Source organism: Populus nigra, chromosome 4 (assembly GCF_951802175.1).
Source record: "Populus nigra chromosome 4, ddPopNigr1.1, whole genome shotgun sequence".
Lineage (NCBI taxonomy): Eukaryota > Viridiplantae > Streptophyta > Magnoliopsida > Malpighiales > Salicaceae > Populus > Populus nigra.
In genome coordinates, this window is record NC_084855.1 from 7,361,792 (window position 1) to 7,430,726 (window position 68,935).

The window sequence follows — 68,935 nt, forward strand, 5'->3', positions numbered from 1 at the left end:
AATTTTTTTTAAAATACTGTCAATTGTTTCAGTGTTTTTCCATATGATTTTTTTGTGATTTTTTTAAAAATTATCTTTGTCTATTTTTTTAATATTGAGTTGGTTGAGAATTATAATTACAATAAAGCTAAATCATATGGGGAAAGCGTTGTAGTTTTTCTCACAAAACACTATGGATTGCTATAGTATTTCTTTAAATGGTTTTCTTATTTTATTTTATCGGGGAAAACACTATAGTTTTCCTCACAAAACATTGTCAATTGCTACAACGTTTTTTCTCATGGGTTTTTTTCCTTCCAAAATTATCTTTGTTGGTTTTTTTTAATATTAAGTTGGTAGAGAATTTAACTTTGTAATTTTTTTTTCTTTTTATTAACAGAAAAGCTAAATGATATAGCGAAAGCATTGTATCTTTCCTCACAAAATACTGTGGATTGCTACAAATCATTTTGTTTAGTCTCTAAATTTTTTATCACCAACGCAACCTTTTTTTCCGTCATGAAATATTTGTTTCATTATACCTTTAGTTTCTATTACTTATCTAGCGTTGGTTTACAATTATAACACTTTCAAGTGCGTTTGTTTTATAAGCCCGCAACAGCGTGTGGGTATGTCATCTCGTGTACTTTCAAATAAGAAAATTAAGAACATTCAAGGAATTTAATTTAACTAATCAGATTCTAAATTTGTTCTTTAGAAATTATTAGTTTGAGTTTTATAAATTTCAAGGTCATTGGAGCTTACATGATCGTTACCTTCAGGGCTCATGGAATTAGGTTAAGATGTACGCAAGTTGGCCCGAAAAAAAAAAAAAAAAACCAGGCAAACAGATAAGAGAGGGGACAGTGAATTATTGTTTGTTTATAATTATGTGAATCACGTTTTCCTGGCTTGTACATATGGCTGCCCTCCAAATTTTATCATCACAACCTTCTACAGCTTCTCTATTCAATCACCGACCTTCAACCAACTTATTTTGTTTTTTCAAGGTATACACTCAATGATGAAGACTCAGTTTTCCTGACATGTCGTCATGTTTAATTATTTTTTTTTTAATCACAACAATTATTTTATACGAGATTTAATAATAAAATAAAAATGTGTTATTTCTCAAAAAAAATTTTTAATAATGTTATTTTATTAAAAATTTTAAATTATTGTATCAATTTTAAAAAAATCCAATTCACTATGTGCTTTTAATTTATTTTTCTGGATCTTTTATGCAACATGTAACTTAAGTTTTCAACCACAAAAGTTGCTTATAAATAATTAAAATCTTCAGGGAATGTTTGGAAACGCAGTTACAGCTGTGTTTTTAAAAAATTTAAATTTGTTTTTGCTAAAATTTAATATAATTTGTATGTTTTGAATCGTTTTGATGTACTGATATCAAAAATAATTTTTAAAATATAAAAAAACATCATTGGCATGCATTTTAGCACGAAAAGTTATTTGAAAAGCACCCGTAATCACACTGCCAAACACGCTATCCTACAGATAGGATAATTTGGTTGATTGAAATTGAGTCTTTGAAATTGTAATGACTTTTATTTTTATGTATATTTTAAAAATATTTTTATTTTTAAAAAATATTACATTGATATTTTTTTAGTATTTTTTTATGATTTTAATATATATATATATATATATATATATATATATATATATATATAATCATTTTAATATATTTTTATATAAAAAATACTTTAAAAAATTACTACACCTCGTGACTAAATAAGAGGAGAGGGTTTCAATTTTCAGAGCATACAGCAACGACAGAAATCATGTCTAGATAAAAAGTTTCCCAACTGACCCGCTAGTCAATCTCGTAATAAAAAAAGATAGTAAATGCAAGAGAGAGCGAATGGCACAAGAATGGTTGATGCCAGATCTTCTGCTCCCAATTATTGCGTGGGGGCATGCATTAGGCAACAGCTAAATCAAGAGTTTACTTATTAGCGATTTAAATTGCTTTGGCTGATTGCTGACAGCTGAAGACCTGGCAACTTCAATAGCATTGGTTGCTGTGATATGGTTATTCACACCAAATCCAGCGGAAGAGAACATAAAGTGAAGTCCTAAAAAACAACGAGAATTTGCGGAGGCAGCCTTGAACCTTTTTAAACTACACCAGCTTTAGTGCTCAGGAAAATAGCAATGAAGAGTGGGGGCTTGATCAACTGAAAAGAAATTACAAGATTCCTCAGTGCTAAACAAGCTCTGCTCTTCCGGTTTCATAAGATGGGGTTGATATACTTGATATATATTCCCCAAAATAACTCTTGAATCAGATAGCTGGAACAAGTTCATCAGTTCATGCGAAGAGGAAATATTGCTGTGGTCTTTGGTGACTGCACTTGAATTGTTTTTTTCACTGAAATCACGGTTCTTACTGTGCACTGAGGCGTTGTTGTCTGACTCTGAAACGCGGTGCTCTTCTTTAACAGAGTGACTGCTATCAACGTTTTCTTCACTCAACTTTGCTTTCAATTCTTTTACCTGAATTTCAAGCAACGAAGAACGTAACTAATAACTAAATTATCCAGCGAATAAAAACCAACCAACTCAACCTATTAGCAAATCTAGAGGCAATACCTTTTGTGCCAAGACTTCATTCTTCTGTTCAAGATTACAGTAATCAAGTTTTAAAGCTTCATAATTGGCCTTAAGAGTGCCATAATCTCTCTCCAGTTGCTTGGTCTTCCAACGGGCACGACGGTTTTGGAACCAAATAGCTACTTGTCGTGGCTGCAGGCCTAATTCTCCAGCTAATTTCAGCTTTCTCTCTGGCTCAAGCTTGTTTTCTACCTCAAAATTCTTCTCCAGGGCCTTAACTTGATGCAAGTTCAACCTTCGTTTCTTCTCACCTACATGGCTGGCTGCTTCAGAGTAGTCTTCTTCTTCAAGACTATCCAGCATTGATTGAAAATCTCTACTGTAGCCTTGATTGGTCTTTTGAGTCCTCTCTTCTGAATTAGCGAGGTCACTAATAGCAGATGTTAGTGATATTAACAGGACAGAGAAAAGAAAAACTCAAAAGTTGTACAGAACCAAGGCATCATATGGTAGCCCATAGAGCGAAAATCATTTAAAACAAACTTGAACATGCGGGCAAGCGTGAATAAATCAGGTAAATTGACTTAACGTGGAGTTTTGTTTACCTTTTGAAGAAGAAATGGAGATGAAAGCAGCCCGGGGATCTGAGGAATTGAACCGCTTCATAGCTGAAAGCAAGAAAGAGACAGAGCAGGTAATTAGCTTACGGTGAAGGGGCGCCCCTCCTCGAATCTCTCTAGTTTTGCTCAATCTCCAAGCTCTCAATTAAAGGAATAAGATGGAAAGGAGAACTCTGTAGACTAACCGAAGAAAATAGAAGCTTTTGATCAAGTAGACAGAACTGTGGAAAGAAGAATAGCAATCAAAAGCATATCTCTAGCTAATCATTGTCTAATCATGTTAAAGAAAAGGAGATGCAACTCCAAGAGGCAGTGAACCTGCTTCACCTCTCACACTTGTTATATACAGTTTATCTGTGACATGTGAATGTGATTTGAAATTGACTCGAAATTATGTTTTTTTTTTTTTTCTAATCTTTATTTGTGTTTTTCTAGTGTTGTCACATCCCTGTAATTGCTGCAAATTATACGATAAAGTAGTGGTATTATTTATGTAATCATATAAATAAATTTGCAGCCAATATGGCCTCTAAAATAGGTTTAGTCGTCTTTACCACGTCTGTCCCCTTGACTTCACTTCTTAATTAACACATCATTACGCAAAAATCTCCCAGCCATGTGCCAATAATTTTGTTTTCGGTGTTTTTCAGTAATTATTATGAGAAAAAGAAAGATAAACACTTAAAAAGTAAACACGGCAGATCTCTCACTGTCATAAAAAATAGAACTACTAGCAAGAATCTAATCTGTTGCAAATAAAACTAAGATCCATTGCTCAAAAAAATTAACAATGAAATCACCAATAAAAAACATCATATACAAATTTATGGTTGCTGGTTATATGAATTTTGTACTTTTTTTTATTAATTTATCAGTCTTTTATTGATTTTTTATTAATTATTCTTGGATATTTTGAAAGCATTAGAACATGTATAAACAACATACATTAATATTTAAAACTACTTTAAAATTTAAAATCCAAAATACAATTTAAAATGAAGTTAAACTTATATTAGTGCAAATAAGTTACGATACAATAAAAAGATATAATCACAATACTTGTAATGAAAATAAACTAAGATATTATGGATCGACGTAAAATGAGATTTGATATAGTGGTCAAGACCTATGTTGATATACTGGTGGAGACGTGTGAGTGTCATTATTTGTGGAGCCATATGTGGTGATATCGGTAAGGCAACATGTGGTGGATTCAATGAAGCCATAGGTGTGACATACCCTAACCCATATTTGATTTCCCACCATGGTATCCAAAGTTGTTTCTAAGATATTATTTTATGAAAGTCTTCTCCTGTTTTAGCTTGAAAATATGATCATCTTTTTTTTTTATCTCCTCTTACAATACCTGATAAGATGAACTAGAATATAATGACTCCACCAAGTAGGAATATGAAGAAGAACTTGTACTAACTATAGACTTTGACATACTAGATGCACCATATACCTTACCCTTTCATAACTCCTCTTAAATTGCACACCAAGATGATTTTTGTAATGAATTCTATACTTTGAAATCATTTTATTTCTATAAATCTCTTATAAAAAATTACATGGCATAATAAATTCATTTGAATGTTAAATATTATTTAAATTATATAAAAATAAATAAAAGTACCATTAGTTCTATTTTTTAATACTTGTTGTGTACGAAGGTGCTAGATTGCTTAATACTCCGATGCAATGCTGAAAAGATCACTCCATAGAAGTTCTTTACTACTTGCTATCAACATTAATGAAAAATAGAAAAGATAATTATAAAAAGTTTAAATTCATTATCTTAAAAAAACAAAATAAAAAATCATTATCATGCTAACTCATATGATGCAAATGACATTGTACCTCTAAAATGAGTGTTTATTTTGTCATTCGTTTCAGTTAATCAATTTCTTTTTATAGATTTTGATCCCTTTTAAAATTCAAGTGTGGATCAAATATCTTTGATCATTTGATTCAAGTAATTATTATTTAATCAAATAGGATTCTTATCAAGGAAGTCCATAATATTTCTAGTGCTTTTATATGACATGAATTTCTTGTGAGCTTGTGTCAATTGCCGCATCATAGCCTTATCTTTTCAAATATTATGAACAATTGATTCATCTTTATGGGGAAATGTATGTTTTTTCTACCAGATAAAACGTAATTAATAAGTAAAATCAAATAAGCTATAATTTTCATGTAATATTACACTTTTAGATTATTACAACTTGCATGCAAATACAAAATGATATAAATTCTTGGAAAAAAAAACTAGAAGGGGATATATATGGGTACATGGTGCACAATTCAATTTCTTCAAAATATTCCTGTAGATGTTAAAGTTGATGCCAAGATATGTTGAAAATGGAAACAATATGACTTGAATATTTTATTCTTGCATGTTCAATCAAGCGTAGCTCTATAAAGCATAAACGTGAGATCATCAATGACTCAAACTAACTTTTGAGCAATTTTAATTATAAACACTAGATTTGATGATCTTGATGGAACTTCAGCTATTACAATCAAATCTAGCAATAGTCATGAGCGAGGTTCAATTCTTTCACGAGACGGTGAAGAGAGTGGAATTTCTTGATCATACTGTAATATTAATATTCTTGTTCTTACACCGGGTAGCTGCTAGAATCTTTTGTTGAAACCAAACCAGACATAGTTCATTTCCCTATGGTACATGAATCACTTGTCTGCACATAACTAGTTTTTCTTCTCTCTTTTTATTCTTCCTATGTCTGTTCATAAGTTATAACTTATAAGTGGTTCTGGCCTATGATAATGGTGAAATGATCATTATTTGATCAAAGAAACATGTCCTGTTATCCTGGGGCCGAGCAATCCTACTCTACTAGAGGTGATATCACAGCAGCATATATAACAGGAATCACTGGGTATGCTGCAGTGGAAGAGCAATATTGCCACACTGCAGGAATGGAAACCTTTAAGCGTGAATGAATTAAAAAGTGCTAATGTCCCTATCATTTAGCATCATCAAAGGTACATTGACATTGTGGATACAGGTTTAACTTCGATGGCAAAAAAGCACGCATTCTTCTGCAGTAGTTTCAAATTTAGAAACTTGTAGCCCAACTTCTAGTCCAGTTTTGTCACCTTCTCCAGCCCCAAACCAGCCCGATACCCAATCACAACACTCAGTGGAATCTTTAACAAACCCAGCATCACAATATAACTCCCAGCCCAAGTGATATCTACCAGTTCCAGCCTATTATCCAACCAATCCACTCCAATTCTCCAAGGTTCAAAAACTCTCACCGGGAGATTTTGCTCTCTTGTAGCTAAGACTGAAGATTTACAATTGTTTGTTGATCTTTTTTAAGTACGATATTGCTTCTGGTAAACCTTTACAACCACCACAAAATCTAGACAAGACACACCCCATGGTTTTGATCAGACCTCGACCTAACGAGCCACATTTAAATCCACAGCCATGGTTGCTATGCCAAGCACAACGAAACCTATAGAGCTCGCTCTTATACAGAAGCCAATAAGTCTCCTCAGTAGCGAGCAGCCATGTATGAAGAGATTGGAGAGGGTTACAACGCAACGGTACCAAGTCCTTGGTTCCGAGAACACCCGAGTTGCATGTTATCGGGTGTAAGTGGGTTTATAAAGTTAAAACCAAAGTTGATGAGAGTCTGGAGAGATATACAGCAAAATTGGTAGCAAAGAGGTCTCGTCAACGAGAAGGGGTCGATTATGAGAAAAAGTTTAGTCCAGTCGTTAAGCTAGCAACAATTTGGATTGTCCTATCCATTATACTATGACTAATGATTGGTCAATCAAGCAGTTAGATGTCCATAACGATTTCCTCAATAGGTCTTTAACTGAAACTGTTTTCATGGAGCAATCCCAAGAGTTCAGAGATGTGGAGAATCCAGGTTTTGTCGGCAAACTTCAGAAGTCCTCGTATGGTTTAAAACTATCTCCACGTGCTTGGTTTCAACGTTTGAGTTTATTTCTTCAGAGCATGGCTTTGTTGGATAAATACATACATTTCCTTGTTCATTTATATTCATGGTGATATCAAGGTTTATATTTTGGTTTATGTAGACGACATCCTTGTTACTGGTAATGATTCTCCATCTATCACTGCTTTATTGCATTCTTTGGGTTCTAAGTTCAGTGCACGTGATCTTAGTACATCACACTATTTATTGGGTATTGATTCGAGGCTGTGCTTACAAAGTTTGGGTTACCGTCAATCACTCGTAGCTGCTTTTTATTTAAAACAAAAGTGCTGCTACTAAAAATTATGCTATACTTTTAAAAAGATTAAAACTTGTTTACGATCATTTTATCAATTATTTTATGGATAATTATACATTATTCTAATACAACGATAGTTTGAAAATGGAATATTTCCTGGAATTTTTTCGTGCTGAAGATTGGAAGATTGGTTGGAAGTCACAGTTCAAAAGGTTGGTACGACTGATGGCTCATCGATGCCAGCTTCCAATACAAGATTGAGCAGTTAGTCATATAGGAAAAAAGGCATCTATCTATGCCAAAATATACTTGACCCGACAACGTTTATCTCGGATTGCCTGTCTTTCATTGTATAAGCTTCACGATGCCATAAAATAAGACCAACGACGATTCCTGAATAATTCACTGCGAATAACCAAAACAGCTCTGCTGTTACTCTCTCCATTTAACTTTTCTTGCCCCTTTCGTAGAAGCCTCTCCTGGCATGATTTGCATTGATACTGCCTCCCAGACTCCTCAGATTCACAGCCATGCTTCATTATATCCTTCATCACAATTATATCTGTTTAACAAGGAAAACAATAAAAGCAACCAATGTCTCTGACGTTTTAGCAATCAGATTCCTTTTCCAAAGCAAATTCCGCAAACAGCTGATAACTCAGGATCTATCTACTGATTACAACTTCCTCAAATTCACACAACAAAACAATCTCAATTTCAAGTTCACGAAATTAAATCTGCGACAAATGGTAAAAGACAGATCTGCAAATCCATCCCTATCAAACTGTATAAGCATATTTAAAAGAAATAAAATGAAAACAAAATGTGTTGCCAATTTGCGATGTGCATAAAAATCAACCGGTCGACGAACCATAAATGGCAAAATGAACAAATCTCCTAAACGAGTACAATTTATAAGCGGTGTCTGAGATACAAAATTCACATTGCCCTGTGTTTTTACCTATAAATTAAAGTTTATAATGTTGATCTCTCATTAGGAAACAAAATTTTCCAAGTCCTGCATCAAAGTTCTTGCTTCGTGTTATTCTTATTGCTGAATGCTACCTCATCAAAATACTTGGTTGGTGTATACTTATCATCAAAGTTCTTGCTGCTGTACTTATTGTCAAATGCTACCTCATCAAATTTATTGATCGGTGTATACTTGTCATCAAATGCTGTTTCATTGTCATCAAATTTCTTGGTTGGTGCATCCTTTTCTAGTTCTGAATCATGGGAGGACAAGAATGGAGCACAGCAGGAAGATATTTTGATTCCAGCGACCTCCATGGCATTGCAGACCCATTCAGGGACATCACCTTTAGGAAACTACAAGACAACAACCATATAGGGAGTAAAGATCATACGGTAATAAATTTCATGCTGCATCTTCAATCACTTTCCTCATGTTACATAAGATACAAACTTATGACCTGCCTCCACTACTTTACCGGCAGAACCAGAGCCCAAAATGGTAGCTTTGACACTTGAATATGTAAGAAACTTGCGTGGAGCGTCAAGCAGCAGATGTTATCAAGTGAAAAGGGAAACAAATAATTGGGCACCCCAATAATGGCTTTTGCGCATTTGCCTTTGCCAAAAATAAGAAACCAAAGTAAAATAGTGACAAAAACAGAAACCAGCTTAACTCGACCAGAAATTGTCGAAAGCAAAAATCACGTATCCAATAGCTATGGATTTTATATGAATCAAATTCACCATTGACACCACAGAGAAAACCTTTGATCATTAATGTGCAGCTAAAAGTTATCAACTAATCCCTCTAACTCTTTTCTAGAACATTCACACAGCATTTACCATTTTCTGCAGGAATCCACGGACAAAACTGCAAAGAGAGAAGGCAGAGAATAAAAAATCAGTTTGTATCAAACATATAGAGCAGAAGGTCAAATCCATAGCATGAAGTGCTTCCGCAAATGAAATAATGAAATGATAATTTTTAAAGCACTCTGTTGGCACAGGGCACACATACTCTGGAAATCTTTCTTCAATGATTGAAGAGTGTAGATCTCTGCTAAGCTGCAATTTTAAAGAAGTCTCTATCAATTACAAGATAGAGCAAAACTCACAGAAAGAAGCTATTATTTTTGTTTGCACCTGCAACATGTAATGCAAATTATGATATGATAGAAGCTGCGATCCCATAGCATCTTTTGTAACAAGACAATGGATGTATGCCCTTGTATAATTCTTACAAACCTGAAGGGGAAGACAAAGATCAATGAAGATTATACTGTAACAGCAATTTATTAAACTAGCAACTCAAGACAATGAGTGTTCCATGACTCGAATACCATGCAAGAACACATTGGATCAATGGGACGAGTATCCTCGGCCATTGCTTTGTGTTTAAGTTTCAGCACTCCCTGCATGAAGTACTTCAGAGTCAGAAGCTTCAATAAAATGGGATTGATTTTAAATTTATTAGATCCGACATTTACTGCAAAAGATTCATTAAAGTCCATAGTAAATGTTTGTTTAAAGTTCATAATGTGGTAACACAAAGTCATTTCCCTAGTCAAACAAATTTTGCATAAAAAGCTGCAAGATACATATTACTCCAAAGCATGAAGAGTGCACAGATGCAATTTACATTTGTTTCAAAAAATTTACTATGGAAGAAAATCCACCACAATGGTCTAACCAAAACAAGAGAATTTGGAAGAATCTAGATGAACAAAACGCTCAAACAAATTTTATGTGGTTCAGCTACAAGCCTGCACGGATAGATGAAGAAAGGGCAAAGATTAACACAACTCAAATGCTGCTTAAACCCAATAATCCAGAATCATCTGTATATAACTGAAAGACAGGAAAATCTAGTTCCAAAAGAAAATAGAAAAAACTATTTGGTTGAAGCAAGAAACCATAACAAAACAAGCCTATAAAAATATATGGTTTAAAGTACATGAAAGCAGCACCAACTTGAACAATATGAAGATTTAGTCTCCACAGTTTTTTTGAAGTTCACTTCACATATTTTAAGAAGATAAAACAAGAAAACATCACCTCTGGTATGAGAGCTGTGCCAAAACGAGCAGTGCGAGTGGGATAAACACAGTCATACAAGTCAGCACCTAAAGCACTGCAAACTACAATGTCCAGTGGATAACCAACACCCTGAAATATAATGCAGGTACGTATTAATGATAGACAAATTAGAAACGCAAAGCAGCTAACAATTCATTGACCAACTAAGTTTAAATAATGTAACATAAAATGACAAAAGTTGGTTTTACCATCACATATCGTGGTTTATCTTCAGGCAACAAAGCAGTGCACTGAGCAACAACTCGCCAAAATGAATCTTTATCCTCACCGCCTGCAAGACCACCAATAGCATAGCTGTCACAGAAGTAAACTCAGTCAAAAAGGTTGTTTGATCACTATAAAATAATATCAGAACATAAATTTAAGTTAAATAAGAACGAGAAAAGGAAAGTTCATCTACAAGTGACAACATAATGATAAGCATGAAGTAACAGGAGGCCTGAAACCGAACAAACATTATGTTGCTCTATCTCACAGAAATTTAGGCTTAGAAGAGCATATCTTTTTATTCTATGATTAGAGAATTAGATGAATTTGACAATGGCAAGTAACTATATTTAAGAAGCTAAGAGCTGAGTCTGTAAAATGGTGCTACTTAATGTAGTTAGTAACGGATAAAACTTGACATTTAAAGCTATGTAGCAGTATGTTAGAAAACAGCATTTCGTCTAATTGCCTAGCTTTATCTTTTCCGCAAAGCAATCTACTAAGGAATCACTTGAACTTTGTTGCCATGTGCTATAAAACATTGATCAAGCTCGAGGGCTGTAGCAATAGAAAGGAAGGCCTAGAATGGATTGAGATATTAAATCAGTAAATTCTGTCTGCATAATCTTTAATTGCAGAATAAACTCCTACAAAAGAATAAAAGAACATACCCGGGTAAATTCCGCTCCACCAAGCCTCTAACACATATATCCCTGATTATATGGTTAGACAGACAATTGGTAAGTGATACCAGCAACAACAAAAAAATTAAATACGCATCAAGCAATAAGGTAATAAAAGAAGAGTGCAGTTTAAGTAAATTCACCTTAGTACAGGATCCAAACCACCTTGAACAATACCAAATAAATTTTGCTCATTAGGCTTCTTGTGAGCTGTTTGGAGAAACCAATGCAGAACAGAAAATCAATCAAAACCATTAATAGTGAGACAGAAAAAAAAAGGGGTGGCTGATAGAGATCATTTGGAAGTTACGATTGGAAGACCAAGCATTCAGGAAAACATGAAGCTGATCTGTTGGCCTAAGGCTTTAATAAAATTGTAAAGGGGGAGGATAAGGTTGTTTATGTAAGGCCCGGCCCACTCCCCCTTGCAGAATATTGTCCGCTATGGCTCAGCCCAAACCGACTTGAATGCCTCATGGTTTTGTTCCTGGCTGCCCACAGGCCCCGAAACGTGTCCTACAAGGTTAGGTATCAACTGCCTTAATATACCCTAGCTTTGGACACTTTTCTCTCGATGTGGGATGTTACAGTTTAAATCTCATTTTCACTTTTACCAATCAAAGGACTTGGCACTATAATCTAATAAATTCAAGATTGTTAAACTAACCCTTTAAAAAGAGCATCTTTGACTAGTTAAACTAACTTGGAAGTTAAAATAAGGTTGACTCTCTTCCAACAAAACAACCATAGGTTGGTCATACTTGTATTGCAGAGAACGTTTGGTTTAAGCTTGAGTTAATGAGATGCCAAATTAGACATATGGTTCATTTTAGTTTGCATCCAAATTTCTTTAGTGGCATTTAGCATTAGATGAAATTACCTGCTATACATCTGTCTATCCATCGAAGAGTGCGATACATGGCCTCCTCAATCCGTGGACCAGTAATGGTGGTTTTTACTACATCGTCAAGAGCCATAATAATATCTGCTCCAATTCTGTTCTGCAAAAAAAAAAAAAAAAACCGATAAGAAAAGTAAAAGAAGCATAAGATAGAGTATTGAAAAACTTAGAAATGGATTGAATGATATTAAACAGCTGGGAACATGAGGAAAAAATAAAAAGAAGAGTTCTTACTTGGATTTGAATCGATTCCTCAGGTGTTAGAAGCATAGGCTTTCCATCAACTGGTGACTGAACTAAGAAAATGAAGCCTTGGTTAAACAACACCAAAACAGCAGTGTACTCCAGTTATTGTGTAGAATAAAAGCAACAATAAGAAAAAATAGAAGTTATAAAAGAAAACATAACTGTTTATCAAATTGATTATGCATGCACATTTATAATTTGAACATGAGTGGGTAAAACAAGATGGGACAGACATGAGAACAGGGAGGAGTATTTGATGCAGAAGATCAACTCTCGATGTGTCCCAAGAGTGTGTTTCGCATTTTAGAAATTATCATACCAAACATTTGACCACATAATCTAAAAATTCTTATATATAATGGCACAGTCACATTTGTAGGTTTAAACTATAAATTTAATCAATCAAGCATATTATCTGCAGAGAGGGAAAGTCATTGAGTTCGATCCTTAAACACAAGCAGTGGTGAGTGAATATCATTTCCAGTATTTCATCAAAGCAAATCATCATAGTTAACAAACCAGATTAACCAAATTTCACTTTTTTATCGAAGAACAAGTACAAACCTGAAACGTAACGCCCTTTTCAGTGATATCTGCTAAATGCAATAAGGATACCTGAAAATTCATACATGTTAGTTAACCCATAAAACTGCTGCACCGAACCAACTGAGAAAGAAGCGAGCACCAAAAAGCTACAACTTAATAAAGCAAGCACCAAAAAGCTACAACTCAATAACATGAAACAGATACACTTTGATTCAAACTCTGTGGTAAATATTTTCAGATGAAAGAATCCTAAGCTCATGTATGGTCTACGGTATGGCAGATACCACAACAAACAAAAAAAATCATAGTGTCCACTCAACATGATCTTATAATTGATAAACAAACCATCTGGAAGCCACCGGAGTCTGTAAGCATAGCTCTAGGCCAGTTCATAAATTTATGAAGACCCCCTAATTCATCAATAAGCTCGGACGTAGGACGAAGCGCCAAATGATATGTATTTCCCAGAATTATTTGACAGCCAATTTCTTCAAGCTGGTTAGTGGTCAAACCTTTAATTGTCCCTGCAACCAGGTAGATCACCAGTGTGTTCTAAATGCCATGGAATTTAAAACACAATCAGAACATTAAAGATAGATAAAGGAAGTCTCACCTTGTGTGCCCACAGGCATAAACAGAGGAGTCTGGCATACAAAGTGAGGAAGCGTCAGACGAGCAGCGCGAGCACGATTAAACCTCCCAAGAACCTGAGAGAGAGAGAGAGAGAGAGAATAGTACAAAATAAATATCAAATCTAGCATTTAAATCCCACCCTGAGAGTAAAATAATAAACATTTTATTCTAACTTGATATCCAAAAAAGGAAAGAAAAAAAGGCACGTGAAATATGCAGAGAAAAAAACAAAAATCTTTCCAGGTTAAACATTCTCTCGTTAAAACTGGTTTTCATTCTTGATCAATTTTTAAGTGAAGTAAAAAAGCATGATGTATCCTTCGATATAATAAAAACACCAGATAAGTACTTGGGAGACTTATTCCTTCAAGCTTGGGAGAGCACTAGTTCATTCACATTGTGATGGCGTGTGATGAATAAGAAGAAATTATAGGGAAAGGCGGCACATGAAAATTAGAGTCAAACCTCGAAACGAAGCGCCATTGAAAGATTGTTCGTCTGCAGGTTTCACAGGGAGAGAGTGCGAAAACAGTGATTGAAAGAAGCAGCGGCAGCTTGATGGAGGAGGGGAGGAAGTGAAAGTGTGGTAGAGGAATGTTGTGCGCCACAGAGCAAAACCCACCTCTGCCTCGGCGGCTGTGCCCGTAAGCTGTCTTTCTTTTGTTATATTTCTGTTATGTGTTTCGTTTCCGATACAGGTCTTTTTTAATTTTTGAAAAACAAATTATTAATTTTGAATTAATTATTTTAATGTGTTAAAACAAAAATAAATTTTAAAAATAAAATAATATTATTATAATATATTTTTAAATAAAAATAATTTTAAAAAACAATTTTAAACACGTTTCTTAACAGCCACAGAATATGGGACTAGTGGGTCAAAAATATTTTAGGTAAAGAAAATGTTGTGACCTAGAAAAGGATGGACCCAGGTTTAGCCCGTCGAATTCGGATGTCTTGCAGGCTGGGGTCTTGGAAATGTTTTTTAATTAGGCCCAACCTATTGCTAAAAAGCCATGCTAAGAGAACCCAGTATATTCCCCTCGGATGGCTTTCTCGTTCTGTATTTTGATCGTAGGATCATTCAAATTTGAGAGAGACATTCCCCTCTAATGCTTCGGTGTGGACTAGTTTTTTGACCCGTGATAAATAACAAGTTAGATTTTTTATATATTATAAAATTTATAAAAAAAATAAAAAGTAAAAAAATTCAATGCATGTTTGCCGAAAATATTTTTAAAATACTTAATCAGTGACATATTGAATAAAATATTTTTTAAAAAAATTATTAAGATGTCGACATATCAAACTGACCTGAAAAACAATGAAACTCATACTAAAATTAATTAAAAAACCCAATTATCATATATTGAAGATCGAAAGCTTGTAAAACAAAAAAAAATGACTCTGGTAAACTTACATTGACGATTAGCACAACAACGCAAGCTGAGGAAAATATTTCTAAATGCAAGAAGAAAAGTATCAAGGTAACACTATAATAATATTCCAAAATAACATGAAATAAAGCAAAAGATAAGTTTAATTAATTTAATAATGGCCGCGTACGTGTGTATAAAGCAACCTTAATTTAATAGTATGAAAAATAAAAAAAACTTGAGTCAATCTCCTAAATTTGAGTTAATAATTTAAAATTGCAACTCGTGGAATCTCATGCTTGAACTTAATTGAGAAGGTCAATTCTCTACCAAGTTAATGTTGAAAAATGATTGTAAAAAAGAAAATCACAACCCATGAAATCTCATATTTAGGCTTAATAAAAAGGGTTAATCACATACTAATTTAACATTGAAGGATATAATTAAAAAAATAATAATCTAAAAAACTTGTCAAAATATAAAATTAGCAATTAAAAGAATAAAAATTGAACCTTAAAGATAAAAAATAAAGGAAGATGAAATCGCAAAAAGAAATCATTTTATGAACCACCTAGAAAAATAAAAAAAAAGAGAAATAAAATATGAAATATTTTTCAAACTATAATATTTTTTAAAATTTAAAAATTATAATTAAGAGAAGAGAAATAAATTCAAAGGAGAAAGATATCAAAGGATGACGTGATTTTTTTCGAGGAACAATACACAAATTAAGGTGAATGAAAGAAAAAAAAACAAATAAATATACATCAAACCATATAGAACCACCATACAGGCTTCACCCATTACATGTCACCTATCTAGTTATTAAATAATTTGTGTCAATAGAATGAATGTGAGGTGAAGTGCTACCCGATTGGTTTTAAATTTAAGAAACTAATGTAGAATTAAGTTAATGTTTGAAAGAATGCTAGAAATTATTTTTTATTTAAAAATATATTAAATTAATATATATATATATATATATTATTAACATATTAAATAATCTAAAAATATAAAAATATAATTTTAAAAAATATATATGTGATGCGAAATATCACCCCAGTCCAGTAAAATAGGATTGGGTCTCACGTTCAGAAAATAATGAAACGGGTCAGGGCCGTCAGGCACGTCTGTCTGTTATTAGCAGAAGACAGTCATGATGGACGGATGGACACAGGCAGCCACAGCTAGCCATGCTAACTTGTCAATTTTCAACGTGAACCTCTCCAATTCTTATTTTTCCTAGATCTCCTACGCGGTTATCATCCAAATTACGATCTCAGGTACCGCAGACTCTCTTTCGTTCTTCTTCTTCTCTCCAGGTTTCGTTATTAGATCCACATATTTATTCATTCACTCACTGCCTCTCTAGACTTCCAAACTCTCTCTCAAGTCTCAACGTATAAGACTTTGATTTATCTTGCCATTTAATAAAGTTTATATACACTGACTCGTGTTGATCTAAATTTAATCCAATTTGTTTACTCGTCGTTTTACTGCAATTAATCAACGTAGCTTTCTTGAACTAAGAAATGCGCATGTCAAATTTGTTTGTTTGCCTGTATGCATACAGCTCATGTTGGCTTTGATGGTTGACGAGTGTGATTTTTGAGGCACTTCTTGTATTCTAGACGCAAATCTGTTTGTTATGCTCGATTGTCTTATTTGCAGGGGTCAGATCGAGTGATTTGGCAATATGCAGCGCGCTCCGGTGACAATCGAGGAGCAGCTGATTTTGAAAGCGATAAAGGAGGAATGCCCATGGGAGAATCTCCCAAAAAGGCTTCAAGCCACTCTTAATTCCAAAGAGGAATGGCATAGAAGGTTAGACTTGGTTGCTTCTTACTTGCTATGGAGGTTTAGGGTTTGAATTATGTAAATAAGTGAGGTTTGAGGACTGAATAGTTGCCTTTGTGATTGGAAGTTGGAACTGATATTGGCGCTCTTAAATTGTGGACTTCTGGTTTTTTACTTTCACTCCTCTTCTCTTGTCCCCTTCGATTTGTTTTTCTTCTTCTTTCCTTTCTTCACAATCTAATTTGTTTGAGGACTACATGCAGGGTTATCGAACATTGTATTAAGAAAAGACTCCAATGGAATACATGTTTTGCTCGCAAAGTATGCAAAGAAGGTGAATATTATGAAGACATGATGCGCTACTTGCGAAAGAATCTGGCGGTGCGTGCTGTATAGAAATTTTTAAACTATCTTCACCACATGAATATGGGTCGCACCGTTTAGAATAGTTTTTGTGCTTCTGGAATCCTACTTGTGTAATGTTGCTGTAAACTGAATTTCATGTTTTGGTTTCCAATATAACCACCTTTCTTTTCACCTTGTAGAGTAAGTATCATTTCTTTTATGTTTCTCTGTATATTACTAATTGACTTCATTGCTTGCAGCTATTTCCCTATCACCTTGCAGAATATGTTTGCCGTGTAATGCGGTTATCACCTTTCAGATATTACTGTGATATGATATTTGAGGTCATGAGAAATGGTAAGAAGATATTTCTTCAATCAAAACTGAATATGTTGCTCAATTATGTAGCCATTATATCTTATTGTTGATCAGACTTTGCATATCAATCCCTTTGTTTACAGAGCAACCTTATGACAGCATCCCAAATTTTAGTGCTGCAGATGCCTTGCGTCTTACAGGAATAGGAAGAAATGAATTTATTGATATCATGAACAAATGCAGATCTAAGGTACTGGATTGGATTGCTCATATGTTTAGATATTCACATGGATGTATGTTTGGACCTTAGGTTGAGCTCATTGTTATCATCATTTTCAATGGAACAAACTGCTTTCTTACCCATCATTTACTCATCTGGAGCTATTTAGAAAATTATGTGGAAGCTGAACAAGTCAATTGCAAAAGAACTCCTACCCACACAACCTGTGGACTTTGCAATTGAACCATGGTGGGGAGTGTGCCTTGTCAATTTTACCTTGGAAGAATTTAAGGTGAGATCCTTCTAAATCTGAAAAGTGCTTGCACAAAATCACTCCTTCGCTTTTTTGTTTTGTCTATGATTTCAGCACTATTTGTTTTTGCTTTTGAAACTGCATTCGGGCACGTTTCAAAAGTGCGATTGGCTTGAAAAAGCATCAAATTGATGTTTTTTTAGTGTTTTCCGATAGTTTTGATGTGTTGATATCAAAAATGAAAAAAAAATCTAAAACAAATATCATTTTAATGCATTTTCAAGTGAAAAGTACTTTTGGAAAGCATTTTGCACCACTATCAAACACACGCTTCATATGAGACAACCAGATGTATTTAGGTTTCCTTTAGAAGCCCTGTTTGCATTTGGCTGCTCAATAGTCGAGCCTTGTGTTGCTGATGGCAACAAATCCTTTTCCTGACCTTTTCAGAAACTTTCTGAAGAAGAGACGGCTACAATTGATAAAATTTGCAAGGAGGAGGCTAATGCATTTATCCTCTTTGATCCTGATGTTGTAAAAGGCCTGTACCAACGAGGATTAATTTACTTTGATGTCCCTGTCTACCCCGATGATCGTTTTAAAGGTAAGTTATTTGTTTTTTAATTGTTGCCAAGTCAGGTCAGTAAGCTTAACCATGTTTTCCAGTTTGTTAAAAGCATTAATTTATCCATCTTACTAGAAAGTCTGTATTTGAGTATGTTGCTGGCTCATGTACATTTTGTATGAATGTGTCTCTATATCATTTATTATGACTTCTTGCACTGCACATTTCTTTATGAAACACTACGCCAGTCTGGAATTTCTTTCCATTCTGACATTGTCTGATGAATGCTTGAGAGTTATCTGTTATGTGCCCCCTTCCTCCTTAGGAAAAAAAATGAGCTCAATGATTTGAATGTCTATGACTTGACAGGAGAATTAACTGTATAAAATCAGATCACATCTTACTAAATGACGTCCTGAGTTTCTGGTTGTGTTGTTGCTATTTCAGTGGTTATGAATCATTTTGTGTGTGGCTGCAATGTGTTTAACGAGTTGGGGATTTTAGATTCATATACTAGAAAAATAGGTTTGTAGAATGTGGTAGGAAATGTCAAAGGAAATAGCTAACCTACAGCTAGTATATCCCAATAAAGGAAAGAATAAATAGGCAAAGAATCTGCTGGCATTAAATGTGTAGGTATAGGTATTTCCTTCTATTTCCTTTGACAGGAAAATGATAGTTCGGTGATGGATGGCTGATGCTGTGTTATAAAGTAACTTGCTGAAACTCTGTCAACAAGGACAAAGATGAAGAAAACTTGTAATACCATAGTATGTTCCGCTGCATCAATATAGCACAGGTGTTCCACAAAACAAAACCATAAGTTGCCAAAATCAAAAAAATCTTTGTCTCAACTCTATCACAAAGACCCCACAATTCAAATCCTAAGTTGACTTAGTTTAAATTGCCTAGAATATCAGCCAAATTCTTTCTTTCGTTCTTTTTTTTTTTTCACATTGCAACATATTAATTCCAGCAGTATCCTATATTGATCCCTCTAGCTTTTTTGTAAAATATGCATAATAATGGTATATATCCATACTTGACCATGCCTTTCTGTTTGGTTTGGAGCCTGAAACTAATTTTGGAAATTGTTTCAGACTTCCTTTTTTTTTGTAATTTCTAAACATTTTTTATATCTGATGGTTTAATAATAAGATATGTTGATTTGAGAAAGTCTTTTATAAGATTACTCATCCTGTTTGATTTCTGGAGTCAGTTTGATACTTTTTTTGATGGTTCAGTTTCCAGGCTTGAAGGGTTTGTTTCCAACAGGGAGCAGTCCTATGAAGATCCTACTGAAGAGTAAGGCAGTTAGATGTTTTTCAGTTTTTGCAATTTACTAGTGGCAAACTAAGATCTTAATGCCTATAATTAAATTATCCAGGTTACTATATGCAGTCTTTGTTGTTTCAAGTGAGAATGCTACTGTTGCTGAACTGGCATCAACATTGCAGGCTGACCTGTCTCAGCTGCAGGCGGCTGCATCATTTGCTTGTAGATTAGGATGGGCAGAGAAATTGATTGATCCAGGATCCATTCTTCAAGAAACAAGCATACCCGGGACTCCTAAAATCACTCTTGGTGACGAGGAAGATGCTTTTCATGCTAGTATACGCTCAGCAAACATGTTCAACGACAGTGATTCTAGTCAGCATGGAGATCTTACAGTGACAGAACACTCCGGACCACGTTCCAACCACACTCAAGTTGCTTTTATTGTTGATGCTAATATAACATCTTATCTCATGATGGGGTCTGTTTCACCAGGTTTTTTTCTTCATCTTTGTCCATATTCTTGTCCCTTTTCTTTTTGTGTTGAAGATAAGTGAGAATAAGATTATGTACCAACCATGTAGTCAGGATTCATAAATACTGTTATTAATGTTTCACGGGAGCTGAAATGCAGAGCCTCTAAAGCTATGAACTTTGCACTTGAATGATCGGAAGCATAGCCATTCCTTTTTGTGTGAGACATTGGCTTGACCATTTATTGAGAAAGTGATTGAATCAGATGTCATGGGAGGGGGCACTAATTTTAAATTTAGCAAAATACAAAAATTCTGACAAACCTCCTCCATGGCCATCATCAATTTCTTCTTGGAACTTTGGAGGAGTGACCCTGAATATTTCAACATATTTTTCTTTCATCATTCTTCCTTAAGTAATCACCCTGATTTGTCTTTCATTGCTGGATTTTATAAATACAGGAAAATATATTGGAAACTGTTTGATTTATAAATATAAGCATTCACATTGAAAATTATCACCCTAACAATTTTTCTGTTGGATTTAGATATTATTTAACATTTTGCAATGGATGATTCCTGGTGTTGGTCGTTTAAGGTCTTTATTGGATTGTTGAATTGGCATTTAGATGCTTCTCCTTGTATGACTAGATTTGTTATTTTCCATCTGAGATTTTAATGCCATGGTGTAAAGAATATTGCTTAAAGACAGTGATCACTGACATGTAATTTTTTATTGTAGTTTCCTTTGGGATGTTTTTAATAGTTGGGTTTTAACTTGAAATGTCTTAGCCACTGTAGAACATGTTTGAGAAAGCACACATGACTTGATGCTGGCAGAGTCTAAAGAACCTTTGGACTGAGAGATTAGCTTGACGAGCATATTATTCTTTGTAATCCATATACTGGGATTTTGCTAGTCAGGACACTGCATTCTCTGTCTTTTCCATAATACCATGGAGATAATTGATCCATCATGCAGCCCAATTATTCTATTGGCTAGTCGCATGTCAGAAAATTTTGTAGCCTAATGGTACTAATGGAGACATGAACATGAGGCATATCATGGTTATTTTATTCCCCAAGCAGAAATATAACTAGTTTATCACACGTGAAAGAGCTTGATGTGAATTTCATCCATTTCATCTTTCCAACATTGCTATATTCCTTTTTTCGTTGTTTCAATTCATGAAGATTTCTTCTTATGTTTTGCAGGTTTAAAATCCCATGCTGTAACCTTATATGAAGCAGGGAAGTTGGGTCATGCTAGCATTGCAGATCTCTGCAAGGATCTGAGTACCTTAGAAGGAGCAAAGTTCGAGGGTGAATTGCAGGAATTTGCAAATCATGCCTTTAGCCTCCGTTGTGTCCTGGAATGCCTCCTATCAGGTGGGGTTGCTGCTGATGTAAAAGTGGAGGAAGCTTGCAATAAAATGGGCACAGCAGCTTCAAGCATTGATGAGGCTACGTCTTTGATAGCCGATGTCGCTGTGTCTGAAAATTCAGAAAATATTGGGGCTGATGAAGTGAAAATAGACAATGATGATTCCATGAATTCAATTACCCCTGAAGCTGGTTCTGTTTTGGCTAACCTTGTTTCTGGAAGTACTGATGATGACACCACTTCTGTTATTTTATCTGAAGACATAAATTCATCAACTGAGGTCTCCAAATCAGATCAAGATGTCCAGAATGATGATAAACTTATTCCATTTGGAGGGTCTGATGTTGGAGAAGGAACTTTAAAGAGGAGAAGGGATTATCGTGTGGATATTCTCCGCTGTGAAAGTTTGGCTGCTCTAGCACCATCAACTTTAGACTCATTATTTCTCCGGGACTATGATATTGTTGTGTCTATAGTTCCTCTCCCTCATTCAGCAGTTCTTCCTGGGCCAAAAGGTCCGATCCACTTTGGTCCTCCTTCGCATTCATCCTTGACTCCATGGATGAAGTTGGTGCTTTATTCAACTGTGGGTAGGGGGCCTTTGTCAGTTGTTTTGATGAAAGGGCAATCTTTACGTTTGCTTCCTGCACCATTGGCTGGCTGTGAGAAAGCCCTTATATGGTCTTGGGATGGTTCAACAATTGGAGGGTTGGGAGGCAAGTTTGAGGGAAATTTGGTCAAGGGAAGTATACTTTTACATTGTCTAAATTCACTTCTTAAATACTCAGCTGTCCTGGTGCAGCCTCTCAGTAAGTATGACCTTGATGAATCAGGAAGGGTCATTACTGTGGATGTACCATTGCCCCTCAACAACTCAGATGGTTCCATTGTTTGTGTGGGGAATGAACTGGGTCTCTGTGAAGAGGAAAGTTTGAAATTGAACACTTTGTTAACCAATCTAACACACACGATGGAATTACCAACTATTGGTTACATTCGCCTGTTAAAGCTTTTCAGTGAAAGAGAATCAGACCACTTTGCACCTAGTGATAAAAAATATGAATGGGTTCCACTAAGTGTGGAATTTGGAATCCCCCTTTTTAGTCCAAAATTAAGCAACAATATATGTAAAAGGGTTGTTGCATCAGAATTGCTTCAATCAGATACACTTACTGAACACTATGAGGCCATGCAAGGCTTACGAAAAAGGTTGCGTGATGTCTGTGCAGAGTACCAGGCAACAGGTCCTGCTGCAAAACTTCTGTACCAGAAAGAGCAATCAAAGGAGTCACCTCGGCAACTCATGAACTATGCCAGTGGAAGATGGAATCCCCTAGTGGATCCATCTTCTCCCATTTCGGGAGCCTTGAGTGAGCATCAGAGACTAAAACTTGCCAATCGACAACGATGCCGAACTGAAGTCCTAAGTTTTGATGGTAGCATTTTAAGGTCTGTTGGATCTCTCTTATTGTTTGTCTGTGTTAGTTTGCTTCCTCTAATATGCCATATGAATTGCTCTCTGTATTAGCATTTGCTGATATAGTTCTCTGATATAAACTCTTAATTTTTTATTGATGTCATTTTTTAAAAAACTTTAGCACGCGATTATGTCTATATATGCATAAAATTGGTGGCAAGTGGGATTACCTATGAAAAAAGAGGTCATAATATAGAACTTGCTGTCTTTATTTCTCTAGTTTGCTCATCTTGATGAATGATTTGCAAATGTACTTTGCTGTAACATCGTGCAATTTAAGAACCTAAATATTATAATTGTCCAATAATATTGCAGATCATATGCTCTAACTCCAGTATATGAGGCTGCCACAAGGCCCATTGAAGAAACCCCAATGGTGAAATCTACAAAAGCTGATCCTGATGAAGCTGATAGTAGAGAAGTAATTCTTCCTGGTGTGAATCTAATTTTTGATGGTTCTGAACTGCATCCCTTCGACATAGGTGCTTGCCTGCAGGCTCGTCAACCGGTTTCCTTAATAGCTGAAGCTGCGGCAGCCTCAGCTTCTACTTCAATTAAATAGGCCTTCATTTTGCTTGATGGGGGTAGACACAAGTATCTGCCAATCTATCAACAAATGGCAGTTGACGAACATTACACCAGCTTTATTCTGATGCCTGGTTCACCTGTTTCACCTTTGAGGTTGCTTGTTGTGCGTGAGGTAAATGCAAACTTTTCCTTTTGCTATAGTAATTGGTTAGATTTCAACAATGTTAGTTATTCCCTGGGAAGTGCTTTATGTTCTTTTTATGAGTAAGAACGTGTGAAAAGAAAAACTCAGGGGCAGGCTAAAATTTCACTTTTCCTGATGCAATTTAGGTCAGAGATCACAAACTTGAGATGTTTTATTATTTCGTTTTTTTTATTTTTTTTGCTTATTTTACTATGGACTAAGGATACTGAATATAGGCATTCACTATATATATTTGAAAACAATGTTACAAGAGGTTTGAAGTTCATTCTCTGTCTGTGTGCTTATGTCTCTCTCTCTCTTTTTATGTGCTGGTTTTATTTAAACTTGTAAATGAAATCTCATGGGTGAGAAACCATTTTGTTTCATCTTGCATTTTTTTCTTGGACTTGACTGCATTTAGTGCAATTTGAGATGGGCAGTTGTTTGACTAATTTTTTAAAGCTAATATAATAAAAATCCCATATAACAGAAAAGCGACCAGTGTTTGGGACATTGGCTATGATGCCTTAAAGAGCAAAATTGTTTTAATGAAATAGGCAACTAGAAAAACAATTGCTGGCGGCGAAAGATTTATACTGCTTAAACCTTAATCATTATGTTTAAATTAGGTCAAGACATCTGATTTAGCATCACCTAGTTGGGTTTTTTTTACAATCTTAAGAGAGGCTTTATATTTTTAGGCCCTTTTACTGAAATATTAAATGTGGATTGCTTTCATCTCTAAGCCATGCCACTGATACTTATTTTGTTTTTCATATCTTCCCAGCTTCCATCTCTGACTAAGGAACGCGTAGACTTTATTTTATTTTTCAACTCCTTCAATCTCTATGCCTTTTTGTCTCATTAAGATGTTCATCCTATTCAGGAAACCCCCCCTCCCCAACTAAAGATCCATTCGTTCCTTACAAAATTTCCTGGTGTAAATGCAGGTCGTATTAGTTTAAGGCTGAACTGGTTACACCCTGTTAATCCGTACCGTAAAAAGAGAAGAATGATGGTTTTTAGAGCAGATGTGTCTCGATTTGATGCCTGATGTTTATTCCCCACCAAGAAACAAACTTATTTTTTCACATGATATTGGGGGAAAATGCAGCACATTGATGTTTCCTGAATGTCAAAAATACAAAACCTTCTCCCATAAACTGCATATAATTTTGATTCCATTTTTTTTTTGTTACTGCATATAAGATTTCTTAAACATGTAAAGGAGACAGCATACAGCAGAGTCTGATGAATTTTTATCTCGAAACTGTAGTGAGGAATTATCATGTTATACTGGACATGTGCTTCCCTGAACGCAATATTGTAATTACGTAACTTTTTTCATATGATAAGCCAAACTAAAGTTGATACCACTTGCATCAACTCTTGTGTGAGAAAAAAATGCTGCCATTATTTTTCAAAATTCTAAAGTTGGCGCCTGTTTGGTTATTTTGAGGATTGTGCTGTGGTAAAAGGGAAGGATATTTGTTTAGCGTTCCAGGAGGATTTCAACTGAAGGTATGCATGTGCCAGTCTGCTTTTGACACAAACACACTGACTTAGCGTTGCCCGACTGCTGCTTTTACGAAACTGATCTCTCTCTCCCCCTCTCTCTGTTTCCTTTGGTACAGAAAGGGCCCAAGAAAACTTTAATTCTTATGAGATTAATTTTAAACCAGGATTAGATAAAAAATCAAGTCGGAAAAATTTAAGATTAATACATTAAATCAGGTTTAATAATAATAGTTTCTTAGAGCATAAACATTTTTTTTCATAATTAAATTTTTTTATCCAACTCACAGCACAAGTTAGAAAACGAGTTTAGTTTATAATTAATTAAATTTTTCATTGATTATAACTTTTTAAAAAGGCACGGGGGATATTAGATTTCTATTGGTTTCAATTTTTTTAAAAAAATAAAAATTAGAAAAAACAATAAAATATTATAAAAAACCAAGAAAAAAAGTTGCCAATTTCTTTTTTTTTCTGTTTATTACTGGAATTTTTATTTTTATTTTTTGTTAGCACTAGCAAAGAAAAATATTGACATTAGCAAAATCATCTATTATATATTTTAAAAATCCAAGAAACAAATAAAAAATGGATTTTTTTTATCACAAACTTATTAGCAAATACTATAATAAGAATTGATTTGATTATAGATGAAGGGACCACCACTACCTGATGAACGAAATCATAAAAATCCAATTATCCAAATTATAATCACAGAGTATTTTTACAAAAAAAAATGTTACCATAAAAATCTCTGGTGTTATTAAATCTCATTCTCTTACTATAGAATGGGTCCCGCGTGTTCTTGCCCAGACATGGAGCTGCCCTTAACAGACGGATTGTAATTTTTAATGTTATAGTTTAGCAGCAGACTGGATAGGGCGGATGTTTAAATCTAGGCTGGGCTGACTGGATAGGGCCTATGTTTTACTCATACATGGGCTGACTTTATTGGGCCTATCATCTGGGCTCTTTGCTCTTAAGGCGTAGCGCCTCTTTTGTGTACTCTCGGTCGCAATGTCCCTTTAAAAATTAAAGGGATAACGTTTTATATATTGAAAACTAGGTTATTTGCCAGTGATTCGTGGCTGAACTATATTTTTAAAAATAAAAAAAAAAATCATGAAGAGCATGGAGATTTTATTTGTAATGATATAAACTCAAGTAAGAAGATAAGTCTTTAAATTCCTTATCTTGTATCTTTGTCTTGCATAAATTTCCAATAAAAAATATAAAAGCTAATTCAATATGTTGGTTTATTTAAAAGGTTTTTAAAAAACCTGAATGAATATTTTTTATTTTAAAAAATTAATATTAAATGATAAAGTTTAAAAAAAATAATGAGGTAAACAATATAAAAGGACACCAAGTCATGTAATTTTTTTAAGCCAGTAATTTTGGATATTAGATTGAAAAATATCATACATGGAAGAACTTAATTTCCATTTAAATATTGATATTTGCATCTATTTTATTATTATTTTTATTATTATTATTATGAAGATCAACTTTCCGCTTTAGTTTTTAATTAGTTTAACAACTTTCTGTATGATTTATAATATATGTTTTTAATTTTTTTATATAAAATACAATCATCATTTTTTGAGTTTTTAATTAAAAAATTTTATGATAAAAAAACTTAAAAAATAAAAAGCTAAAGTTAAAAGCAAAAACATCGTTGCCATATATATATACATGCATGCAATACTAAAATGACATCTATGCCTTTCATGAAAAGCCATTTGCCTTTGAGTAAGAAGAATTTTTATATTTTTATAATGTGCATTAGTTATTAAAAGATTATTTGGAGAGGTATAATTGTATTTTTTATATTTGTTTTTGTAATAAAATAACCTAATCATCTCTTAAATAAAAAATATTAAAACTTACAGGAAAAGTTATCAAGGTTTTTTCTTTTATCTATAGACAAAAAATCGATAGATATGTTGTTGGGATAAAAAACATTACAACATGGGGTTAAGAATTTTTAGGTCTTTTTACCAATATATTTCTTTGTAATTATCAGAGTAATCAAGGGTATTATCAGCCTTTTATATTTATCAAATATTATTTAAATTTCAAAATTTGTTGGCATGTGGAAAATATTTGCACACTTTGACTGGTGTGTGCGATGTTTTTTAATGGTGAAAAATGCCATGCCATTCTGTCATTTTACTTGATTCATCACCATGTCCTTTTTCTTCTAAAAAAGTGCATGTTAATTAGCGTTGGTTAATTTCTTACTAGTGAACTTTTCTTTTTTCTTTTTCATGCCCTAAAAAATAGACATCAGTCCTCATTGTTTTTGGTTTTTAAGATTTAGTTTTTTATTTATTTATTTTTATCCTTGAGCTTTTTATTAAAATTTTATATGTTTTTAATTTAATCTTTCAATTCTAATTTGTCATATATAATGCTTTTCAATTTGGTCATTCTTCTTCTGGTTTCTAATTTTTTTCTTTGGTCTTCTTATCAAAATTTTGATGATTTTCAATTTTATAATTCAATTTAGGTTTATAATGTTTTATTTCTTATATTTTGGTACCTATTTTTTGATTTTTTTATCATTTTGTTTAATTTTTTTCTTTTCAATATAACCATCTAATAAAAAAATTATTCTTACCCTTTAATTTATTTTTCATTCTAATTTTCATCCTCATTCTTTTAATTGTTATTTTTTATTTTAGATCTTTTATTGTAATTTATTCTTGTAATGTATTTTTTTTAATTAGTCGAGGACTAATTTTTTTAGTTTTTTAATTTAAGGTATTTCAGATCTAATGATCCGGGTCATGAGTTAAAAAAATTATTTATCGGGTTATTCTGAACTCATAACCTTTGTCATGGTTTTTCAGGTTAATTCGAGTTAGCTCTCCCTTACCACCCGGATTACGTGTTTATCATACTATCTGGGTTAACTTAAATAAAGTATTTTTTGTGTAATTTTTATTCAATTATATGCTTTTAATGTTTTTTTTCAAGGTTATTTTAAATTTTTATTGTACTTTAATTGTCGTTGTATTTTTTTTTTAATTAAAATAAAATGAACTTATTAAATCGGAGCTATAACATCAATCATTTGTTTTTTTTTTTGAAACGGGTTTTTTATCCTTAGATATTGTTTTTTATGAAAAAAAAAAAGGCAAGCGTGACGGGGTTCATGATACTGGAATCTTCTTTTCTCAGGTTATAAATTAGCCTGCAGTGTAGCTGTTAATCCTACCTGGTATTTGACTAGAAGAAATAAACAGAGTTAATTTCACCGAACGTTGACGTGGTGCCACAAAAGAGCCTACCAAGAAAGCAAAAACTAGACCTGCAAATGGATCCAAAAGTTCCTGCGATTTCTCCACAAGATATTTTAGGCAACAAATCTAATAAGCTACAAGGATCCCATCCATGGACAAAAGCAATGATTCTTAATGACGCCTTGGAAATGGCGACAACCACGTGTAAAGACATGAAGCGACTGCACTCCAACGATACCAATCACGTGGCAGACATGACTCCTTCCCTTCCTTTCTCTCGAGATATAATGATAATAGAAAGCCGCCTCCCCACCGACAAGAGTGATATTAGAAAGTCCCCCCCTTTTCCATTCTCCACTAATATAAATATATAAATAAAATTCGAATCCTTTGATTCTGGGAGATAGCTGCTGCTGCTGCTGCTGCTGAAGCTGAAAAGAAGAGGTAGCTCGCAGATATGCTTCATCAATCACTTCCGCTCCTCTGTGATTCCAAAATTGCTGACAGCATACTTCTCTCTGTCTCACATTTCTCAAACAACAACAACAACAACAGTATCGGCTCTTCTCGTGTTCTCGATGTGGGGTCAGAAATCTCCCTCCTCTACCGCTAATTTTTAGTGCAAGTAGAGATATATTAACATTTCAATGTGTTCTTTTAGATTGAAATTCAGTAAACAATCATCCGGCGGCGGCAGCAGTGGGCGAGGATTCTCCAGCAAGGCTGGAGTCAAGACCACTACAACACCTAATGTTTACGGTCGTCGTGCTCAAGAAAGTGTGCTTGAGCAGGTATAATGAACTAATCATCGTTTTTCACATAATATTCTGGATTATCGAGGTGTGTAAGATCAGTGTTTGTTCTGTCTCTGTGATTCTAGGAAGAAGCACCTCAAAAGTTGGGATTTAAAACATTCCCAGGTCAAGCATTTCCATTTGGTGTTTCACAAGTTGAAAATGGGATCAATTTTGCTATATTTTCGCAGCACGCCACTGCTGTTACACTTTGCTTATCACTCCCTCACAGGTAATATTTCCATCCATCCTTCCTTCCTGATTGCTTAAAAAGTTACAGGCTTGCGAATCCATATTGATCGACTCGTCTGATCTTTGTTTTTTCTCTTAGTTGCGTTCTGACAAACTTCATGCTTTTTTTTGGTAGGGGAAAGTCTGAAAGGACGGATGGTGGAATGATTGAGGTGGCTTTGGATCCCAAAGTTAATAAAACGGGAGACATTTGGCACATATGCATTGAGGTAGTGATATTGTCCTATTTCTCATAACACTTTAATTTAATGGTAGTAGTAGCGGTTATTTTCAAGTTGATCCATGCTTTTTTCCATGCCTGCAATTAATTATCACTTCCATAAATCTGTATTATTTCTATAAGCGCAGGATTTACCACGGGACGACGTGCTTTATGGTTATAGGATAGATGGTCCTCGAGATTGGCGTCAAGGACATCGATTTGATAGCAGCATCATGCTTATTGATCCTTATGCTAAGCTAGTTGAAGGTCGCCGATTTTTTGGTGATGCCAGCCGTAAGCTGTCAAAATTTTATGGAACTTATGATTTTGATAGCTTGCCTTTTGATTGGGGTGATGACTACAAGCCTCCAAATATACCAGAGGTACCAAATGTTGCTTGCATTTCTATTATGTATCGTGTTTTTGTTTCCCATGGTATATTTTTGCTACAAAATGAAATTCAGCAACTGCATGCTCTTCTACCCCTTTTTTCTGACTGATATTGAATGAGTGAATTACTAATTCATTTTGCTGCTTCTCTTATGCTGGATAAGTCTGTTACTAAATGATTTTTGCTATTTCTTCTATGCGCCTTCCATGCATTTATTGCGACATTCAGTTGATAATTTGACACACCTGTGTTAGAGTTGCATTTGTCTTTTTTTTATTTCCTCTCCATTTGTTCTTTTTCATAAATTTTCTACTGTGTTTGCAGAAAGATCTTGTTATATATGAAATGAATGTCCGTGCGTTTACAGTCGATAAATCCAGTGGCTTGGATCCAAGCATACGTGGAAGTTACCTTGGCGTAATTGAGAAGGTAATGTTGAACTCAATAGGCAATAATCTACGAATAACATTTGGAAGCTCAATTCATTGCCAGAGTCAATAATGTTTCACTTTGAAGTTTAAAGCAACTATAAATTTTCCACGTGAGTTTTTTTCTTTTTATTGCATTTGGATGATGTGTAGTAACTGGAAATTTAGAAAATCCTTTTGTATGCAATGTTTGACTTTCCTATTAATAATGATTTCCAGTAATCACTTAGATAGTCAGCTGTTATCATGTTGCAGCTACAATATCGCTAGGTCTCTTGCCTCTTCGATATCCTTTTTTACATTTTCAGTTTCTTTTGTCGGTGATGCTCATAAGAGCTATTCTAAAAGGTAAGGATGAATCTTAGGTTCAATATCCAAGAGTGGCAACACTCCCTTAAGAGCAAGAACTGCATAAATCTTAGGTTTAAAATCATGACTTGATGCTCATGTGTAGTCTATATTAGTTGTATTTGATTGCTTGCACTTATCTTGTTCTCCTGACGATAAGTTTTCATTCAATTAAGATCCCACATCTTCTAGAGCTTGGTGTCAATGCAGTGGAGCTGCTGCCTGTGTTTGAATTTGATGAATTTGAGTTTCAGAGGCGCCCAAATCCCAGAGATCACATGGTAAAATAAAACTTTTTAAAATTTGAGACTTTTCTTTGCAATTTCTGCATTTTGTTGTGAAACCTTGAAATGCTTTGCTTTTTTGTTTTTCCTTCCTTCCTATTATTTATGTTATTTTTAGGTCTCTAAACAAAGTTCATATTTGAATTAATGAATTGTTATTTTTCTGATTTTAAACAAAGTTCTGTATATTTGAATTAATGAATTTTTTGGAGAGTTCCATATACAACGTTTTCCTGTTTCTGTACCACTATTTCTAAGCAGATTCAAGATAACATGCCCTTAGACATGTTAAATCAAAATTCAATATTATGACAGAGTACTTTTGCGGCCGAGCTTCCCTATTTCCTGTGTTTTTTGTGCTCTAATTTGATGTACTGAATTTAATGTGAACTATTATTTCTTCTCTCTTTCCTGCCTTTTCTCTAAGATCAATACATGGGGCTATTCAACAATAAATTTCTTTGCTCCTATGAATCGGTATGCTAGTAGAGGTGGTGGACCTCATAATGCATCTCAGGAGTTCAAGGAAATGGTTAAAGCCTTGCATGGTGCCGGAATTGAGGTAATAAATTGTTATCTGGTCATCAATTTAAGACCACATTCTTCAAAGTTGGGAGCAATGATTTCATTCTTGTTCTGATATGGCAAGTCTGTGATGTATGCACACCAGCATACATGTACACGAAGCCTGAGTAGTTATTGAAGCAATTTTCTGAAGCTTTTTACTGTATACAGGTTATTTTGGATGTAGTCTTTAACCATACAAATGAGGCTGATGATAAAAATCCTTTTACAACTTCATTTCGCGGAATCGATAATAAGGTGATTTACTCTTTGTTTTGCAGTTTCTTGCTGTTGGGGTTGTAATGGACTAACAACAATTTCTAACGTTATAGGCTTTTGAATCGTTCAGGCCTGAGAAACACCCATTTCAGTATATTTAGTAATTGGTTGATTGGTTTTGAATATTTTAACAATTGCAATGTTGGGAGTACCTTCACTTTTGTGGAGTCTTTCTGGGTTTTAGTGTAATTTTCTTTTAGTCTTGTGGAATGCAGCCTGATTTGTCTTCAAACTTGTCAGCCTTGTAATATTTTGCTCAAGCTATGATTTCATTACGAGCCTTTAGTGAATGCTCTGAAGTATCTGATTGGTGGTTATACCATGAAAAGTTCATTATATGCACATCTAAATGTTTCTCTATATAGCATTTCATGCATTATTATTCAGCTATTTCTTCATTTCTCAGTGACATGTCTTGTTATCCATTTACAGGTTTATTACATGGTTGACCTCAGCAATAATGGCCAGTTGCTGAATTTCTCTGGATGTGGTATAAACTTTGTGCTCAATTACTTTTTATTCCCTTTTCTGTTACTTTTTATTCCTAGGTGAATTTTGGCTCTCTTCTTATAGCAAGAGGACTGTTTAGAGAACCCAGTTTTTTATGCCTCCATTACCGCTCAACATATCTTCATTTATGATATATCACAAGAGTAGTGGATACTCAAACATGACAGTTTAAGACTAAGAAGCTAGTAATTTGTTTCGTGTTCAATGAGAATTCTGAGAGATCCCATGATGATCAACTTTTTGAAACATAGCAGGGAGAAAGAAAAATGTTGCTGTTTGTGATAGTGGCAGCGGCAGACTAGTGAGTAGGTAGCCAAGATGATAGCTGCTGGCTGTAGTTCGTGGAAAATTTATTACCTGATTCTGGGTGAACTTCTTGAAGTTCTCTCATTGGCTAAATGGGGTTTTGCAGAGGGTTCAGAACTCTTTATCTTTTACAAATTTGGAGAAAAGCATAAGTTGACTTAAAAGTCACCTCTGCTTCTGCTTACTTCCAATATTGAAAATTGAAGCTCTTATTTTTTTTTTCTTTTTTCCCTGTGCAGTTTGAAACAGAGTTAACAGGGAGAAGACTTTCTTTTTTCTTCCATATGCTGCAATATTTTCCTTGTATTTGAAGGCCCTATAGATTCTCATATTGAGGACCAATGACTATTTTAGTACTAGAACTGACAAGATCATCTGAACTTTTTTTGTAAAAGTTACTGAAAATTTTCAATTCCATTGGGCCATCCAAATCCTGTTTGGTTTTATAATGCAGCATGCGAACATGACATTTTCTTGAAAGGTGATATGGTTAAGATAAGTACAGGGTTATTAGGACTTTTGGTATTTCTTGCTGGTTTGGATGAAATCAGGAATAAGCTCACATGATTGTTAAGCTCAAAGTAACAAGCAAGCAAATGCCTTTTCATTATGTATTTTCTGTGAAGAATTTTGAAATTATTGCATGCATCTATGGCTCTTTCACTTGCAGTTTCTTGTTTCTGTCCAGGGAACACATTAAACTGTAATCATCCTGTGGTCATGGAGCTCATCCTAGACAGCTTAAGACACTGGTATGTGCTAAATTAGAATGAAAAAATTATCTCGTCTTTGTGACATTTGAATTAAAAAATTTCATATAATAGTTTGGAAGTTTTCTATTGTTTGGGTATTGCTCCAAACTTGTCAACTTGATCTTATAGCCAAATGATATCGCCTCTTAGGTTTAAGTCAACCTATATTCTTTGGTGATCCTTAACTTCAGCGATTTAGGATTGTGTATGTTTTGTTACATCTGTGCCTGTGCATATGTGTATAATTTACTCCTCATCCTTCTCTTTTACTGAATGCAGGGCCATTGAATATCATGTGGATGGATTTAGATTTGACCTTGCCAGTGTACTTTGCCGAGGAACAGATGGTTCTCCACTTGACGCTCCCCCAATTATTAGGGTGAGATATTTTCACATATGATATTATATTTCTCAAAATAGTGCAGTTACATGCATTACTGATGTCTATCAATTAAAAGAAACAGAGAACACAATCAGAAGTTAATTGATATTCTGTCAATTCACTTAACAATGAAGACCAAAAATTGGAATGTTACATTGCAGAAGAAGAATGCTTTTTAATTGGAAAAGGCCAGACCTTTCCTTAAGACTGTGATAGGTTCTTAACATGCATTCAAAGTTTAACTAAAAATTTATTTCTTCCAATTTGGATCTATATAAATTCTTTCTGTGTGTGTTGATCATACTGCAAATGGGCACACACAATCAATACGCTGTATCCTTTACTAGCATACCTTCACAATGATGTCCGTGCTTCTCTACCTGGAAGAACTATTTCATGCTGTTGTATTAGAAGTTAAAAAAATATTCTAAATCTTGTAGAATGCTGAAGTGTTGTTTAGTTGCCTAGAACTACATATGGGATGCTTATTTTGTTCCAGGCAAAATAGAGCCTCCATACGCGAATGAATTCATGTGGTCTTTGGCATATATAGTCACAATAGTGAATTTTATGCAATGACTTGTTATTGTCTAATTAACCAGGCAATTGCAAAAGATTCCATCCTGTCAAGATGTAAAATTATTGCAGAGCCTTGGGACTGTGGAGGCCTTTATCTGGTTGGAAATTTTCCAAATTGGGACAGGTAACTTTTGTTTATTATTTTTTGTGAATCTTTGGATAATAAAGGCATTTACTTTAAGATGCATTATCAAATAGATAAACACAAACACAGTGATATTTTGCTCTTCTTTTTTATCATTTTTACATTTTGTAATGCTTTTGGTATCTGGTTCTACCTCACCCACGCTTTTTTTTTTTATTCAGATGGGCTGAATGGAATGGCAAGTACCGTGATGACATAAGAAAATTTATTAAGGTGATGCCAGAGGGAAAGCAAACTGACTTTGATTTCTGCGTAACTTATTAACATTAAGGATAGCTTAACAAGCACAGGATATAGGAACCGGCAAGATAGCAACTCAAACTTTAACTGAAAGTGATGAATGAATGTGTCTTATCCTGAAATGGTTTGATATGCTTGAAAAGGTTTAAAATGGATTTGAGATGATTTTGATGGAATTACTAGGTATTATTAGAAACTATTTTAGGAATTACTAGGTATTGCTTGAAACTAGTTTATAACACCAATGTTCTAAAACTTCAATAGTTGCAATCACATTCTTGTAGTTTTGTCTCTTCTACTGAATTTTGTCATTTTTTTGTTTATCCTTTTAAAAGAATTATCTTGGCATCCAAATTCATGAAACTTTTACCTCTTCTTTAGCCTTCATTTTTCTTTTTAACTTCCTGTTCTTTTATCACTGCATGAATGTGGTTTGCTCTTCCTTTATGCTTCTGTTAGATGACGATGTAGTGTGCTGTCTTCCATGCAACACGATTATGTTTCTTAATGGGAGAAACAAAATGTTCTTGTAGTTTACTTGTGAACATTTCTGTTTGTCAGTTCGTTTTCCTTTATACTTTTTGCGTATTATAGGGTGATTCTGGTATGAAAGGAAGTTTTGCCACCCGGGTTGCTGGATCTGCTGACCTTTACAGAGTAAGCGTTTTAATGTCATAAAGATAATGATCGTTGCAATATCTGCAACTTTCATGCATTTATATTATTTTACCTAGAATAGTGTATCATTGCATATTTAAGATTGCCTCATGTTAACAGCAACTCATATTTTTATTTATGCTGCAGGCTAATAAGCGCAAGCCTTGTCATAGTGTTAATTTTGTTATTGCACATGATGGATTCACGCTGCGTGATCTTGTTTCATACAATTTCAAGGTAAGTGAAGCATCAATTTGATTAAGTGAATCATTCAATGTCCAGTTTTTTCTCATTTTCATCGGTTTTGTAGCACAATGATGCTAATGGAGAAGGTGGAAATGATGGATGCAATGACAATTTTAGCTGGAATTGTGGATTTGAAGGTAGAGTTGAAAATCAGCTTGTATCAGGATTTTTCCTTGAATCGTTTCTAGCTTTGGAGTGTTAAATCTTGTAGCAATCAAATAGTGTTTTTGTAGGTGGTAAATCATAGTCATTACCTTGTATGCATGCTAAAGTAAAGGGAAAGTGGGGGCAGGGTCTAATATGCTGTTTTTATTCATGGAAACTTATTGGATTTTTTTGGCTTTGTCAAGTTGCTTCACTGTATAATTGATGCATTTATTTTAGCCTTCAATTTGGATGTGTCGTTGATCTTGAGATTAACTGTGTGAAATCTCAAAAGTCCAATATATATATATATATATATTTTTTGGTTCATTTGCTGGAAGAGAATCTATTTCAGATGTATTTATTTCCTTTCTTTAGGTGTTAATTTATCTTTATATATTGGGCAGGAGAAACTGATGATCATAATATTAAAGCTTTGCGCTTCAGGCAAATGAAAAACTTCCATTTAGCATTAATGATATCTCAGGTACAGTATGTTCGTGTGTCACGCTGGTGGCACCTTATTCCTTACCCTGTAGAGAACAGGCATACAAAAAATGCCTTGGAAACTTTTTTCAGTTGGATAAATGGTTTCCAATTCACATGTGATTTCATGTGTCATGCTTTTCTACTAGGTTTCTAAGCATCTTTCATATCCTCTGTGCTTTTCTGCAAGGTTTTTATGTCTTTTTATTTCCTCCTGTCTTTTTCCCAATGAATAATTCTTAGCATTCGTAGCTTATCCATCACTGCTTAAGAAGCTAAGATATCAGGAGTTCGTTTTAAAGTATGATTATGCACCAGGGAACACCAATGATGCTTATGGGGGACGAATATGGACACACTCGCTATGGAAATAACAACAGTTATGGGCATGACACCTCTATTAACAATTTCCAGTGGGGGCTCGTAAGTTTTTGTATACAATTCTTGCCCTTTGACAGCTTCAATCCAGTAAATGTCTGAGTGAAAATCCTTTGTTAAGGCAGTTGGATGCAGAAAAGAGTAGTCACTTCAGGTTCTTCTCAGAGGTCATAAAGTTTCGACAGACACATGAAGTATTTACTCATGACAATTTTCTCAGCGAGGTAATTTGCTTTTCACCTGCGACTTAATAGACATGCATTTATTTTGAAATTACGATATATTTTAACAAATTAACACCTATGAAAGAGCTCTCAACACACTTCTCTGTGCATGTTATGCAGAATGATGTGACATGGCACGAGAACAACTGGGAGAATCACGAAAGCAAATTTCTTGCATTTACGTAAGAAATTATACTTGTCTTCCAGCTGAATTATCTTGCACCTACTGTTTTTTGTTGTAGTACCTTGCTTTGCATCATCAAAATGCTTGTTCCGCAGGCTTCATGACAAAAACGGAGGAGATATCTATTTGGCTTTCAATGCTCATGACTATTTTGTTAAAGTTTCAATACCCCCACCACCACCCAAGAGGCGTTGGCTTCGTGTGGTTAGTGTCTCTTCTGTTTCTGACACATATGCCAATGCTCTTGCTGCTACTTGTTGCTGTTTAACTACATCTTTTGCAACTCTTTCCTTTTTGGTGCAACTGTATCTGTGCATGCTATTCGTTTGCCGGAGCACTCAAACTGCACATTTCAGTGGTGCTAAAGCAATTTTATATAGGCTTAGATCTCTGAAACCCAACTGATTTTTGGCCTGAGATCTGACTATGGATAATCTCATGGAAAAAACTCGACAAAGTTGATAATTATGTTGTTGGCTTCCAACAGGAGGAGTGTTGTTGAGATTGGATTTATATAAAGATCCCTCAACATTTGCTATTAATTTCCCAAGGCAGCCAGTTTACTTTCCTGCCTTTTTTTTTGGGTAGTCATATAAAAGATTCATATTGTGAGAATAAGTACGACACACGAGTATTACTCCTATACTGCACTCTTTCCCACACTTTAAACCATGGCTTCTTACAAGAGATGTATTATTGCTCCACTTTTCTGAAAGCTGATATATCCCTTGTTCAATTTACGTTGATGGTGTTAGACATGAAGTTATTTAATGGTGAAAAACAGGCTGCGAAAATCAGTCACATCATTATGTTGATTATACTTTGCAGTTGTATTTTTCAAAATTGTAGCATATCAATCAGTTCCATCTGAATCATATGTACAAATTCGTTGTTCAAATGCAGGTAGACACCAATTTTGAATCTCCGGATGACTTTGTTCCTCAAGGTCTCCCAGGCATTGGAAGCACCTATAATGTGGCTCCATACTCTTCAATTCTTCTTGAAGCTAAAAACTGACACAACCTGAAGCTGATCACCGATGAATATTCTGAATGACCTGCCTGATCTGGAGAATCGCAAAATCTTCCCTGGGAAATGCTCAGATTCCTGGCATCAGGTTATGGTTACAGTACTTGATGTAGATGTCACTTTACCCTGGATGAATGCAATCAAAGAGATTTGAGAGAGCATGGAGGTATATCATTGCTACAATGTGACTGATGTCCGCTCATTCCTTTGTTGCATCAACTAATAAAAAAATACTTCAACTTGAGCAACATGTAGAATATGCCCTATTCGATGTAGGTGCTGCTGTGTGTATGTTATGCATGAGCTGTGTAATACTGAGATGAACTCTGGGGTCCGACAGTTGGTGATTCCTAAATAGAGTGGAAAGAATGTCGAAAGATTACTAAAAAATAATAAATTGATAGTAATAATTACGAAGACAATGTTAATTATTAGTATTTCTTTGGCTTTCTCCCAATTGATTTCGTGCTGCTGCCCATTAGACACCCACCAGCAGCAGCAAACGCTGGCTGGCAACTGATGTTCACTAATTACCTACTTTGTCTTTTTTAATGCTTTTGTTTCAGTAGAATGCCAAAAATGACAATCTGCCTGACAGATTAATAATTTTGAAGCATGTGCACAGCGGTCTTAATCATGGGGTCTGTGTGAAGAACAGATCTTGTCATGAGCAGGTGCATGAATCGTGAAGCCTCAAAGTACAATCTGGCAGTGACCCACACAAATTGTGACAGGCAGGCAGACAGACAGGACAATCCAATTATCAATGATGCACCCTCTCTTCCCTCGAGCCAAAAATCTTTGTTATTGTACCCTCGAAGAAACAAGAACCATTCTTCCGTCCTGGCTAGCACGCGGTGATATTACCTCTTCCATTCTACCACCCGGAAAATACCTCGCTTCGTATCATTTAGTCCAGTTTGGTAGGTGGTCGACCTGTCTCTGTATATCGTCCTTTCAAGCCCCCTTGGATTATAGTCCTGAACTAGAATTAACTTGACATCCTCAGTGAATCGAAAAGCTGTCTGAATGTTGGGAGATGCCATGCTCTGACAAGGTCCATGTCCCATTGATCGGTGGACAAGTCTGGGCCAATCGGATCATCAATCATAATCATGGTACAGGCACCCTGTGTCTATGGTTTCTCTTCCACAATCTGCCAATTTTATGTTATATCCAATTTATCTCATCTCAGTGACTTTGATTCTTTCTGCGAATAACCACTGGTTTTGATTTAACGTGAGGATCTCTATCTAAATCACATGATTAAAAGAGTTGAAGGCATCAGATCTAAGCCTAGAGTGGGGTTGACTTTTTTTGTTGTTTTTACCGAAAGACCAACCCAAACCCGTTTGGTTACGCAAAAATGACCGGAATCCATGCATGTATCTTCGAGATAGAACTCAAACGCTAACTTTTTTATTTTATTTTAGAAACTTCATGGTCAAACACTCTTTTCAATCGCGGCTATAATATACGACCATGACAAACAAATATGAAAATATCAAATATGTAACTCGAATAGATTTATTACTCGTTGACTGTGTAAGTCTTAAAAAAGCGCCCTATCGCTAACATTTAGCTGTATATAATTAGTTTTTCTAGAGTTGACCAAGTTAACACTTGATAATTGTTTTTTTTTAATTTATTATTTATTTTAATTTTTAATTTTATTCTTTTAATTATAGTTTTTTTATGTTATAGATTTTTTTTCTTCATTTTCATTCTTCGGCGTTTAATTTATTGAGGATTAAATTTTATGGTTTTTTTATTTATAATGCTTCTGATTCAATAACATAAATCTCAAGTTTTAAGAGTTGATATGGGTAGGAATTCTTTTTTTTTTCTTATTTTTTATAGTTTTATTATTCTGTAATATGTTTGTTTTTAAAGATTGATTTTGTGGTTATCTTTAATTTTTTTTATCGATTTATCTCGATTTCATGGCTCAGACCATGAGTTACCTAAGCCTTTTTGAAATTAAGGTTTTCTTTTTAAAAAAATAATTTTTTTGTGTTTAATTTTTAAAGATTTTTTTTTATTTTATACAGATAAGATTTATTTTATAAAAAATATTTATTTTAAAATAATACATATGATATGTTAGGCCTTTCATAGTATTTTTTTCATTTTATTTTATTCACTCGCTTTCATGTGTGTTTCAATTTCTATTATATTTTATTAATTTTAATAAATAAATTTAGTAAACATAAATGGATAAATATCTCATTTTACGAGATTAAATATTTTGATATATATTTATTTTTTAATTTTTTTGGTTTCTCTTTTAAGTATTATTAATAATTTATTTATATATTTACATTAATGATTATTGATTTTTTTAACTAGATGCTTTGATAAGTTTTTAATATACACTTTTAATTTTTTACATAAAAAACATATTAAAATAACCTATATGTCCAGATTTTTTTTTTTTAAAATTACGGCCTGCCGGCAGGTAAAATATCTAGTTTGTATACGTAGGTTGTCAGCCAAAAAGAAAGGTGGGTCCGAGATAATATATAAATGTCACGGAGTTATCCTTGAATGATATCTATTGACAAGCAAAACTAATAATTGGCAAGCAAATGGTCTCCTGGCCAACCCATATTAATTGGAAAGAAACAATAACCCAAGTGGCAGCGGGGTGGCTAATTAACGCCGTGAATTGAACTTTTCAAGCCATCGATCAAGTGGGTGTTTTTTCTTCCTTCCCTGATATAGCCTCCAAGAGTAGTTGAAATTTGTTCTGTTGGAACTTGTCAATTCTCACATGGAAGACGGGGCACTGGATGTCCTAATTGGACATTAATTCACGTTTTCTAGGATAAGAGGCTGCAGTTTTTCTTTTTCTTTCTCGTTGTTTCCCCCCGTAAAACTCCATTTCCGTCCTTGTTTTCGAAGGGCTTGCGTTTTTTAATATACAAAACGTAACTCGGATTAGACGAGTTAAATTTAGTCGAGTTAGTTAACCCTTGGATACTTCAAATAAATAGCTTAAAATACTAAAATGATAATAATTTGGCATAGAATCTCTCACACACAATAAATAACCCATGAGCAGATTGATTATTTATTTATTTATTTTTGTTTTCTACGGACAACTGGACTTGTGACCCTCTAACGACTAAAAAGAACCTGCAGCTGGGAATAGAGTAGAAAAATGAAGCAGCAACGTGCTCATCATAACGGTTAGCAGAATTTTTGTTCATAATTAATTACAAGTGCATCGATCATTGGTTGGTCTGTTCTCCTCCTTCTTCTTTCCCTTACCAAATCAACAACCCAATCTATCTACTCCCCCGACCGAACAAGTAAAACTCTCCACCATCTCCTCTCCCCAAGCTTGAAATCAACGCGTTTTCGAATCATCAAAAAATTGGAACCACATCCGACGGCTCTCGTTATCCATTGTAGCCACGCGTACCTCCTTGATCCTCTCCCACTTCCAAATATACAATTTCCGCCTCTCTAATTATAATACACCAAACAGGTACTAAGCTGTAATTTCACAAATTCAAAGGAAACAAACAGGAAACTGCCCTCGTCTCCTAAACCGACTGAAAACCTTAAACCTTCACCTTCCCTTTCTGTATAAATACAACACCCTCTCTCTCTCTCTCTCATCAATCCCTTTATCATCTCCTACCTGTATACTTTCTTTTCTCCTCTCCTCTCCATCCTTTCCTTCACAACTTACAACAACAATGGCTTACAAAATCTGGGCGCCTTTGATGCTTCTGGCTCTCTTTGCCGGTTCAGCTTTGGCTCAGGCACCAGGAGCTGCACCAACAGCTTCACCAGCTAAATCACCATCTCCTGCACCCGCTGCTCCTACAACTCCACCCCCCGCTCCAACCCCCTCTCCATCAGTCTCTGCTCCAACCCCCTCTACTTCTCCAGCCCCCTCTACTGCTCCATCCACTCCTCCTCCTTCATCTCCAGCCAGCTCACCACCTTCTCCCGCTACCCCTGGCCCCTCCGTATCCGTTCCTCCAAGCGCCGCTACCCCTCCATCTCCAAGCGCCGCCGGCTTGAACAAAGCCACCGTGGCTGGTGCTTTGATTGGAGTCGCTGGTGTGTGGTCTTTGTTGCTGTAGATCTGATCATCGGATGTTGATTGTTACAATTATATTTATGTTTCACTTTAGTCGGGGATTATTGTTGTTATTATTTCGAGTCGTTTTGTAATTTTGTTTATGGACGGTGATGGTGACTCTTTTGGTTTATCTTGACGGTTGAGATTTGATTATTATTATTGTTGTTATCATTGTTCTTTTTTATGATTAATTAATGATTGGTCGTCATGTAATCAATCGTTTATTTTCAATAATTTCTTATTTATCTCCTCATATATCCTGATGCTCTGTACTTAACTTGATCTGGATTTCAAAGGGGAGAGCGATCCATCGACCGTTCATATCCTCGTGTGAGAGAGCGTGGGAGGGAGAGTGATGGTGTTTTTATTGTTTGATTTTTTATGCTTAGATGATAGCAGAAAAGTTGGAAAAAAAGTAAAAATAGGGTTTCATGTTAGGCCTGTCATGCACGTGGCAACAGCTGTAAATTGAAATCTTAGGGTTTTTTACATAAGCCCATGTGGTTTGTCATATGACACGCGAGAGAGACCAACTGCAACAACACTGACATGTGGATGTTATATCTCTAGTCTACTTGGTTGCTGTCACCTGACACGCGAGAGAGATCAACTGCAACATCACTGACCTGTTTCTTTATTTTGAGTTTTCGTGCTTGTCTGTGAAGGTAAATGCGTTAGTAGCTGTTTAAAGTTTTCTTTATTTAAAAATATATTAAAATAATATTTTTAAAAAATTATTTTAATACCATTACATCCGAACAATAATTTAGAATAAAAAAATTAATTTAAAATTAAAAAATTAAAAAAAATTTAAAAGTATTTTTTACGGTTTCCAATGAGAGGGGGTTATGTAAAAAAAGAGAGAAGAAGATAGCCAACTCTTGGTTACAAAGACTTCGAGCAACTTGGTTACAAAGACTTCGAGCAACTCACGAAAAATGACGCGTGTGTATAATTCAACAGCAACTTGTGCAAGGCCTGATGATGGTGCCCAGCACACCATGCCATTGCGGATTTTGCCACCTTCTCTCCCTGATCAGTTGTCTATCACAAAGAGAAGAGAGTCTGAGTACAATGTGTCCCCACGACATATAAAGCTTTTCTCAAAAGTGGATTTAGGGCAGGTGACATGTGGAACCGCATCACAAGTCCAAGTCTTTTCATTGGCTATGTGATCCTGGTTTTATTACCAAGACTCAACAGCTAGGTGCATTAATAAAGCAACTTTATTATCTCAGAAAAGAATTTCGTTACGACTAAAAGCTTGAATGCATCATATACAACTCAATTTAGGAATTACCTAAACAATTAATCATTATTTATTTTTACTTTTTTGTCACAATATATATATATATATATATATATATATATGCCTAATCCTAAACTAATGTAAGATTAATCCTATAATAAAAGACACTAAATTAATAAATGCCTGATCCTAAACTTGCATGATTTTTGTTTTGGTTCTAAAATTTAATTTTGTCAATTTTTAGTTCCTAAAAAAAAAACAGAGAGAGTAGCTCGCTGAAAAATTATAATAGAGAAAAATTATATAGTTGTCTCAATTTTACCATCCAAAATGAACAAGTTTAATGTTAAAATATTCTATTAAACGAGATATATTTGATGGTGGTTGGGTTCTCATGTTATTAAAAAAATGGATTGGGGCTTGGGAAGATTTACAATCTCAGTTTGATTTTTTAGATTTTACTGATTTTTCGCTACTTTAAGGACATAAACTAGTTTGTTGAAGTTTTTTTTGGGTGTTTTTATAGTGTTTTAGGAGAAAAATTGAACTATAGATGCCATGACACCCAAAAAACTTAGTTTATATTTAGAAACAAACCTGCAATATGGACTATAGGTGTCATGGCACTTTTAATATCAAGTCTAATTTTCATAACTTTCACCATCAATAAATTCTAGTCACTTTCCCCTCCATTTCAGCAAAGAGACAAGTTTTTTTTGGTTACATTAAATAAATCTAATAGGAAGCCTATTAACAAAAACTTTGGAGTTGAAACATTTTTAAATAAAATAAAAATAAATACTCAAACCATAAACTATCAAATATAAAAAACAAAAAAGGTATAGGGTATATGAGTTGGGTCAAGTTGATCAAGTTTAAAAAATCTTGATTAATGATATCAATTTCTTAGGTTTTTTTATTCATTATCATCAATAATATCAATATTATTTGAATATGAGGGGTTAAATTAGGTCGAATGATATAAATACTACACGAGAAATTTTTTTAACAGCCCTGCTTTAAATGCCCAATCACTTTGCAAGTATGAGCAGTCTTTCTCAAAAGAATCACTAAAAATTCCCCTGCGACTGTTATTCATTTTGTTCCACACAGAATTTGCATGCAATGGAATCTTGCATGCAGACCCAGGAGACAGTTGGTGCTATATAAGATGTGGGACATGAAGCGTCTGCTGTCCAAATTTGGTTATAGCCCTAAGAAGAGGCAAGACCAGCAACATTTCACCTACAAGCAGGCCTATATATGTCATTCTGCAAAATCTTTGAGTTCTCCTGGTGGCTATTTTGCAAAAAGATAGATCCCCGATCATATACTCCCCCACCTCCAAGCTCCCACGATGAGATCTGTTGTAGCATACACAACATCTATTCCATCAAAAAATAAAGAGCAGGCATCCAACCTGCAGTATCACTTGACAATAGAATAGAACACGCCAATTGGATATTAGAGAAAGCATGCCGAAGAAATCATATAATTGCTTTATGGTCTTCAGGACCAAATTTAAGAAGTTTTACCCACAAAGATGAAGCGAAGCACATTAAACAACTCACCCGAAGTCATTGGCTGTATGTGCTTGCACCTTGTCAGATTCCAACTCACCCGAAGTCATTGGATGTATGTGCTTGCACCTTGTCAGATTCCAACTCACCTGAAGTACCATCAGATTGTGAACCATCTTCTTCTAGATGTTTCACAAACTGTCTAGTACTGCAATAAATACAGAAGGAAGTACATTAATCAGAATTCTTTGAGACAGAAATACTGTAACATAATCATAATTCTGCCCTACCTTGTCAGAGAGAAAGTAGAAAGGGCCTCTTCAGCTTCTTTTCTAGTTTTGAATGCAACAAGTCCGTAGCCGGTGGACCTCTTAGGATTATCCTGAAATATAACTTCAGCAGAAACAACATCAGCACCTTCTGCAATAAAGAACTCCTTAAGATCTTTTGACTTTGCTTCAAATGGCAAATTCGCTACAAACAAGTTGAATGTTGGCCCTGGCATGAGTGGCGGAGGTGGTGAAGGTTTTTTCTTTTTTGTTGTGCATAATTCATCCTCAAAGTACGGCCCTCAAATTCCTAAAATTAAAGGCATTTGTAAGAAGACTAAATGTTTTTTAGTTCGTAAAAGAAAAGGGCAAGACAAACACTAATGCACGTTAAGATATGAACGAAATCAACGAAAAAGAAAAGAAAAACAAAGTCCAGAGATTTTATGATTCTTGTTAATGGGTTTTCGAAGAGCAAAAGGCTAGCATAAAGTGGATTAGGGTACATATCCAAGTGCCATATTAAAATCGGTTAATACTTGATAATTATAAGTCTCAATCTCATTTATCTCTCCTCTCTATCCAACAAGGTATGCATTACCACAAGGATTCCGTATTCCGAAGAAGGGAAGAATCGAAGATGATGTGCTCACATAAGATTCGAGATTATTAAGAGCAGCATCTGCCTCTTCAGGGGAGCCCATTGTGACAAACGCCAAGCCCCTGTTTCTGGTTTTGCTGTACATTAGCAAAAATAAGAAGGTTTAAATTACTATTCACCAATATTCAGAATATTATTCATTATAATAATGTAATGATAAAATTGCTCATCAGCCATAGAACTTTTAAAATAAATACAAGAAAAAATAAGGTGATCTTTTACAATGGCACAAATTATCTTTTACAATTTATATAAGATTCTAGCTTTTTTTTATTGCACAATAAAATTATTAATTTAACCCTAGAAAAAATTAATGCCTTTTACTTAGATGCATTATGGTTTTTTTAATTTCTTTAAATAATGTAATTAATTTGATGTCTTTAAAGATAAAATTAACTCTCTCACCAAGATCCTTTTTTTTTAATCATTTCTTTCTTCCGTCTTCTTCTTCTTCTCATCGAACCCAATATCAGCCCCTTCAAAATTTCAGACCACCCATTTAATATTTTTTTTCCTTTACATTTGACTCATGTCTTTTTTATTACTATTTTTATTTTATTTTGAATAAGCTAAAAAATTCTAAATATTTTTGAATTTCATCCCCTTTTATTTTTTAATATTTCAAATTTGCTCTATATTCTTTTGATTGCTATTTATTTTATTTGAAATTATTTTTTAGATTTTTTTTGTACAATTTTACCCTTCATGGTTTTTTTTCTTTCAAAATTAACCCCATTTCTTTTTATTGCTATATTTTTCACTTTAGCAAGTTTCTTGATTGAATCTGGATTCAGGATTTCATGAGTTTTTAGTTTTAAAAATTAAACCAGGATTAAGAGTTTTGTCTGGGTTTGCGGTTTTTCTTATCCTTTTTTAAAGTTGTTGTTTTACCCTCCTTTTTTTAGAGTTTTGATTTATTATTTTTTTTATGGTTTTCCCCATATGTGACTAGTCTCGGGTTTATGACTAGAGTCATCGATTTTAAAAGTTAATACAAGTTGATTTTTTTGGCCCTTTTTAAAATTGATTTATTTTAATTTTATCTTTCAACGTTTGATTTATTGAAAACTGGTCTTCTTACTCTCTTTTTTTTCCTTTATTTTTTATTGAGCTATCTCAATCTTGTTCGCATGGTCTTACAGGTTAATCAAGGTTGACTCAAATTTTTTTCTCGTTGCTATATGGTTAGTCTTAAGTTTATGATCAAGGTCACCGGTTTCAAAGGTTAATGCAAGTTAAATTTTTTTTGGGTTTTTTTTAATTAATTTATTTCAATTTCATCATTTAACATTTAATTTATTTGGAATTGGTTTTTTCACCTTTTTTTTCCTTTCTTTTCTATTGGTTGTCCTGATTCTGTGGCAATGATCACGAGGTTTGTGGGTTGACCTGGGTTATCTTAGTTTTTTCTTGTATGTTCTCATTTGATTTATTAGAAATTGGTTTTGAACTTTTTTTCATGTGTTTCTTTCTATAAGATTATCCTAATTTTATGCATATGGTCGTGAAAGTTACAAGTTAACCCGATTTAACTAGGTGCAGCCTTTCAATATGAGGTTGCTTGATAATCTAAGTGAGCTCATGTTGAGGTTTTTTTTTTGTTATTTTTTTTAATTTGTTTATTGTTATTGTATTTTTTTAATCATATTATTTAAATTATCATTTGAACCAATAATCCAGGTCTATGATTTTTTTTACGCCAAATTTTTTTTTTATCAGACCACTAATCTAGTTGAAAGCTATACAAAGAAAACGAAAAAAGAAAAAACCTGCATCACTAAAACACCCAGTAACATAAAGGTAAATTGAAATAAATTCAAGAAACAGAAATACGAACCTCAATCTACAACTGTCCCAAACTTCTCAATTGACCTTGATTAATTGAGTTCAGTTACAAGAATTTTATTATTTAGGGACCAAATCCAAACATTCAAGGAATAGGAAGGGCCAGAAAAAGACAAAGACAACTCAAGTTTCCAAATTTGAAGAATTAGCTACGGAAACAACAATGTTTATTCATTAATCGCGCGCGGCTTGGTTTATTTTGTTTGTATTTTATTTTCCTTTACTCTATAGGAAAAAGCTATTACGTTAGTAGTTATTTTTCTATTTCTATCTTTTCTAATTAGTTTAGTTTGACTTTCAAGTTTACATGATTATTAAATTTAATTTTTTTTTTATAAATAGAGAAACATTATTATTGTAATTTCTGACTTACCCCAACACATAATTTCAATCTTAGCACAAACTTCTTTCAAGCTTTCTCATGTATATTTTTTTTCCTTACATTTTACTGTCTTTATAGCCATTTGTTCAATTAGACCTCATGGTTTATTATTCAGTTGTAACCACTTTTGTTAAGATTAATGAATTTTGGTATTTTACCATTAAATATTACTCTTCTCTATATTAATTAACTTAAAAAAAAGTAATTTTACCTAATTTACTAAGAGATTAATGATCGAATTACCACCCGCATTCGAAGGAGAGGGATGGAGTGGAGGGAAGCGAAGGGATTAAAGTACCGGAATAGAATTTTGAGGGGTACACATTAGCACAAAAAGAGAAACTTAATTATGAACCATGATCACATACTTAATCTATAATCTCATATTACTAATCGCTCGTAACGATAAACAGTAATAATCCTGAATACAAGCAGAACTTCAGGAAAAGCAAGAACCAAAAAAAAGAGGGATCTAGGAGAGCACTGCCTCTATCCTGGCAATTCATGAGAAAACCATCACAAAAACGGCAACACAAGTGCTGGCTAAAGCCACAAATGGGGAAATATTGATCCCTAAGGATGAATCGGGTACGTTGTTAGATGAAGGCTTGTAATTGGTGACGTTACTACCGGCCGGAGAAGTGGTAGTGCCATCAGAAGATGGAGTTCCGGAGGAGGGACTTGTGCTCGATCCTGCTGCTGCAACGGTGACTGCAACCTTCATGCCACTCCCACAGTGGCCAGGAACACCACAAATGAAATAATGAGTTCCGGCAGTCTTGAGGGCTATTGTGGTAGCACCACTGCTATCTGAAGTGATTGCATTGCCTGTAGTGCATGTGCTGTAGTCACTGGCTCTCACTTCATCCACCGTGTGGCCTCCTCCGTAGTTAAACACTAGATTATATATATAAACAGAAACCTGATTAGTAAATCAAGTACTAATCTTGATCAGTAACGTGTACTGAGAGAAAGGGACTCACCAAGGCTGTCGCCAACTGAAAAGGTCTTGCCACTAGTCCAGGTGCTATAATCCATACCAATTGCCCAGCCTGAACTATCTCCTACAGTGTAATCTTTAGCCAAAATGGGCACCACCGTGCACAAGACTACTAGGATTGCACAAGGAACTGATCTTGAAATTAAACCGGCCATTTTCCGAGAGAAAAGAAGAGAAGAAGGTATTTGGGTTGCTTTTAGGATAGTTGCTGGGGGTGTTATATAGTGGAATGAGTAAATATGGAGTGAGTAGAATTAGGTCCACTTGATTCCACAAAGCTCTTAGAATGTGAAAGGCACTAATTTCATGAAGATGACTTAACCCATACTCCATACCTAATGCAAGGGAAAAGTGGGTTCACTTGAAGATGGTTGGTGAGGAAAGATGCATCGTTATGTGGCCCGTAACTAAGGAATGACCAGAGTTCTTCAACGTCATAATCCTTTTATCTTCTTATGAGCCGAATGAATTAAATTCCATAATCAAGTAGACAGCAACATGTGACTGAACATCATGGAACGCTTAAAGCCTACGTCTACAAGTTCAAACAAAATAAAAGATGAGATGATGATAGCTTACAGGGAATTATTGGTCTTATTTTCAAAGTCTGACGCTCCTAATGGACAAAGCGCTTTTGGTATCCTATGCAATATGCATCAGCTTCTTATTTTTAAAAAGGCCATTTTGTTTTATTATTTTCGGATGAATTTCTCAGAGATGATACAGGAATAAGAGAATGTTTGGACATAATACATTCAGACCGTCCAACTAACATACTATTTTCAATTAGTCCCTTTTTCTCTCCATGGTTTACATTGAGCGGATGAAAAGGCCTACTTTGAACCCAAACTTCTTCTAGTGGACAAGGATTGTAGATTAAACATATATGATAATAGTTCGAGGGTTCAAATGTAGTTTTTCCAAAAATGGTAACCCCATTCTAAACGAACATTCTATGCGCTCCTTGTCCGAAGTCCAAAGCCATGAACTAAGAAGGCATTCCTTCCCTAGCAACAAAAGCCCCCTCTATTCCCACAATTATGATGCAGACATGGCTTTTGAATTGATCGATGACAAATACTTGTTAACTACATGCCCGTCAAAATTAAGTTTACAAAAAGCGTAATTCTTTGTTAAAAGGGTATATCGTTTATTAATCATTCTTGGATAGCTAAGCTACCCATCTTACAATTTTAGTTTTTAAGTTGAATGTAAATTGTCTAACATGGCTGTGCAATTTAGTGAAAGTTTCTTGAGAATTAAGAAAAGCAGCGACATCTCTTACTAGTAAATTGATATTACCCCAGTTTGTCTTAAACAGCATCATTTGTCTTTTTCATGTAAATCGATATTGCTTTTCTGCTAAGAATGTACTGAAACTTTTTTCATGTAAATTCCATCATTTATATAATTATATCTTCTGAACATCATGGAGAAAAACCACCCAGGATCAGCCTGACAGCGATGATTCATTCACAGGTAATCTTAAGGAGAACGGGCACTTTCATAAAATCTTCACTTGTTTATCTGCATATTATTTGAAGCCATGATCAGAAGACAGCGATGATTCATTCACAGGTAATGTACGTATATTATTTTAGCATTAACTTTTATTGCAATGTCCATGTTTAGATAAAAACCGAGCACCTAACATGTGCTTAAAAGTCACCCATTGATATGATTATCACAAAGGTATTTAAACTATCGCATGATTACCCAAAACGAAACAACCCCACCTGGCACCCTGTGCAACCAAGCTCAAGAAAAAGGCATGGTGTACTTTTAGATGTGGTGGTTTGGTAAAGGTGGCTCCGGGTTTGGTTGGGCCGTTAGGGTTCCTTCAAGTTCTCACCAACTGCTCATGTGTGTTGTTTCCACATGAGCCATTACCATCTACCCTCTGGTTGCCCCCCCTCCTAAAGTGCACTTGTCCCTTTTCTTCTTCTAGCTCAACCCATTACCCACCCCACTCCTTTTTTTGCACGATTTATGCGTTCTCTCTGTCTTTTCGCATTTAGCACATTCTCATTCCAGCTTTTGCATCTTGGTGCACGAAGACGAGTTTTTCTCTTCTCTCAACTCAAACTTGGATGACAACAGGAAACAAATCCACTTACTACTTGAACTAACACATAAAGGTTAATCTCATCTCTTTATAACACCAGTCCCACATTTTCCATCATCAAACATTTTGTTTCTTGATTGATTTCATTTTACCTTTGCAACGAATGATCCCGTTTTTGGGAACGCCAAATGCCCTATTTTACATCCAGACTGAACAGGTAAGGTAAGCATAAAGATCTAAGGCTGAGGATTCTCACCTTTAATCGCGACACCAAACACATACCAGGTTAGACTTCAATTACATTGATAGAATTCAAAATGCCTAATCAATTCAATTTATCACATATTAATCAATTCAATGTTTTTCTAATCCCAGTGACAAGGTCTTCATCGCATGCAAAATTCAGATGATGCACGATTACATTGATAGAACTCAAAATTAGAGGTGTCCGTTTAAGTGTATAATTATATCCTATCCAACTTTTAATATTTACAAATTATAAATCCAATCCATTCAGTTTTCCTAGAATCAAGCGGATTGTATATATCAATTTAAGCTATTTTTTTTAATAGATATTACAAATATCTACAATTTGGGCTTATATTACTAATTTTATGGATCTGTATTTTAATACAGATCTACAACATGGATTGCAGGTGCCATGACACCCTAAATATTAGATCTAATCTTCATACCTTGCATTGCTATTAAATTTTAGTCAGATTCCCCTTCCTTCCAGCAAAAAAATAAATTCTTTTTTGTTACGTTAAAAAAATTTAATACGCTACCAGAAAATTGACAAATAGCAATGAAAACACTGATGGAAAACATTTCATCGTTACTTTCTCATATAAATAGCGACGGAAAATTTCTGTTGATAATTACAAACCAAAATTATAATGGAATTTATCCCGTCGATAATTTATGATAAAATAGAGAAAATAAAAAATATATAATTTGCACTTAATTCCATAAAAAATTTGACATTTCAGTATTTTTTTTTATGGAATTGTTGATGGACATTCCATCAAAAAATTAAATGAAATAAAAATTGACAACTTGTTTTACCTCCTCCTCCTCTTCTTCCTACCTAAAAAAACAGCAGCCCTCTCCACTTATTTTCTTGTAATTAAATCCAGCCATAATCCTAAAAAATCTAGCCACCCCAAACTGCCAACATTAATTTAAATCTATCAATAGCATCAACATTTCTCTCTTAGTTCAATATATTGTGAAGCTCTACTACATTAAGTAAGCAACCTATTTTTCTTGTAACCTATTTATGTTTTAGGTTAATTTATTGGAATTTTTTAATACTATATGTAGTTTGCTTGTATATTTAAGAGTTTTACTCTTTTTTTTCAAAGAAAACTTTGTTATATTAATGTATGATTTATATGTTAAGGGTTGTTTGAGATTTGAGGAAAATTGAATTAATTTGTCATTTGATGAAATTGAGTTTAATTTTGTAACTTATGTGTGTTATTATAATTGAAGAAATAATGGGTTATTTAATACTTGCCAATTATATTTTATTAATTTTATTGTCAAGTTAAAAATTTAAGAAAATTAATTTTTTAGGAAATTGATAATAATTAAAAGGTATTAATTTAAGTTGAATAAGTTTGAATTGAACAAACTTATGATTAAGATACGATGTTGGTACTTTATAATGCATTATATTGAAAGGAGGATTTTGATTAAAATGTGTTTAATTGATTTAGATATAATGTTATATTATGTAATAAAACTAAAATTGTGTAAGATATTTGTTGATAATTTATAATACATTATATTTATATTTTTTGTATATTTTTGAAGATGTGTTTATTAATTGTAACAACTAAACAAAAAATATAATATCATTTTTTAAATAGTGTAAAATGTATCACTAGCAACAACAAAGGCAACATTAAATCTTCTAATAGTTCAAGGCTTGTTGGTACTTTATAATGCATCGTGTTTATATTTTTTTTTGTTATGGTCATGGATTTAATGTGAGCAATTATTAAATTGAATATGCTTGAATATAATTGTAAAAACTAAACAAAAAAATTCCTAAATTGTTGACGAACTTAGCGACAGACCAAGGTATTTTGACCGAATTAATGACATACTATTTCATAAAAAATAAAGATTCTTATTTTTTATGGAATTGGAGATGAAATTGTCATTTTCATTGGAAAGTTACAGAACGTTTTGGATGTTCTAAAAGAATCAACAAAGGAATATTCCGTCAAAAATTAAGATTCTTATTTTCAACAGAATCGATGATGGACTTGTCATTTACATTGAAAAATTACAGAAGGTTGTAGATATTTAGATGAAACTGAGGATGGACGAGTCTTTAAAAAAATATCAATTTTTATTTCTGACAGAATCGATGATGGATTAAAAACTATTATAAAATAAAAAAAAGTTTGTCGACATTGGTAACATGTCTAAATCACCAACAAAATTTCCATCAGTGATGTTTAAATAATTAAAACATGATGGTTCCTCTTTTCCCTCATTTTTTTTCTTCTTCTTAAAATTTCAAATACCTTCTCTCTCACCATCTCTCTTCTCTCTTGCCATCAAACATTGTCTTTCTTTTTCTTCACTAGCCGACCAACCTATTACTCTTGTTAACCATTAGTGCGCTCTCTCTCTCTCTCAAATGGTCTACCTTCCCTCCTCTTTTCTTTCTCTCTAAGTCTTAACATTCAAATAATAATCATAAACTACTCTAAATTGTTAGGGTAGTCTTATTAATATAATATTTTTTAATTGATTTTTTTTGTATTTGTATGATTTAAAAACAATTAGGTTTAGGTTAAATTAAAGAGAGTAATTTGATGTTTTTTTACGTTTGATGATTTAGTTATTAAATTAATTAGGTTATGAGTCTTGATTCTTTTGAGGGATTGGGTCTTCTATTTGATCTTGTGGATTTGTCAAGTTTAGGTAATCCATATACCTTGGGCTTTCATTCCCCTTTATAACATTGCATTTGAGATATGGGCATTTTGCTTTAGCTAATTAAGGTTTTTTATCCCTTTTTTAATGGTTAGGGATTTTAACCCCAACTAAGATTAGTTAGATTATTAGGAATGTGTTAGTTAATTTGCTTTAGTAGATTTGCAATGTGTTATGAGACTTGTGTTTCATGCCAATTATTTTTTATTATTGATGGGATAGGAATTATTCTATATATTTAGAATCGAAATTGGATTTCCTTATTTGATGAATTTATGGATTTCATAGTTACGTAAAGATATATTTAATAATTTTTTATGTGATAATAGATATGTAAACTTGCTAACTATAACATCAATAAATTTATCAATAATATAATTAATTCATATCTTTTATAATACAATGATTGTGTGAGACCCAAATCAATATTAAACAATAAAGAATTAAAAAAATATTTAACAAGAAATGTAATGGTTTATATCTGTGTTTAAGGGTTTGTAATAAAAGAATATATCTAGCTCCAATTATTTGACATTGTTTCCATTCATCGTTGAATATTTTTTGTTGGGTGTAAGAAAAGGTTACAATCACCCTTTTTTACATAAAAAAAAACACCTAAATGAAGACAAGTAGTCCAATAAAGGAAAAGAAATAGGGTTGTAAAATTAAAGGAAATTAAAATATGGGTCCAAACAACACTCTGTTACTTTATGTTGTACTTGTAAATACTTGACCAAAATGTGATGTGGCTTTGCAATATAGGTTTATTGGTGTTTATAGTATGTGCAAATTATATATTATTTGTGATCTAAACCTCATGGATTATAGGTTTCAAGCTTGTAGAATGAATGTAGTTTGGGTTGTTGTTGTGCTTGTATGTATTAATGCAGGATAAAATCTTGGGTAGGATCCCCGTGCAAGGAAATTCTATCAAAATTTTGTTAAATCACTTATCAACTTATTGTAAAATTATTAGAATCAGTATCATGATGAACATTTTGATTTGTGTTAATTGTTTCCTTATAGATACCATGTTTCAAAGGAGAAAAAACTTCCAAGTCTAACAAGAGCATTGCTACTTCATCAAGTAGTAATGTCGGTGATCGCAAGTGTGCCATTAATTTAGATGCTGATCATGGGAAGGCATTTAAAAAGGCACCTTATGCAGATGTTATCGATCAAAGGTCATTTAATATGGGCAAGGCAGAAGAGCTAGAATCCTTTTTAAAATAGATTGATATACAAGAAAAACTATGGTACAATGGAAGGTCGACTATTTTACATAAGTCATGTCTTTTCTCACTAACAAACTTATTTATTTGTATTGGGTTATTTTAAGTTTTACATTAAATAAAGATGACTTTCATGAATTAATTTTAAGGTTTATCAATATTGAAGCTTCCCATTTGATAACAAGTATGATAAAATCATCGTTCTAAAAACAATGTTTTCAATAAAGTTGACTTTAAGATCATCCTGAATGGATGAATATAGTAGATGTATGGTGGGAACAATTTAAGGTAGGATAAATAATTTATACTTTTTTGTATAGTTTTCCCACAATTTTGAAAACTATTCAATGTTTGAATTGAATTTTAAGAAAAAAATTTACTGAGACATGAAAAAATGAGCAAATGGTAAGGAAAATGTGGGAAAATCATAATGCAATTAGATAAGTATTAAACAATAAGATGTTATATTATTGTAAATTTATAATCTTTTATTGTATTACATAGTTTTTGTTTAATAAGTTTTTGTACCAAGTTGTGCAGTTTATAGTATGATGCCCATAAATATGCAATGAATAAAGCTGACTTTGATGACATAGTTTTGTGGAAAAATTATAAACCAAAACACATCATGAAGGATAATTGGGAAAAGTTTCAAGAATTTATGACATCAAAGAATTTAAAAAGCACTTATGATCCGAATCTCAAAACAAAAACGAAGAAAATCATAGTTTAGTGAGCAAGCATACCAAGGGAGCGTTTCCCTTTGTAAACCATATAAGGCGTCTGATAAGAATTCGTTGTTGTATATTTTTTTTTAATTTAGACTTTTTTTTATACTAAAAACAACTTGAGCACAAACCAATTCCAATAGAGTTATATAAGAAAACTTATATAAGAAAAGCGAATTGAAAAAAAGAAGTGAAAATGCTTTTCGAGCAAAATAGCTCGTTGTAAGTTTTTAAATAATTATTTTAATTAAAATTCATATTTATTTGTATCATTAATATGAATTTTAGATTTTTTTTCTTGTTTTATAGGAGACATGTAACACAAAAATGATTGTCAAAAAAAAATATTTACAGCCATCTTTTTTATTATCCTTAATTGTGATCGGAGATTGGCCCGAGATAAAGATACAAGGATGGGTCATATAGTTTCAACAGTAAACACACAATATTTCGTTACATGCCAAATAGATGGATTAATATGACAACATTATTTAGTTTTATTTATTTAACCTTGAGCCTTTTGGCCCATTAAGCAGCTAGCCTACATTGATTTAATGTATTTAATTTGTTCTCTTCTCGTTGCACAGAAAAGGAGATTGATGGTTAATTAAATAGTTTTGAAATTCAACCCGGTAGATTGACCCGAGATCTGGTTGATCTGGGGTTGGAATCAGACAGGGTTAAAAAAAATAGAGGAAGAAAAAACCCGGTATGACCCGATAAAAACCTGTCAAAAATCGACTGCAATTCGTTGACTTTTTTTAATTAAAACGATATCATTTTAATTCAAAAAAAAATAACCTGGACGATCCAGTCAAAACCCGAATCTTGAACCGGCCAGATCTGAAAACTATGATTAATCAGGTCGGCCCACCAGCTCCCCGTTATTTATTAGGTTTCTCTTCTTTGTTTGCCTTCTTTAGGAAAACTACATGTCGTTCTTTGCTTTTTTGAATCCAGCAGCGATTTCTTCATATACATGGATCAAACTTCAAAGTAAAACGAAATCTGGTTTTGCAAGGACAAACTGGCACGCAATTTGTATTGGCAGAGGACTTTTTTGAAGCGGGCAAACGATTTGTGTGATTGGGTGCTGGGCCTTTGGAAAGGAAATCCTGAATCCATCGATTATATTCTTTCTAGCTTTCCCTTTGTTGCCCTGGAAACAGCAAAATGCCTGCGTCTTTCTTCCTCCCCCTGTTTTGGCTGGAACTGTGGAACAAATTACCTGTCTCCATGAATGATACCACAGCATCCCCAGTCCTATGAGTGCCTCCAAAGAGCTAGCCTTCGTGGAGCAAAGGAATCCTCCCAGCGTGTCCTATTATTGTCTTTGAGAAGATTGAGAGTCAGATTTTCAATTTTTATCCAATGTCATATTTAATATAACCAGAACTTGTGATCATGGACAGGATGTAGACGCATCACGTCTTTAAAAACTTTTCAAAACTTCAAGTAGTAAAATTAGTTTTCAGTTTCATTAATTGCAGACCCAATTACGCATGGACCGAGGCAGGTTATTCTCAGAGACTAGGCGTAAAGAAAGCAGAAGCTCAAACTGGCTCTCTAATTTAACTAGGCCATAGCTTGGTGTTGACATCAAAATAAATTTCTTTCAATTGACCATGATTAATCGAGTTCAATTACAAGAATTTTATTATTTAGGGACCAAATCCAAAAATTCAAGGAATTAGAAGGACTAAAAAGATAAAGACAGTCCAAGTTTCCAAATTTGAAGAATTAGCTACGGAAACAACAATGTTTATTCATTAATCTTGTGCGGCTTGGTTTATTTTGTTTTTCTTTACTATATGGGAAAAAAACTATCATGTTAGTAATTATATTACTATTTCTTCTAACTAGTTTAGTCTATACCATATTTTTTTAGCGTCTCAGCACCCTTCAAACCTCGGGGACATGGTGGCAGAAAAAAGTGAAGGGAGCAAAGTTCGCCACTTAACTTAGTTATAGCATTTAGTATTAAAGAGACAAAATCTGATCTTCAAAGTTGCATGTATCAATGTTCGAAAGGATGGTGGAAGGGAGACCAAGAAAAAAACCTATGTACTTTCCTTTCAGTCAAGCACAGAGGTGGGTTAGCCATTAGAATTTGGGTTAAATTGTAAGACTTTTATTATTCAGGGATGAAAAGGGTGCCCTTCTCCGTTGGTCGCATGTTTCCTTGGTTCTCGCGGGCTTTGCCGCGTTTTATACCAAGAAAAAAAGAAAAGAAAAATACATTGGAGAGGTTTCCAGTTAATTTGGAAAATCACGCTTCGATGGTACAGGATTCCAATTCACTTTCTAATTTTACCAGCTCGGAGGTGAACATCATAGATCAAAATGGGTCACCATACTATCCAGTTGTAACCATTTTTGTTAAGATTAATGAGTTTTGGTATTTTACAATTAAATATTACTCTTCTCTATATTAATCGACTTAATTATTAGAAAAAGAAGTAATTTTACCTAATCCTAAGAGATTAATGATCGAATTACCATCCGCATTCAAATGAGAGGGATGGGGGAAAGCAAAGGGATTATTAAACTGAACCTCTGCTGGCAGAAACGAAATAGAATTTTCAGGGGTACATATGAGGAAAAAATGAGAAACTTAATTATGAACCATGATCACATACTTAATCTATAATCTCATATTACTACTCGGTCGTAACGATAAACAGTAATAATCCTGAATGCAAGCAGAACTTCAGGAAAAGCAAGAACCAAAAAAAAGAGGGATCTAGCAGAGCACTGCCTCTATCCTGGCAATTCATGAGAAAACCATCACAAAAACGGCAACACAAGTACCGGCTATAGCCACAAATGGGGAAATATTGATCCCTAAGGATGAATCGGGTACGTTGTTCGATGAAGGCTTGTAATTGGTGACGTTACTACCGGCCGGAGAAGTGGTAGTGCTATCAGAAGATGGAGTTCCGGAGGAGGAGGGACTTGTGCTCGATCCTGCTGCTGCAACTGTGACTGCAACCTTCATGCCACTCCCACAGTGACCAGGAACACCACAAATGAAATAATGAGTTCCGGCAGTCTTGAGGGCTATTGTAGTAGCACCACTGCTATCTGAAGTGATTGCATTGCCTGTAGTGCATGTGCTATAGTCACTGGCACTCACTTCATCCACCGTGTGGCCTCCTCCGTAGTTAAACACTAGATTATATATATAAACAGAAACCTGATTAGTAAATCAAGTACTAATCTTGATCAGTAACGTCTAATGAGAGAAAGGGACTCACCAAGGCTGTCGCCAACTGAAAAGGTCTTGCCACTAGTCCAGGTGCTATAATCCATACCAATTGCCCAGCCTGAACTATCTCCTACAGTGTGATCTTTAGCCAAAATGGGCACCACCGTGCACAAGATTACTAGGATTGCACAAGGAACTGATCTTGAAATTAAACCGGCCATTTTCCGGGAGAAAAGAAGAGATGAGAAGAAGGTATTTGGGTTGCTTTTAGGATAGTTGCTGGGGGTGTTATATAGTGGAATGAGTAAATATGGAGTTAGTAGAATTAGGTCCACTTGATTCCACAAAGCTCTTGGAATTTGAAAGGGACTAATTTCATGAAGATGACTTAACCCATACTCCATACCTAATTTCATGAATGACCAGAGTTCTTCAACATGTGACTGAACATCATAGAACACTTAAAGCCTACGTCTACAAGTTCAAAGAAATTAAAGATGAGATGATAACTTACAGGGAAAGTGGTCTTATTTTCAAAGTCTGATGCTCCTAATGGACAAGGCGCTTTTGGTATCGTATGCATCAGCTTTTTATATAAATAAAGCCACTTTATTTTATTATTTTCGGATGGGTTTCTCAGAGATACAGGAATAAGAGAATGTTTGGACATAATACATGCAGACCCTCCAACTAACATACTATTTTCAATTAGTCCCTTAGTCTCTCCATGGTTTACATTGAACCATTGAATCATAACTATTCATGCAAGATCGGCCTTCCATCCAACAATCATTTGTTCTTGCAATCAAAATACACACAACATTTCTTCACTATATAAATCACCAAAAAAAACCCTCGATTCTTTTTTCACTTTATGCATTTGAAAATCAATTAAGGGAAATTAGGTTTAGACCACACTAAGGAAAAAAGTTGTTGCAAATTCTTTAATCTCTAATGGTTAGAATTAGAAGTAATGAGATCTCAAAATCCAATATGTTTAGATATAAAACATATATGTTGGATAATCTATTAATCATTTAGTTTTAGCAATTCGATCTATTTTCTCTAACCAAGATGTCTAGTAGTATAATGTGGAAAGCTAGTGTATTGGGCTGGGTTAATTGGGTTCAATTGCTACACTTAGATCATGATAATGTCCATACTTAGAAAAACTTTTAAGAGGTTGATGGAAACACCTCGAGAGTCATTCCATGTAATAGTGTGAAGTTTGAAAACCCCATTCCGACCTGAGATTGTACTGGAAAGTTGGGAATCATAGTGATACGTGGGGCGTGGAAGCTCACCATTAGAAAAAGATCTCACCACAAAAAATGGGAGGCATGTAGCTTTTCTAGTGATGACATGGGGGCTCAGGAGTCCCCCACTAGAGAGAGATCATAGTAAAGTGGGGGAGGTATGTGACCTCCCTAGCATTGTTATGAGATGTAAACCGAAGCATGTTGCCTTCCTAGCGATGAAATGAGGCATGAGAGCTCTCTACTGTAGAAAGGTTGTACCTAAGAGTCAATGACTAGTTCCAAGTTCTATGCCTGAATCCAAGAGTAGTTTGGCCTAGACAATAATTTCGATCATTTTCATTTGGTAGAGTCTTTTGAGTTTATAAAGAAATTTTTGAATTTATTAAATTTGAGTCTATTAAAAAGTTATATTATTTTTTATTTTTATTCATTTCCTCAATACATATGGTTTAAAACATGTGCAAATTAAATTAGGTATGCTTTAAGAATTTTGTTTAAAAAGTAAATGATTATGAGATGCTTTTGAAATCTTGATGGATAGAACAAAACTAAACATATACGATAGTTGGAGGGATAAAAAATTGTAGTTTTTACAAAAATGGATTTTATGAAACACCTTTCTAAACGAATTAAATAAATAAATAAAAAACCACTAAAAAGACATTCCTTACCTAGCTACAAAAGTTCCCACAATTATGATGCAGACATGACTTTTACCTGATTTTAGTTTGACTTGATCGATGACAAATACTTCCTAACTAAACGCCTTGCTTTGACTATTTATATTCCCATCAAATTAAGTTTCAAAAAAGCGTGATTCTTTGTTAAAAAGGGTATATCGTTATCAGTCTTGGATAGCTAAGGTAAATAAATTTGGCTTAGTTTATAAAATCAAGAAATCTACCCAATTTCAATTTTAGTTTTTACTAGTTATTTGACTTGTAATTTTTTATTAGAATAATTATTTTAGCAAAAAAATATATATTATCTTTTAAAATGTTTGTTTTAGGATAAAAATCTTAATTATAAATCAAAAGGTCTATGTATGTATTTAATTAAATAAATCAAGAACTATTTGTGCTAATAAATATATATAAAAAAATTAACGTGTTTATTCGACTCACCTAGCCGTAGATCAAATAATTATTTTCTAGCACAAATGAATTAATGTGTAGATTTTATTAATATTTTTTTATAACAAGTAAAAAATATAATTGTGAATCAATAAGCTAATGTTTATATATAATAAAATATAATAAAAATTATATGCACTAATAAAAACTTGTAAAATATCAAATTTATTTTTAACGTATTATAAAATTAAGACAATGTTGCAATTGTTATATTAATACATCATTTTCCTTAATCTTAGTATAATATTTATAAAAAAATAAATTAAAAAAAATAAATTATAGAAGAATAAAAAAAATATATATATAGATAGGTTAAGTGTAGAGTGATAAATAGGCCAAGTATAAAGAATATATTTAAAAAAAAAGTGTAAAAAAAAGAGAAAAACTAAAAGAATATTACAAAAAATTAAATAAATATTATAAATAAATTAAGTAAGTGTAAAATGATAAAAAAAAATAGAAAAAATTAAGAAAAACATGTGAAGACAACGGTGTTTCATTTACAAGTAATGTACGTAAGTTATTTTATCATTAAGTTTTGTTGCAATGTCCTTGTTTAGATAAAAACGGAGCACCTAACATGTGCTTGGAAGTCGCCGATTGATGTGATTATCACAAAAGCTGTCGCATGATTATCCAAAACGAAACAACCCCACCCTGCATCCTGTGCAACCAAGCTCAAGGAAGAGGCATGGTGTCCTTTTAGATGTGGTGGGTTGGGTAAGGGTTGCTTTTGCTTTTGGTTTGGTTGGGCTGTTCGGGTCCTTCAAGCTCTCACCAACTCTCGTCTCTGTGTGTGTGTGTGTGTGTGTTGTTTCCACATGAACCATTACCAGCTTCGCGCTGGTTGCCCCACTCCTAAAGGGCACTTGTTCCTTTTCTTCTCCTCCCCTTTTTTGCACGATTTATTTGCGGTTCAGGTTGTTTGGTTTGGAGAGGACTTTAGCCTTTTATATATATATATATATATATATATAGAATTCATATAAAAAACATTTATTTTTAGTTTTTGAAGGTATTTTTTATGCTTTAAAAGAATTGTATTTTGAAAGAAAACAACCACACTTTCCATCCAAACACACCTGCATAACTTTTGCATCTTGGTACACGAAGACAAGTTTTTCTCTTCTCTCGATTCAAACTTGCAAGCCAACCGGAAACAAATTCACTCACTACTTGAATTAATGCTCAAAACATTTCTAGAAAATTAATAAATAGCAATGAAAACGTTGAAAGAAAATTTTATGTAGCTAATTTTTTATGAAAATGACGACAAAAAAACTTATCTCGGCATTTTCCGACACAATTGCTAAATAGATTATGTTTAGTCACTAATTACCGAGGGAATAGCTGATAGAGTAAAAAATTTAAAAAAACATATTAAAAATTTTGCAGGCAATTCAATCGGTAATCTTACAACATAAGGATTTACCAGTCGATGAAAAAAAATTTCGGCAAATATTAATATGTTAAAATGGGCTGTTCTTCTCCTCATTCTTCTTCTTATTCCTCCTACTCCTTCTCATGTAAAAATTATGATAATGTTAATTTGTTTTTGGACAAGGGAGGCAAGAAGTTTTTTGGAGCCACAAAAACGAGGTTGTTTTCTCAAGCAAGATATACCTTTTTTATTCTTTTTTCATTTTTTTTCACTTGTAAATATTTGACTCCTTACAGGTCCGCTTGGGCTAAAAATTATGATGAAGTCTGGTACGTTTTGGTTTGAAAAACATTTCAGTTCTTTTAATAAATTTATGTGTTGGACCTGTTCTTTTCTTTTTTGAAAAAATACTAATATATTTTCCATAACTCTTGCGAACAAAATAGTATCTTACAATTGTGGAGCAAGAAAATGGATGAAACGCACCGTATTAGCGAGGTATGGACATGCATGGAACCTGAAGTATATTTAACTATTCGAAAATTTAAACAATAAATTGTTGGTTTATACCACAAGTAATCTATAGCAAGGCTTGGTGATACTATCTCATCGACTAACAGATTAAATGAGCGAGGTCTACTGAGATGCATGAATTTCACCATCTCATCGCACCATTTTTTATATCTAAAAAACCCAGTAATCAAGATGGAGGTAAGAAAGAACAGGAGAGAATCCTCGGTTCATTATGAATTGGTTATAATTCTCTTACAACATATATGCAGATGCAATTGAAGCTATCTTTCCTCCGCTACCCAGAGGCAGTAAGAAGAAATCAGAAAAACACCATTAGTCACTACTGCTTATACAGTCTACAACCAGGGGAGTTGTGACGCAATGGTGACAGTGGTTGTCTCAATGAATCTATATCCTCAGAATCAATCTTGTTCTCAACAGGGAAACTCCTCGAACTTGATTTTCGCTTGCTCCTCTGCAATAAAGTCAAGGAAATTAAACTGCGAAATGAACTTCAATGGCCAAGACTGCTCATGAAAGTGAACGCACATACAGACATGGTCGTGCGCACAAATGGGCAGACATGCACATACAGACACAAATCGGGAAAGAAGTCTTCCTTCTCTCTTACCTTAGCAGAAGCACTGCTACTATGCTTTCCGCCAGAACCATCAAAGTTCTGTTCTCTGTGTTCTCGCCTCAATAACCTTTTGTTCTCCCCATCCAGTATATTGTTCTCTTCAAATAATAACTTGACCTACACAAAACAGTGTTTCATTAAGCTATTACCAGGAAAACTTGTGTCCTCCAAGAAAATTGTTTCCAGGAGTCTTCTCACCTCCTCTTCAGCTCTAGTAAGATTAATCCTGAGATGTTCCTTATCTTGCTGAAGTGTCCTTGCTTTAGCAGCTAGTGATAATACTTTTCGTGTTGAAGGCCTCAAACTACCACCGTCAGAGACAAAAGTAAAAAAGAAATAAAGGTGATAAGAGTATTGAGTGAGGAAACTTCCAAGAAACAAAAAACGAGCTTGCAACAAGAGCAAGAGAAATGTCAAATGTTTTTCAACTTTTTGGCATACACCATTACATTTCCAAGCCACACAGTGACGATAACACACGGTTGTCAAGTGCACCAGTTTATCAGTACAAGATTAGACACAAGTAAAAAATGTCATTTCACACCAGTTTATCTTAATGTCCCGAATTACTTATGTCTCTTTTGCCTGTCAACAGAGATGTTGGTTCGTCATCATCAGAAATACAGGTGACACAGTACAGGACAGTGTAATTGCTGGAAAGCTGTCAAAATTGGTAAAAAGCAAGGCAAGCTATTGGTATTGGTTTGGGTTTCCAGTCAGAGAAACAAGGTGTGCTATGAGGATCTTATTTTATCATTTCTGGAAAATAAAATATAGTAAAATAAAAGATGGTGAAGAACACTTCTTTGTCTACAAGTCCGTGGAAAGTATAATCAAGCAGAAAGATAGACACTCTGATATTTGTAAAGGAAAGGGCTATATTTCAACAAACTTGACATAATTCATTTACCTATTCCACATTTTCAGCAAAGTTTGACATGACTCATAGCCACTGTTCGCTTCCAAATAAGCTTGACCAGATTCCACCTCATCTTTACCAACCAATGTTGCTAAAATGGACTCAAGAGAATTCTCCTCCATATCAGTGCTCTCAGCTGATGAATCATCCTACAAGGTTACAGTTATTAAGCATTGTCATCCTTTACTTGGAGTGGTATATGCACGCACACAGAGAAGCAAAAACTGATAGTAAGTGAAAACTATGTACGAAACGCAGAATCACTCATAACAAAGGGGCATTCATCTATCACGCATAACCAAACAGTATTACCTGGTTATGCAAACCATTAATTTCAGTGTCAACAAAGTGTACATTCCTTTGAGCCACAATCCAGTAAGTATAATCAATGCCTTTCAAGGAATCAAACACTATTAAATGGGAAAATTTTGCATGAGTGTAAATACCCTAATGAGAATTCACAGAGTTCTGTTAGCTGTCCATACATAGAAGTAGCACTAAAGTTCCAGGATAAAGAACTATAGTCTATAAATCAAGTAGGCACAAACAGCTAAAAAAACGTTACAAGGCAGCCTGACACACAATTCTGAATCAACTAAGCAATAATACTAACTCATCTATAAGGTATAAGCCCAGACAAAATGTAAGCAACATCCAATTCTCAAAAACCCACAAACAATCAATCAAAAGGAAAGGAAACCGAAAACAAAGAATTTAAAAATTACCCTACGAGTATGGCACTTGTGCTTATAAAACTGCAATTCCTCCAAAGCCTTCCCCGACTCCTCCTCCAATTCACGAACCCTAATCTCTGCCTCCTTTGCTCTCTCCTCCGCCTCTCTTGCCCGCTCATCCGCCTCATTCCCAAACTCCATTAAAGCCTCTCTATCATTATCATAAAGCGAACACTCTCTTTCCCATTTGTTACACTGACTTACCAAATTCGCACACTCCGCTGCCAATCTTTGATTTTCCTCCACAAATTTCTTTATCGCCGCTGCATTCATATTCGCCTCCGCCTAAAGCCAAAACACCCCAAAAAAGAGCAACCAAATTATTAAGAAAATCTGGAAATAAAACGAACTGGATAATACAATTGATTGGTAATTTTTTACCTTGGCACGGTCAATAAGGATGTCTTTTTGGCGAAATTTGCTGAGGAGAAGAAGGTGTTGGTCACGGAGACGGAAATAAGCATCCTCGTAAACGCGAAGCTTTAATTGGAGAGTGCGAGCAGAGACTGGTAGGCCTAAGGATTCATTGATTGTTTCTTTTATGTAATCGTCGATTTCTTGAAGTAGATCCATTTCTGATCTCGAAAATAAAAACCCTAGCTTTTGAACTGATCTTGAAAAGTCAAATCAACGAACCCTACGAGATCGATTTCGCTGATCTAATCTCAAAAAGATTGAGATTAAAAGTTTTTTCGCTTGGCTTCTGAGTTCTGTGGCTTTTGGATTTGGGAATTCAAATTGAAAGGGAAGGCGGTTTTTGGATTTTGGATTTTGGGAAACGAAACTAGCCGTTTGGAGGGTATTTAAAGCGGCATCTCGAGTGGGCCTTCAAATAGTTTAAGGCGTTTCAAATCTACCTGTGTTCGGCCCAGTAAGACCCAGCCCAGATGGGCTGTGGATGAGGGTTTTAAATTTATATTTTTCAAAATGTTTCATTTTCGCCTCTAATGATTTACATCTTTTTTTTGTTCTTTATTAACTAAATTAAGGAAAAGAGAGATTATTAGATGGGGAATGCTAGCGGCATTCTCTTCAACACTCTATCTACATAATAGACATGTTGCCGCAAATTTAGCTAGTAACTGTTTAGCTTTTGTTCTTTTACATATATTTTTTTTGAATTATTTTAATTTATTGATATTAAAAATAAATTTAAAAAATAATATTATTTTAATATATTTTAAAGCAAAACACATTAAACATTGTTTGGGAACGCGGTTTGCACCGTGTTCTAAAAAATTAAAAATATATTTTTTTTGCTAAAATTTAATATATTTTGTATGTTTTGGATCGTTTTGATGTGCTAATGTTAAAAATAATTTTTAAAAAATAAAAAAATTATTGGCATGTTTTTCGGTACGAAAAATTATTTAAAAAGCAACCGCAACCACACTGACAAACAAGTTGAGATCCTAGGTGCTGTTCAACCTAATGCAATAGAAAAATCCTAAATGCTACTTCACCACACTCAAAATCAACTTCCAGAGAATGAAAAATCGAATTGCAGATTGTAATGGCAAAAAACATGAACTAAACAAGGGAAAATTACAAAAAGCAACACCAAAAACTCAGTGGACAAGAGACTACCCACATCCCTCAAAATAAAGCCTTCTCTCATCACCTATCTAAAACCCGGTAGGCACGTCTGCCATTGCAGTGCCTAGGCTGAAACGGCTGCAAAATTTGCTTACGAAGCTTCAGCTGAAACTGAAGCAAATTTATTTTTTTTAACCTTCCATCTCCCATAAATTGTATTTTTATATAACGTACAAGGATCCCAAAAAATAAGGATCAAATTATAAATAAATATAAAATGCAGTGACTAGTTCTTTTTTGAATATAGGCATAATTAAGCTGAGTTTTTGAAGATTTTCTTTACATCAGGTTCAATGACTGGAAACTAAAATTAGATATTATTATAGCACTGGATTTTACACATGTATCCCATCCACTAAAATTCACTCCTAAGAAGTAAAAGAAAACGCTATTTTTTTTGTGAATAACAAAAAATATTAATTCCCTTGCATTACGAAGCAAGACCATCGTGATTTGAAAATTCAAATTCAAATTGTTTTAACCATCGGAGTTAGACGAGAAATTAAATATGACACATGCATAAAATCACGAGGAGCCAATTGCTACTTTTTGAATAATAGGGTTTTAATTTGACGGATCCCATCAGATTCCTATAGTAACACGAGTATCCATAGCCATTAGAGTCGCCGTTAGAGTATGTTTGAGTTTGTGATAATGATTGTTGTTCAAAGTATTTTTATTTAAAAATATATTAAACTAATATTTTTTATTTTTTAAAAATTATTGTTGATATAAACACATCAAAATGATCTAAAAACATCTAAAATATATAATTTTTAGCAAAAAAAATCAAATTTTAAAAAAACATGGTTTACACCGCATTTCCAAACAAGCTTACCCATGAATGAAGTGATTATTTGATTTTGATTTTGATTTTTTATTGCAATTAAAGGAGATTTTTCTAGTTGAATTTTGGTAAGTGGAAAGAAATCTACTCTTACCATTCAATATGCTACTTTAGGTTAGACTAGCTATTTGATCCGTGTTCTGTCACGGGTCTTATATTGTTTTCAAAACAAATATGCATGTGTGGCTATTTCAATGATTTTTTTATATAAAAAAATTATAAGTGTAAA

General features: G+C 33.9%; 8 protein-coding genes, 1 long non-coding RNA gene and 1 pseudogene across 22 annotated transcripts; 4 read left to right on the forward strand and 6 right to left on the reverse strand.

Annotated features, from left to right (window-relative positions):
* Nucleotides 1-1,829: 1,829 nt before the first annotated feature.
* Nucleotides 1,830-3,518, reverse strand: LOC133691497 (homeobox-leucine zipper protein ATHB-6-like). 3 transcript variants are annotated; one of them, XM_062112027.1, is made up of 4 exons: nt 3,362-3,518; nt 3,162-3,224; nt 2,596-2,969; nt 1,830-2,499 (listed from the first exon to the last, which is right to left on the reverse strand). In XM_062112027.1, the coding sequence occupies exons 2-4, from the start codon at nt 3,220-3,222 to the stop codon at nt 2,137-2,139; spliced, it is 798 nt and encodes a 265-aa protein (XP_061968011.1). In that variant the 5' UTR covers nt 3,223-3,224; nt 3,362-3,518; the 3' UTR covers nt 1,830-2,136. The 3 variants fall into 3 exon arrangements, with proteins under 3 accessions (XP_061968011.1, XP_061968010.1, XP_061968012.1); XM_062112026.1 differs by having other exon boundaries at nt 3,162-3,509; XM_062112028.1 differs by having other exon boundaries at nt 2,596-2,986; nt 3,162-3,509.
* Nucleotides 3,519-8,244: 4,726 nt separating this feature from the next.
* Nucleotides 8,245-14,393, reverse strand: LOC133690828 (uncharacterized). Of its 5 annotated transcripts, none has more exons than XM_062111097.1 (16): nt 14,172-14,392; nt 13,687-13,780; nt 13,419-13,597; nt 13,092-13,142; nt 12,516-12,572; nt 12,261-12,381; nt 11,524-11,590; nt 11,369-11,410; nt 10,679-10,784; nt 10,449-10,559; nt 9,734-9,805; nt 9,537-9,638; nt 9,412-9,458; nt 9,237-9,264; nt 8,556-8,747; nt 8,245-8,483 (listed from the first exon to the last, which is right to left on the reverse strand). In XM_062111097.1, the coding sequence occupies exons 1-16, from the start codon at nt 14,187-14,189 to the stop codon at nt 8,442-8,444; spliced, it is 1,329 nt and encodes a 442-aa protein (XP_061967081.1). In that variant the 5' UTR covers nt 14,190-14,392; the 3' UTR covers nt 8,245-8,441. The 5 variants fall into 5 exon arrangements, 3 of the variants coding, with proteins under 3 accessions (XP_061967081.1, XP_061967080.1, XP_061967082.1); XR_009841512.1 differs by lacking the exon at nt 8,245-8,483 and adding an exon at nt 8,852-9,009 and having other exon boundaries at nt 8,608-8,747; nt 14,172-14,393; XR_009841513.1 differs by lacking the exon at nt 8,245-8,483 and adding an exon at nt 8,870-9,009 and having other exon boundaries at nt 8,612-8,747; nt 14,172-14,393.
* Nucleotides 14,394-16,151: 1,758 nt separating this feature from the next.
* On the forward strand, nt 16,152-25,277 carry LOC133690949 (uncharacterized). 6 transcript variants are annotated; one of them, XR_009841548.1, is made up of 12 exons: nt 16,152-16,365; nt 16,754-16,906; nt 17,143-17,260; nt 17,485-17,581; nt 17,686-17,792; nt 17,932-18,054; nt 18,466-18,619; nt 19,825-19,885; nt 19,968-20,350; nt 21,544-23,161; nt 23,505-23,889; nt 24,852-25,277. XR_009841548.1 is itself a non-coding variant. In XM_062111231.1 (11 exons), the coding sequence occupies exons 2-11, from the start codon at nt 16,779-16,781 to the stop codon at nt 23,749-23,751; spliced, it is 3,036 nt and encodes a 1,011-aa protein (XP_061967215.1). In that variant the 5' UTR covers nt 16,173-16,365; nt 16,754-16,778; the 3' UTR covers nt 23,752-24,187. The 6 variants fall into 6 exon arrangements, 1 of the variants encoding a protein (XP_061967215.1); XR_009841547.1 differs by lacking the exon at nt 16,152-16,365 and adding an exon at nt 16,378-16,482; XM_062111231.1 differs by lacking the exon at nt 24,852-25,277 and having other exon boundaries at nt 16,173-16,365; nt 23,505-24,187.
* Nucleotides 25,278-28,818: 3,541 nt separating this feature from the next.
* LOC133692319 (isoamylase 3, chloroplastic) lies at nt 28,819-38,905 on the forward strand. Of its 2 annotated transcripts, XM_062113179.1 has the most exons (23): nt 28,831-29,249; nt 29,326-29,455; nt 29,545-29,690; nt 29,826-29,919; nt 30,059-30,295; nt 30,628-30,732; nt 31,256-31,360; nt 31,791-31,925; nt 32,099-32,185; nt 32,639-32,696; nt 33,711-33,774; nt 34,054-34,153; nt 34,759-34,859; nt 35,042-35,093; nt 35,715-35,777; nt 35,925-36,014; nt 36,088-36,160; nt 36,575-36,654; nt 36,972-37,076; nt 37,157-37,255; nt 37,376-37,437; nt 37,535-37,643; nt 38,343-38,905. In XM_062113179.1, the coding sequence occupies exons 1-23, from the start codon at nt 29,122-29,124 to the stop codon at nt 38,454-38,456; spliced, it is 2,337 nt and encodes a 778-aa protein (XP_061969163.1). In that variant the 5' UTR covers nt 28,831-29,121; the 3' UTR covers nt 38,457-38,905. The 2 variants fall into 2 exon arrangements, with proteins under 2 accessions (XP_061969164.1, XP_061969163.1); XM_062113180.1 differs by lacking the exons at nt 37,376-37,437; nt 37,535-37,643; nt 38,343-38,905 and having other exon boundaries at nt 28,819-29,249; nt 37,153-37,254.
* Nucleotides 38,906-42,003: 3,098 nt separating this feature from the next.
* Nucleotides 42,004-42,822, forward strand: LOC133691230 (classical arabinogalactan protein 9-like). Its single transcript, XM_062111648.1, has one exon. The coding sequence runs from the start codon at nt 42,176-42,178 to the stop codon at nt 42,566-42,568; it is 393 nt and encodes a 130-aa protein (XP_061967632.1). The 5' UTR covers nt 42,004-42,175; the 3' UTR covers nt 42,569-42,822.
* A 2,320-nt stretch (nt 42,823-45,142) lies between these two features.
* LOC133690566 (28 kDa ribonucleoprotein, chloroplastic-like) lies at nt 45,143-46,351 on the reverse strand (annotated as a pseudogene).
* A 2,466-nt stretch (nt 46,352-48,817) lies between these two features.
* LOC133691221 (blue copper protein-like) lies at nt 48,818-49,706 on the reverse strand. The gene is made up of 2 exons (XM_062111631.1): nt 49,477-49,706; nt 48,818-49,390 (listed from the first exon to the last, which is right to left on the reverse strand). The coding sequence occupies exons 1-2, from the start codon at nt 49,646-49,648 to the stop codon at nt 48,996-48,998; spliced, it is 567 nt and encodes a 188-aa protein (XP_061967615.1). The 5' UTR covers nt 49,649-49,706; the 3' UTR covers nt 48,818-48,995.
* Nucleotides 49,707-51,241: 1,535 nt separating this feature from the next.
* Nucleotides 51,242-55,719, forward strand: LOC133690510 (uncharacterized). 2 transcript variants are annotated; one of them, XR_009841458.1, is made up of 3 exons: nt 51,271-51,843; nt 51,934-52,002; nt 55,543-55,719. It is a non-coding gene; the product is annotated as an uncharacterized LOC133690510 (long non-coding RNA). The 2 variants fall into 2 exon arrangements; XR_009841459.1 differs by lacking the exon at nt 51,934-52,002 and having other exon boundaries at nt 51,242-51,843.
* Nucleotides 55,720-59,071: 3,352 nt separating this feature from the next.
* On the reverse strand, nt 59,072-59,957 carry LOC133691194 (blue copper protein-like). Its single transcript, XM_062111594.1, has 2 exons — nt 59,734-59,957; nt 59,072-59,647 (listed from the first exon to the last, which is right to left on the reverse strand). The coding sequence occupies exons 1-2, from the start codon at nt 59,903-59,905 to the stop codon at nt 59,250-59,252; spliced, it is 570 nt and encodes a 189-aa protein (XP_061967578.1). The 5' UTR covers nt 59,906-59,957; the 3' UTR covers nt 59,072-59,249.
* Nucleotides 59,958-64,169: 4,212 nt separating this feature from the next.
* Nucleotides 64,170-67,024, reverse strand: LOC133691615 (uncharacterized). Its single transcript, XM_062112194.1, has 6 exons — nt 66,645-67,024; nt 66,255-66,548; nt 65,521-65,678; nt 64,809-64,914; nt 64,602-64,727; nt 64,170-64,445 (listed from the first exon to the last, which is right to left on the reverse strand). The coding sequence occupies exons 1-6, from the start codon at nt 66,834-66,836 to the stop codon at nt 64,311-64,313; spliced, it is 1,011 nt and encodes a 336-aa protein (XP_061968178.1). The 5' UTR covers nt 66,837-67,024; the 3' UTR covers nt 64,170-64,310.
* Nucleotides 67,025-68,935: the final 1,911 nt, after the last annotated feature.

Bases quoted from the DNA above. Each gene is read 5' to 3' on its own strand.
- LOC133691497 (XM_062112027.1), bottom strand. From the start codon at position 3,222: ATGAAGCGGTTCAATTCCTCAGATCCCCGGGCTGCTTTCATCTCCATT. The intron at 2,970-3,161 runs GTAAACAAAACT...TCGCTAATTCAG, and splicing joins CTCCATTTCTTCTTCAAAAG to AAGAGAGGACTCAAAAGACC. The intron at 2,500-2,595 runs GTATTGCCTCTA...CTTGAAATTCAG, and splicing joins ATGAAGTCTTGGCACAAAAG to GTAAAAGAATTGAAAGCAAA.
- LOC133690828 (XM_062111096.1), bottom strand. The intron at 13,598-13,686 runs GTGAGACTTCCT...ACCTGGTTGCAG, and splicing joins TATGCCTGTGGGCACACAAG to GGACAATTAAAGGTTTGACC. The intron at 13,143-13,418 runs GTTTGTTTATCA...ATGAATTTTCAG, and splicing joins ACTCCGGTGGCTTCCAGATG to GTATCCTTATTGCATTTAGC.
- LOC133690949 (XM_062111231.1), top strand. From the start codon at position 16,779: ATGCAGCGCGCTCCGGTGACAATCGAGGAGCAGCTGATTTTGAAAGCG. The intron at 18,055-18,465 runs GTGAGATCCTTC...TGACCTTTTCAG, and splicing joins TTACCTTGGAAGAATTTAAG to AAACTTTCTGAAGAAGAGAC. The intron at 23,162-23,504 runs GTCTGTTGGATC...ATAATATTGCAG, and splicing joins TTTGATGGTAGCATTTTAAG to ATCATATGCTCTAACTCCAG.
- LOC133692319 (XM_062113179.1), top strand. From the start codon at position 29,122: ATGCTTCATCAATCACTTCCGCTCCTCTGTGATTCCAAAATTGCTGAC. The intron at 29,456-29,544 runs GTATAATGAACT...CTGTGATTCTAG, and splicing joins AAGAAAGTGTGCTTGAGCAG to GAAGAAGCACCTCAAAAGTT. The intron at 32,697-33,710 runs GTATAAACTTTG...GTTTCTGTCCAG, and splicing joins GCTGAATTTCTCTGGATGTG to GGAACACATTAAACTGTAAT.
- LOC133691230 (XM_062111648.1), top strand. From the start codon at position 42,176: ATGGCTTACAAAATCTGGGCGCCTTTGATGCTTCTGGCTCTCTTTGCC.
- LOC133691221 (XM_062111631.1), bottom strand. From the start codon at position 49,648: ATGGCCGGTTTAATTTCAAGATCAGTTCCTTGTGCAATCCTAGTAGTC. The intron at 49,391-49,476 runs GTGAGTCCCTTT...TATATAATCTAG, and splicing joins TTCAGTTGGCGACAGCCTTG to TGTTTAACTACGGAGGAGGC.
- LOC133691194 (XM_062111594.1), bottom strand. From the start codon at position 59,905: ATGGCCGGTTTAATTTCAAGATCAGTTCCTTGTGCAATCCTAGTAATC. The intron at 59,648-59,733 runs GTGAGTCCCTTT...TATATAATCTAG, and splicing joins TTCAGTTGGCGACAGCCTTG to TGTTTAACTACGGAGGAGGC.
- LOC133691615 (XM_062112194.1), bottom strand. From the start codon at position 66,836: ATGGATCTACTTCAAGAAATCGACGATTACATAAAAGAAACAATCAAT. The intron at 64,915-65,520 runs GTAAATGAATTA...TGACGGTGGTAG, and splicing joins TTGCTGAAAATGTGGAATAG to TTTGAGGCCTTCAACACGAA. The intron at 64,728-64,808 runs GTGAGAAGACTC...TGTTTTGTGTAG, and splicing joins TTACTAGAGCTGAAGAGGAG to GTCAAGTTATTATTTGAAGA.